The sequence below is a fragment of the Lolium perenne genome, chromosome 1, assembly GCF_019359855.2.
Source record: "Lolium perenne isolate Kyuss_39 chromosome 1, Kyuss_2.0, whole genome shotgun sequence".
NCBI classification, from domain to species: Eukaryota; Viridiplantae; Streptophyta; class Magnoliopsida; order Poales; family Poaceae; genus Lolium; species Lolium perenne.
Window position 1 is genome coordinate 51,196,520 of NC_067244.2, and position 72,089 is coordinate 51,268,608.

Genomic DNA, 72,089 nt, shown 5'->3' on the forward strand with positions numbered 1-72,089 from the left:
CATGAAAAATAGCAGACATGCATCTTTGAAAAGTAGCAGGAGCATTACATAAACCAAAAGGCATACGTCTATAAGCATAAGTTCCATAGGGACAAGTGAAAGTGGTTTTCTTCTGATCCTTAGTTTTAACAGCAATTTGTGAAAACCCAGAATAACCATCAAGAAAGCAAAAATGAGTATTTTTAGATAACCTTTCTAACATTTGATCAATAAAAGGTAAAGGGTAATGATCTTTCTTAGTAACCTTATTAACTTTTCGATAATCAATGCACATTCTGTACCCTACAACTACTCTTTGAGGGATGAGCTCATCATTATCATTAGGTACAACATTCATTCCTCCTTTCTTAGGAACACAATGCACAAGACTAACCCATCTACTATCAGCAATAGGATATATAATACCAGCTTCAAGAAGTTTTAATACCTCATTTCTTACCACATCCTTCATCTTAGGAATTAGACGACGCTGATGTTCAACAACAGGCTTTGCATCATCTTCCATATTAATGGCATGTTGGCAAATAGAGGGAGAAATCCCCTTCAAGTCATCAAGAGTGTAGCCAATAGCTCCCCGGTGTTTCTTCAATATTTCCAATAACCTTTCTTCTTCAAACTCTGAAAGCTTAGAACTAATAATAACAGGATATATTTTCTTATCATCAATATGAGCATATTTAAGGTTATCAGGCAATGGTTTTAAATCAAAAGCAGGATCTTCTTTTGGTGGTGGTGTCGTACCTAGATCTTCTACCGGTAAATCATGCTTAAGAATAGGTTGACGAAGGAAAATTTCATCAAGCTCATTTCTTTCTTCTCTAAAAACCTCACTCTCACTATTCTTCAAATGTTGCTGCAAAGGATTATTAGGAGCAAGAGCAATAGATGCACACTGTTCAACTCTAAAATAATTATTAGGCGAATCAGCTTTTTAAAAGGAGTTTTGGCAAATTTAGAGAAATTAAACTCATAAGATTCACCAGCAAATTTAGTCAAAATTTTCTCTTTCTTGCAATCTATAACAGCTCCACAAGTATTTAGAAAAGGTCTACCAAAAATGATAGGACAATACTTACTAGCAGCAGAACCAAGTACCAAAAAGTCAGCAGGATATTTAATCTTACCGCATAGAACTTCCACATCTCAAACAATACCAATTGGAGAGATAGTTTCTCTATTAGCCAGCCGAATAACCACATCAATATCTTCAAGTTCACAAGAACCAATTTCGTGCATAATCTCCGTGTAAAGCTCATAAGGAATAGCACTAATACTTGCACCAATATCGCACAAACCATAATAGCAATGATCACCAATTCTAACAGATAGCATAGGAACACTAGTCTTTCTAGACTTATTAGGATGTGAAACAATATTAGAAGCATCTTCACAGAAAATAATATGACCATCCTCCACATTTTCAGTCACAAGATCTTTAACTATTGCAACAGCAGGTTCAACCTTTATTTGTTCTTCAGGTTCTATAGGTTTCTTTCCACTTTTATTAACCGCACTATTTATAACAGAATACTCCTTCATCTTAGCAGGGAAAGGAGTTTTTTCAATATAAGCTTCAGGAATAACATGATCAACAGTTTCAATTACAACACATTTATTTATAGATGAATCAATTTTATCTTTATACGGTTCATGATACTTATCAAAGTTCTTCTTAGGCAATTCATAATGGGAGGCAAAAGCTTTATAAAGATTTGCAGCAACTTGAGAATCAAGACCATAAGTAGCACTCATATTACAAAATTTATCAGTATCCATAAAAGCTTCAATGCATTTATAATCATATTTTATACCTGACTCTCTATCTTTGTCGTTCTCCCATCCTTCAGTATTCTCCTGGATCCGATTAAGAAGGTCCCTTTTAAACTCTTCTTTGTTGCGCTTAAATGATCCAGAACAAGAAGTATCCAGCAAGGTCTTGTCTTGAAAAGAAAGTCTTGCATAGAAATTATCAATAATAATATTACCAGGGAGCTCATGAATGGGGCATTTGAGCATTAAAGACTTCAATCTCCCCCACGCTTGGGCAATACTCTCTCCATCATGAGTCCAAAAATTATATATGCGGTTCCGATCCTTGTGAATTTCACTTGGAGGATAGAACTTAGAATAAAATCGGGGCACAATATCATTCCATTCAAGAGAATCCCCATTATCCAGTAATTTATACCAATGCGCCGCTTTACCAGACAGCGATATAGAGAATAGCTTCTTATTCACTTCATCCATAGCAATACCTGCACACTTGAATAAACCGCATAATTCATGTAAGAACAGTAAATGATCTCCAGGATGGACAGTTCCATCCCCTGTATAGCGGTTATCCACAACACGTTCAATAATTTTCATAGGTATTTTGTATGGAACTTCTTCCTCACCTGGCGCCTCATCCACTACCTTTGCAGTAGTAGTAGATTTTCCAAATAAAAATTCAAGAGAAGATCTCTCCATAATGAATTATAGCAGCAGGCAGGAATAAAATCAGCACAAACAGTAAAAGTTTCCCTTACCAATTCCACTTACCAATAGCGCTTCACTCCCCGGCAACGGCGCCAGAAAATAGTCTTGATGACCCACAAGTATAGGGGGTGTATCGTAGTATTTTCAATAAGTAAGAGTGTCGAACCCAACGAGAAGCAGAAGGTGTTGACAAGCAGTTTCGATGTAGGAATCACTGTAAATGCTCACAGACAAGTATTCAGGGGGTTTTGATGTAGCAGTTGAATAAAGTACGAGTAAGTAAAATGCGAGAGTAACAATTGCAACGAGTGGCCCAATCCTTTTTAGCACAAAGGACAAGCCGGTTTGTTTACTTATAATGACCAAACGTTCTTGAGGACACACGGGAATTTAGTCTAGCGCTTTCGCTTCATATAGCTGATTAATCTTCATTGTTTTGATAAGTGTTGTGTGGGTGAACCTATGCTAATGCACCGCCCTTCCTAGGACTAATACATACTTGTGATTATACCCCTTGCATGCATCCGCAACTACAAGAAAGTAATTAGATAAATCTAACCACAGCCTTAAACTCTGAGATCCTGCTATCCCTCCTGCATCGATATACCAACGGGGGTTTAGGTTTCTGTCACTCCGGCAACCCCACAATTGGCAAACGAGTACAAGATGTATTCCCCTAGGCCCATAAAGGTGAAGTATCATGTAGTCGACGTTCACATGACACCACTAGAAGAATAACACCACAACTTAAATATCATAACATTGAATATTACTCAACCATAATTCACTACTAACATTTAGATTTCACCCATGTTCTCAGAACTAAACAAACTACTCACGAGATATCATATGGAACATGATCAGAGGTGATATGATGATGAATAACAATCTGAACATAAACCTTGGTTCAATGGTTTCACTCAATAGCATCAATAACAAGTAGAAATCAATACCGGGAGAGTTTCCCCTATCAAACAATCAAGATCCAATCCAAATTGTTACAACGGTGACGATGTGCAGCGGTGGAGATGGCGGTGATGATGATGGAGATGATGGTGATGATGATGGAGATGATGTCCAGCTCGATGACGGTGACGATGGCGTCAATTTCCCCCCTCCGGGAGGGAATTTCCCCGGCGGATCTCAGCCTGCCGGAGAGCTCTTTTCCCTCTGGTGTTTTCCGCCTCGCAGAGGCAGCTGTGACTCTTCACGACTATCCTCTGGAGCTTAGGTTTTCGGGACAAAGATGTACGCGAAGGAGAGGAGGCCAGAGGGGCTGTGGGCCCCCTCCCCACAAGGCGGCGCGGCTAGGCCTTGGCCCGCGCCGGCCTGTGAGGTGGGCCCACGGCGGCCCTCCTCGGCTCCTCCTTCTGGCTCCCTTCGTCTTCTGGAAAAATAGGATTTTTCATATAAATTCCGTCAATTGTTGATTTTCCGAAATATTGCATTCCGACGGCGCTTTTTCCAGCAGAATCCTGACTCCGGTGCGCGATCCTCCAATAATCATGAAACATGCAAAATAGATGAAATAACATAAGTATTACCTCTAAATATGAAATATATCAATGAATAACAGCAAATTATGATATAAAATAGTGATGCAAAATGGACGTATCAGTGTGTTGGGGACACAAGAGACTTCTTGTATCGTGATTGCAGGGTTGCTTGAGAGGGATATCTTTGACCTCTTCCTCCCTGAGTTCGATAAACCTTGGGTGATTCACTTAAGGGAAACTTGCTGCTGTTCTACAAACCTCTGCTCTTGGAGGCCCAACACTGTCTACAGGAAAGGAAGTGTGAGTAGACATCAATACTCCATCCTACGCCTTGCCAACACTAGGCAACTGGATCAGGTCAATGAGGTCAGGCATCTCCCATGTCCAGTTGGGAACCGAAGAAGCAAATGCCTGTGCAGCCGGGGGTGGAGGTGGAGAGGCTGCTGGTGCCAACGAGGGTAGAGGTAGCGGAGAAGGCGGCAGCGAGTCCTACAACACAATGTTGAAGGCCACTTGCTCCGACAGGCCTGTCGGCATATGCTCAACGGCAGAAAGGGGCATCAAAAGTTGCGGCATCTCCGATATGAGGATGCCCAGCCTCGTTGCCTCGTCCTCGTTTTGTTCTTCCGGCAACTTGATTTGCCTTCCCTCCTGTTGTGCCATCTGGATCTCGTGGAAGAAGCTGGCGACAAAGTTGTTGGAGTCGTCCCGTGTTTCGCAGGGCGGCGAAAGCGATGGAGGTGGCAGCGTACGCGGCATGTGGGGACTAAGGATTCCTGCATATCGAATGGCTCTGTCAGAAACACGCACACAATAATCATGTATGTAATTAACATGAATTAACCTGAGTTGGGAATTGTGACTACACGTGGTCATGACCCTACAGTGGGGGCATACTGTGGCCTAAACCAGCTCCCATGTTGGACCACGTAGGGTCAAAAGAATCCTGCGAACGTAAACTACATGTCATTATAGGCATGTAAATAATCACGTGTTAGTAGTAATATTAAATATGAGCATACCTGAGTGTTGAATATTTGCGAGTAATCGCCTTTAGTGTAGGAGTATCGTTGTCCAGATGGATATGAAGGAAAATGATCGTCATCCTATTACAATTGGAAAAAATGTGTCATTGTTGTAAGTTCAGGAGAAATACATGTACGCAAGTTGAGTACATGTGTCGCGTCATGGTGTTGAGATATGTGTGCGGACTGTGAGAGGTCAAGTAGAGATGAATCGCGTCCTAGATTAGATGTATGCGAGGTAGATGGAACTGCTACGGTCGGTGTGGCGGATGGCTGGCTCACACGTACCATACTCGGTCTGTTCGATGGTGCCCCCGGCATGTCGAATGCTCGAATGACAACATCATCGTGGCGAGAGCAACCAAGACGTCTTAGCCCTTTCATGGCAGTATTAAAAATATGTTTTACCATGGATTTTCCCTAAGAACTATCCATGTTGAACAGCTTGCTTTCTCGATCCTCTATGGTGGACTTTCACATACTTGGCTCGTACGTGGATTTCCCACTTATTATTAAGTGCATCAATTTAACGAAATTAATGAATTTTGGATTTTTCAGCTTTCTCATCCAAATGTCGTTGCATATTTTCAGACAATTGCTTGTTTATCACATACTGTGTGTTTGTGACCTGCACTCTTTCTGCAAAGTATGATAGAGTCTGGTTCCAAGTTTCAGTAATCAGGGATGTGATAGGGAGGGCTAGCACACCTTTCAGCACACCATTGTAAACCTCTGACATGTTGCTTGTCATTATGCCGTACCGAGCCCCCATGTCGTGAGCTTGTGCCCACTTACTTAAATCGGAGCAGTTCTGATTACAAATTTATTTGAGTCATCCGGCCCCTCCGGTCTTCTCTTGGCGGTAAGGAAGCACTCTCGATTTCTTTGTTGATTCCATCCCAAATAGCATTCATCTTCACTGATGTCTTCTGCATGCACATCCTCTTAAATAGCTTGAACCAGTCCTTGTTCTTGAACTTTGAGTAAAAATTGGCTGCCAAGTGCCTCATGCACCACCTTGTCTCCAGGTCGGGCCAACCCCAGTCAGGGTCCGATGAATTCTTGATTATTTCGAGAGCGCTCAAAAGGCCCATGTTGCGATCTGGTATGATGCAAACATCAGGCCGATCTCTCACGACTTCCATCTTCAAGCAGCTGAGGAACCATAACCAGCTATGTTTGTTTTCACTCTCGACGAGTGCATAGGCAATAGGCAAGAGCTGATTATTTGCGTCAGCTGCGATTGCCACCAACAGTGTACCCTTGTACTTTCAGTGAGAAAGGTACCATCTATTGACAGCACCGGGCGACAATGATGGTATGCCCGTATAGTCTGGGGGAATGCCCAGAATAAACGATCAAGGATTTCTTTGTTTTCCTCCAGAGGGTGTTGACGAGCTCTCCTGACCACTTGAGTCCCCCGGTTAGATGTTGCTATATGATGGAGTAGTCTCGGGGCAAGGTTATATGCCTCCTCATAGGTGCCATACAATCTATGGAAAATCTTCTCTTTCGCCCGCCTTGCCTTACTAAAGCTGACCGGGAAGCCAATCAGATCTTCCGCGGTTTTTGCAGCTTCTTTGTACCAATGGTTATATCTTCTTCCATCGCCACTTGCATGATATGTGATACATATTTTGCAGTGACGTTGCGGTGTTCGTCAAGAGCCCCCAATTGCTCGCAGCTATGGGGTTCTATTTTTGAGATATGCCATGGCTGACATACCTCAGGGCTCACCCGAGCGATAACTCTCCCCCGGCAACCCCCATTCAATTTCACGCATATGACTTTCAGCTGACTATTTCACTCTGTGTTCCCGAGATATGGCCAACGCATACCTCTTGATTGCTTGGTCCGCCGAGTCCTTGTCTGGAAAAGTTTGCCCAACCAGCAGACTCGCCTCCTGATACGTCCAAAACGTATCTACTTTCCCGAACACTTTTGCTATTGTTTTGCCTCTAATTTGTGTATTTTGGATGCAACTAACACGGACTAACGCTGTTTTCAGCAGAACTGCTCTGGTGTCTCGTTTTTGTGCAGAAATCCAACTTTCGGGAAAATCCTCGGAATTTATGCAGAAGGCCCTATTTTCCCAGGAAACTAACGGAGCCAGAAGGACAATTGAGGTGGAGGCCCGAGGGCCCCACACCATAGGGCGGCGCGGCCCCGGGGGCCCGCGCGGCCCTGTGGTGTGGCCCCCTCGGCCGGCCTCCGACGCCCTCCTTCGGACTATTTATCGGCCTCGACCTAAAAACGCACGGGGAGAAGTCGAAGTCGCCAGAAACCCTCCAGAACGCCGCCACATCGCGAAACTCCGTCGCGGGAGCCAGAAGTCTCCGTTCTGGCACTCCGCCGGGACGGGGAATTGGAGGAGATCATCGCCGCCATCACCGCCAACGCCTCTACATCAACCAGCCATGTTTCCCCCATCCATGTGTGAGTAATTCCCCCGCTGTAGGCCGAAGGGGATGGTAGGGATTGGATGAGATTGGTCATGTAATAGCATAAGATTGTTAGGGCATAGTGCCTAGTGTCCGTAATTGGTACTTTGATGATATTGTTGCAACTTGTTATACTTAATGCTTGTCACTAGGGCCCGAGTGCCATGATCTCAGATCTGAACATGTTATTGCTTCATCAAGATATTCATTGTTTATGGTCTTACCTATAAGTTGTATACACATGTCGTTGTCCGGAACCGATGGCCCCGAAGTGACAGAAATCGGGACAACCGGAGGGGATGGTAGCGATGTGAGGATCACATGTGTTCACGGAGTGTTAATGCTTTGCTCCGGTACTCTATTAAAAGGAGTACCTTAATATCCGATAGTTTCCCTTGAGGCCCGGCTGCCACCGGCTGGTAGGACAAAAGATGTTGTGCAAGTTTCTCATTGCGAGCACGCACGACTATATATGGAACACATGCCTATTGATTGCTTTGTACTTGGACACCGTTTTATTATTATCTGCAAATGCCCTGCTATGATTGTTACATGAGTTTCTCTCATCCATGCAACGCCCGTCATCCGTCCCCGTGCCTACGGTATTTTAATCCTGCTGTTTACTAAAATCACTACCGCTGTCTCTTGTTACTCGTCATTGTTATTTCACTACTGCTCTTTGCTATAAAGCTGTTACCTCGATAAACTCTTGCGAGCAAGTCTGTTTCCAGTGCAGCTGAATTGACAACTCCGCTGTTAAGGCTTCCAAGTGTTCTTTGTCTCCCCTTGTGTCGAATCAATAAATTGGGTTTTACTTCCCTCGAAGACTGTTGCGATCCCCTATACTTGTGGGTCATCAAGACTATTTTACGGCGCCGTTGCCGGGAGCATAGCTTTATTTGGAAGTTCACTTGGATTAATATTGTTCGCTGCAAATTCTCCATCATGGGTAAACCTCGCGATACTAAGATCGCCATATTACCATCCACTACAAGAAAAGGTACAATTCTGAATACCTCTGCTGCTCTTGATTCACCATCTCGTGATTGATAAACTTGTTTCACCGCCGCATGCTTCACATGCGGGTACTTCTGCTGAATCTGAAAACTCTCATAATATTGATAATGTTTCTGCTGTGCTTGATGATAGTGGTTCTTTGGGATCCTTTCTAGATGCTACAATTGCTAGGTCTAGACAAATTGAAAATACTGAAACTCCTAATGCTACTACACTGTTAGTTCACCAGAACTTGATTATTTTAGTGATGATCCTGAGGAAGATTATGTGGAGCTTAATGATGATTTTATTGAAAAATGCAATGCTACTACTGATGCAAGAAAAATTAAAAAGTTGCTTGCAGAACATGCTGTTAGATATAAACTATCTCCTGATCCTAAATTTGCCACATCTCCTATAAACATTAGGGATAAAGATTATGATTTTTCTCTTGATCTATCTCATATAGCTATTGTTGAGAAAACACCCTTTTGTGGTACTGAAAAAGAAAGTGCTGTTGAACACATGACTGAGTTATCTACTCTAAGTAGCTTGTTTTCTGATGATGTCAAGATGCGTACTTACTTTGTTGCTAAAATCTTTCCATTCTCATTAAAGGATGACGCTAAAACTTGGTATAATAATTTGCCACCTAATTGTATTAAAAGTCCAAAAGAACTGCTTGATGTTTTCTTCCGCAAATACTTTCCTGCTAGTGCTCAACATATTGCTTTGCAGAGAATCTATAATTTTGACCAGGGAGATGAAGAGAAATTGCCTGAGGCTTGGGCGAGATTTTGCTCTCTTATTAGAGCTCGGCCTGAGCATGATCTGGAAAAGCATGATTTACTTGATATATTTTATAGTGGACTAACCATTGAGTCTAGGGCATACCTGGATAGTTGTGCTGGTTGTGTTTTCAGGAAAAGAACTCCAGATGATGCTGAAGAATTATTGGCTAAAATAAGCCGGAATCATGATGATTGGACTACGCCTGAACCAACTCCAACGCCAATATTGAAGAAGAGGGGTTTAATTAAATTGAATGATGAAGATATGAGGGAAGCCAAGAAGTCTCTCAAGGAGAAAGGTATTAAATCTGAAGATGTGAAGAATCTACCTCCCATAGAAGATATATGTGAGATAATTCCCCCTTCATCCATGATTGAGGTAAACTCCCTTCAACGCTTTACTAGGGAAGATATTCCGTATTCGAAACCTCCTGCACAATGCTTAGATGAGTTTGATAATTATATTGTTAAGCAAGAAAATTTTAATATGAGAGTAGAGAATCATTTAATGGAAAATTCTCGAGCTATTAGTGAATTGCATGATATTGTGGAGAGAACCTCCAATGATGTTAAGATGCTTGTTAAACATTTTCATATGATTCAAACTCAAATTGATCAACTCACTAAAGTGCAAAATGACTTGTTAGGGAATAATTCTAAAGAGAAACATGCTTATGAAGTAACAACTAGAGGTGGTGTCTCTACCCAGGATCCTCTATATCCTGAAGGGCATCCCAAAAGAATTGAACAAGATTCTCAACACATTGAACCTAGTGCTCATTCTAGGAAGAAAAAGAAGAAGAAACATAAAAATGTTGTAGAATCCTCTGAACTTGCTAATGATCCTAATAGTATTTCTATTTCTGATGCTGAAACTGAAAGTGGTAATGAACATGATAAAAATAATGATAAGAATGATACTCCTGATAAAGAAGAGGTTGAAGAAGAACCTGAAAAGCATGCTAAAAATAAAAAGTATACTAAAGAAGACTTTATTGCTGAGAAACATGGTAATGAAAGAGAACCTTGGGTGCAAAAGCAAATGCCTTTTCCTGCTAAGAAACTAAAATCAAAGGAAGAAGAACACTATAATAAATTTTGCGATTGGATGAAACCTTTATTCTTGCAAATCCCTTTGACTGATGCTATTAAATTGCCTCCTTATTCAAAGTATATGAAAGATATTGTTACTAACAAAAGGAAAATCCCCAATGAGGAAATTTCCACTATGCTTGCTAATTACTCTTTCAATGGCAAAATACCAAAGAAGTTGGGCGACCCAGGTATACCTACTATTCCTTGTTCTATCAAGAATAATTATGTTAAAACTGCTCTATGTGACTTGGGAGCCGGTGTTAGTGTTATGCCTTTTTCTCTTTATAAGAGGCTTTACTTAGATAAGTTGATACCTACTGATATATCTTTGCAAATGGCTGATAAATCTACTGCTATTTCTGTTGGTATATGTGAGAATGTTCCTGTTCAAGTTACTACTAACTGCTTGATATTAACTGATTTTGTTGTGTTGGAAATGCCGGAAGATGATAATATGTCTATTATTCTTGGGAGACCTTTTCTTAACACCGCAGGGGCTGTTATTGATTGCAATAAAGGAAAGGTTACTTTCAATGTTGATGATAGGGAGCATACCGTTTATTTTCCCAAGAGGATTGAGAAAGCGTGTGGAGTTAATACTATTTCTAATGTGAGAACTATCAAAGTGGGAACTATTGATTGTCCTATATATGAGCCTAAGGAAGAATATCAAACTCTCGTGATTGGATCCATATCAATACAATTCAAGGTAAAATGATTGATTTGAGGTTTATTTCTTCTTATGCTATGAAAAAGTTATTTGGTGACAAGACTTGATCAACCTTGTTAACGGATACTTTTTATATGCATAGAGGGGGTAAACAACATCTCTTTCTTCCTCCACTTGCTCTAGTTGCTGTAGCACTTTTAATTTGCAAAGTTCTTTAGTTATTCGAAGATTTCAAAATTTTTCCTGGACAGTAATAATAAACTAAATACCTAGAAATGTGCATTTTTCAAAGTTTTCAAAAATTCACAAAAATTATACCGTTGGTCCTATTTTTCGACGAGGCACCTGGGAGCACCAGAGGATGACCTGTGGGGCACCAGAGGGCGCCAAACCACAGGCCGGCGCGGCCTAGGAGGTGGCCGCGCCACCATGTGGTGTGGGCCCCTCCTTGCCCCACTTTGCCATCTCTTTCTCCCAGCACAGTCTCTCTCCCGAAAAAACTCGTACCAAGTTCCTCTCTCTCGCGTTTTTGCTCCAGAGCTCCAGATTTTTCGATCTCTTTGCTCAGCCCAGATTTCCTGCTGAAATTTGGCACATTTGCTCCTTGGTATGTGACTCCTCCACCCATCCAAGTAGAATTTTGTTTGGTTGAGTATATCTTGATTATTTTGCTGCTGTAGGTAACATGTTTAGTGAGCTTGCATGCTTGTTCTAAGTGGTAGAAACTAGTTTTGATGCATGATTAGTACTCTAGCAAGTTCCTATGGTAGTTTCCCTCAATTATATGTCACCAAATCAAATTTTATATCATTTGTTAAAAATTTCAGAGAAGCTATGAAGAAGTTCAACTTTGGAGAGTTGTTCAAGAAAGGGACAACCAGCACCGGGAGGCCTTCTAGGGCCGCCACCCGGATTAGGCGATCTTACAATGAAGACATCCTCGCGCCTAGCTTCGCGCCCGAAGAGGACAACGGGCCTCCTAATGCTTCTACTTTTCCATGCTATGATTTTCTAAGGAATGCAGGGATATTGGAGGATTTCTTAACCCTTGTCAACAGGGCAGGGTTAACCACCTATATGGGAGATGAAAGGGAGCAATACTATATGCTCACCAAGATCTTCGTCGAGAGTTTCCAGTTCAACAACAAACAATACGAGCCGACGGTTGCATTCAGGGTCTATGGTAATACTGTTACTATGCAATTGAAGGATTTTTGTCGTGCATTGGATATTGCCCCTGTAGGTACAGCAAGTAGGATTGATGACAACCCCCGGGACTTGTTGGAGCTCTACCGAGGGATCACCGATGATGATTGTCGCACCATTCAGCGGGGCAAGATAAGGAACATTCAACTCCCCGCCATTAAGTATTTTGCATACTATATTGCTACTAGCATTCTTGGTAGGGAGAACACTAGCAACATTTCTAGTTACCATCTTGCTTTCTTGAATATTGCACTTACTGGTCAGAAATCCTACCACCTGGGTGCTCTTATTGCTCGCCGCCTGACTACCAGGGGGCCTATTTTTGGAGGAACTATCGCACTGCGCGTTTTAACATATCTAAATCTTCCTATTGATCCTAATGATGTGCCATTGGCCCCTAGGAGACTTGATATTGTTGCTATGAAGAGTCATCATTTTGTTACCACTGATTCCACTTTAGATAATATGGTGTATAGAATGTTGTTTTCTGACGGGGATGAGAAAGAAATTCCTCTTCCCCAACTAGGTTTGTTAAGTATTGACAGGCAATCATGGTCGTGCACTAAGGAGGAAGTGGATGAGCATTTGAAGATAAAAGACTTCCACCAGCAACATGACTCCGAGGACGCCGGGGCCTCCTACGACCACACCGTCACATATCCGGGTGCTTCTTCTAGCACATACCCGGAATACGATCCATCTTCGTCATACTACGGAGACACTACTTCGTGGGATCGATGGGATTGAACTCCACTTAGGCCAAAAGCCTAAGCTTGGGGGGAGGCATACCGGCATCACTCATTCTTTGCATATTATGGTTGCTGGATACTTGCACATACTTGTTTTGTTCGTTTGAGTGGTTTTCTAATGAGAGGAAGATGATATTTGGGGAAGTGCTGCCTGAAAACAGATTCTGGAACGTTACCGTAAAAATTCTCAAAAATAGCCAGAGCGTCATTTTGAGCTGCCAATTTTTGTGCAGGTTCCCCAGGTTGTTATCTAACTTTCATTAGTTGAACACTTTTCGATCTGAGCAACGTAAGATTTTTGTAAAAATCGATTTCTATACTGCTGTCAGGTTTTGGCAGATTTCTGCCATCTCGCTTTTCTGTGTTTCTTTTAGTTTGCTATTTCTTGTTTTCGCTTTGTTTCTTTCCCAAAACACAAAAAGACCAAAAATATTTCTGTTATTTCTCTTCACCATTTGTTTGCTTTAGTTTCTTGCATTTGTTTCACTTTATTTGCTATCGCTAGTTTGCTATAAGAAAACCCAAAAAGATTTTGCTTTGTTTGTTTGTTTCCTCTTGTTCTTGTTTCTAATTCGAAAACACCAAAAATATTTGCTGTTCTTCTTTGGTTTGTAAAGTTCTTTATGAGTTCAATGGTCTTCGGTGGCTGGAGCGTGGTTTTCATTTCATATTATCCAAGCTACACAAGTGAAAAGGCAATAATGACGATCTACGACAATCTGATTGTGGTGAGAGGCTGGTATGAACTCTATTTGCTTTCATTTTTGTACATATACTCATCCATGTGAGCATGCTTAGTTGGTTCATGTGAGTTATATGTTATTTGAGAAAGTCTAGTAGTTTATGATCTCTCATGTTTAGCTCCAATTTATTAATATGAGTAGCATGTCATGGATGTTTGCTTGCATTGTTGTATTCATAAGTAAGTATGGCATTGTGGTATCCTCCTCTGAATAATTCATTTATATCGACTTGGCACATGCTCACGCATGCATACGACTGAACAAAAAGTCAATTAAGCCTCGATGATCTATATTGCTTCAGAGTTCTTGTATCACTTTTATGCCTCCGTTAATTTATTTTGCCGCAAGCATGATTATGACGATTCTTGCTCTCTTGATTTGTCGCTCCCTAGTCTATTGCTAGCCTTCACTTGTACTGAGCGGGAACGCTGCTCGTGCTTCCAAACACATGAAAACCAAGTTATTCCAGAGTGTCCACCATAAATACCTATGCATGGCATTTCAAACCATTCCAAATAAATTCTCGTGCGCTACCTTTAAAACCTTCAAAATGCTTCTCAATTTGTGTTTATGTTTCATAGCTCATGAGGAAGTATGTGGTGTTTAGCTTTCAACCTTGTCATTTACTTTTGACGGACTCTCATATGGACTAGTGGCACATCCGCTTATCCAATAATTTTGCAAAAAGAGCTGGCAATGGGATTCCCAGTCCCGAATTAATTAACTCAAATAGACACTCCTCCATGGTTTGTGATTGTTGGACGGCACCCGAAGGATTCGGTTAGCCATGGCTTGTGTAAGCAAAGGTTGGGGGGAGTGTCATCATCATAATAAAACTAAAATAAAAAGGCACTCCTTCATGGTATGAGATTGTTGGCAGGCACCCGAGGATTCGGTTAGCCATGGTTTGTGTAAGAAAGGTTGGAAGGAGTGCCAAATAAATATGCAATACTTCATGGGAGCCGCTCTTGAAAGTCCGGTTGGCGAGGTAGTTGGTGTACCCATTACCATTCGTTGACAACAACAAACACCTCTCAAAATAATTTTACTCCTGATTTATAAAAATGAAAAGCTCTAGCGCATGTTAATCCCTGCTTCCCTCTGCGAAGGGTCAATCTTTTACTTTTATGTTGTGTCTCCATTATTTCTTTGAGCACTATCTTGAGAGCACAACTGTCATTCTTAGTATAATATGCTTGTCTCAAAATATGATTAATTGTGGTATAACTTTGATGCATTTATCTTTTGACAATCACTACTTCTAGTCTTTCTATGAACTCCAGAGGTGCCCGGGCATTTATGTTTTGCCAATCAAATACAGGCAAGCGAGATACCACTTTATCATACTCTCTTATGAACATTGCAATCCTGCTTATATACATGATTCATGATGCTTACTATTAATTGTTGGTACCTCTCCATGATTGACATGGCTGTTAGATGATCTTATTTGCATATGTCTCATTATGAATTGCTTAAGTATTAGCCATAGCATGAGAATATATACATCATATGAGCAAATATGTTCGTGAAAGTTCTTTTATCGCTCAGTTGTTAACTGAATTGCTTGAGGACAAGCAATAAGCTAAGCTTGGGGGGAGTTGATACGTCCAAAACGTATCTACTTTCCCGAACACTTTTGCTATTGTTTTGCCTCTAATTTGTGTATTTTGGATGCAACTAACACGGACTAACGCTGTTTTCAGCAGAACTGCTCTGGTGTCTCGTTTTTGTGCAGAAATCCAACTTTCGGGAAAATCCTCGGAATTTATGCAGAAGACCCTATTTTCCCAGGAAACTAACGGAGCCAGAAGGACAATTGAGGTGGAGGCCCGAGGGCCCCACACCATAGGGCGGCACGGCCCAGGGGTGGCCCGCGCGGCCCTGTGGTGTGGCCCCCTCGGCCGGCCTCCGACGCCCTCCTTCGGACTATTTATCGGCCTCGACCTAAAAACGCACGGGGAGAAGTCGAAGTCGCCAGAAACCCTCCAGAACGCCGCCACATCGCGAAACTCCGTCGCGGGAGCCAGAAGTCTCCGTTCTGGCACTCCGCCGGGACGGGGAATTGGAGGAGATCATCGCCGCCATCACCGCCAATGCCTCTACATCAACCAGCCATGTTTCCCCCATCCATGTGTGAGTAATTCCCCCGCTGTAGGCCGAAGGGGATGGTAGGGATTGGATGAGATTGGTCATGTAATAGCATAAGATTGTTAGGGCATAGTGCCTAGTGTCCGTAATTGGTACTTTGATGATATTGTTGCAACTTGTTATACTTAATGCTTGCCACTAGGGCCCGAGTGCCATGATCTCAGATCTGAACATGTTATTGCTTCATCAAGATATTCATTGTTTATGGTCTTACCTATAAGTTGTATACACATGTCGCTGTCCGGAACCGATGGCCCCGAAGTGACAGAAATCGGGACAACCGGAGGGGATGGTAGCGATGTGAGGATCACATGTGTTCACGGAGTGTTAATGCTTTGCTCCGGTACTCTATTAAAAGGAGTACCTTAATATCCAGTAGTTTCCCTTGAGGCCCGGCTGCCACCGGCTGGTAGGACAAAAGATGTTGTGCAAGTTTCTCATTGCGAGCACGCACGACTATATATGGAACACATGCCTATTGATTGCTTTGTACTTGGACACCGTTTTATTATTATCTGCAAATGCCCTGCTATGATTGTTACATGAGTTTCTCTCATCCATGCAACGCCCGTCATCCGTCCCCGTGCCTACAGTATTTTAATCCTGCTGTTTACTAAAATCACTACTGCTGTCTCTGTTACTCTGCTGCTGTTATTTCACTACTGCTACTGCTATAAAACTGTTACTACTGATAAACTCTTGCGAGCAAGTCTGTTTCCAGGTGCAGCTGAATTGACAACTCCGCTGTTAAGGCTTCCAAGTGTTCTTTGTCTCCCCTTGTGTCGAATCAATAAATTGGGTTTTACTTCCCTCGAAGACTGTTGCGATCCCCTATACTTGTGGGTCATCACCTCCCTTAGGCCTGGAACATAGCGGAATTCATTGTTGATGGTCATTGTTTTTAAGAACTCAGGGTCCATTGGTGCCGCAACCGCTCTCCGGGAAGGTCCGACGCCTTCTTCGTCCGAGGAGGATTCAGACGAAGAAGAATGAGCACCATCGTCCAACGCCTCCGGCAATCCCTCCACACGCTCGCTAATGTCAACGAACGTAGACCAGTATCCTGGCTCGGCAGCAAACTGGGCAACCATCTGCTCTGATGGGCTGGTACTAGGGCATGCAGTCAGTGCCTCATGCTCTGATTGGCCTATCATGGCTGCTGCAGTCAGGGCCAAATGCTCCGATTGAACGATGCTCGGTCCTGTGGAGATAGCCATCTCCTCTTCACCAGCACCGGTACTGCATCTGGCACCATCATCACCAGATATAAATTGAACATACACCATGGGCTCTCCGTACGTAGCAGCACCAGGGCTGCTTGCGAACCTCATGTACCTACCCCAATTTCTATCACTCTTTACCTCCCGCAAACTCCAACGGGCAGGTGTCCCATCATCCCCTCCTACGACGATGAGAGCCTCAGCGACCATCTTCTTCCCACGCATGTCACGCCCAAACTTTTCTCGAGTCGCGGCGCGACACATCGACATCAGAATATTCGTAGCGTACGACGTCTCCATAAACACTAACACAGTTTCCATCGTACCTATCGCACAACCATATTTTTAAAATAATGTTAGATTACAACACTAACATGTGATTAACAATTTTAAATAATCATGACCCAACACCACCTATAATAATTTTAACACCATTCCATAATAATTCTATTAGTCGCCTACCGCTCACTCATTCCATAATAAATTTAACACCAAACATAACACGACACCATATTTTAATATTACAATCAGAGCAGTCTATAATCAAATCCACCTAAAATACACTTCAACATATTTAGTTAGAACATTAATACTTCAGCGTGATATATTTATAATTACAAGTTCATCATTCCTACGTGATATATTTATACGCACATAAAATCATAGTCTATATATTACGCATCTTGCATACATAAAACGTAAATTCTAAACAACACATTCAGTTAGCTATTTATGTTTTCTAATTACATGTTGCATGTCCTAATATATTACTCAATAATAACTATACAGTCGTACTGGTTTTTTTCATCATACCTGTGCATGCAAATTCTGCATGCAACTACATAAAATGCATTAATTAAAGGAAAATGATTCTAAACCCCCGGGGGATCGCGCGACTTGGAACCTCCGGTTTCTCTGAACGCCACGTGCCCCTTCTCTGACCAAAGAAAAATGAATCCAGCCACAAAGGTGGGACCCACCATCTCTTTCTCGTCGTTCCCAACTTTTCCCCGTCCCTATCCTGCTCCGCCTCGATCTCATTCACGCGCAACTGCTGCCTCCCGGCCGCTCGCCGCCGCCTCCCGGCCGCTCGCCGCCGCCTCCCGGCCGCTCGCCGCCGCTCGCCCCTGCCCCAGCCCCGGCCACGGACGAGCTCAGGCCGCATCGCCCAGCCACGCGCCGCCGCGCCCCAGCCACTCCCGCCGTCGTGCCCCAGCGATGCTCCGGTAGCGAAAACAGCAGCCGCCGCAACGCCCTCCGCCGCGCCCCCAAGCTCCATCAGGGCGCTCGCCATCGCTCGCCGCCGTTTGCCGCCTCCCGAGCGGCCGAGACTGCCAAGCCCAACCAGATCGGCGGCCGCATCATCCTCCCGCCGAGGAGATCCTGGCTCCGCAGGTGCACACCTTGTTCGTGACCCCTCCCCGGAAGACTGATCTCCGCCGGAAGCAGAGGACTTCTTCATCCCGTCGGAGACACCGTCTGGTGGTTCACCCGTTGCATGCTCGGCACCAAGTCTGGCACCGCCACCGGCAGGGATGCTGCAAATGCTGGCCAGTTTTGCTACCGACGGTGGTCGAGTCAGCTACCGATGTTATTTGGCATTGCTACCAGCAGCGGTCGGAAATGGTAGATTTTTTTTGCTACAACGGTTCTGCAATGTTGCTAAAAAGGGATAAATATTTTGCTACAAGATTTCCGGCGAGGTCTCCATTAATATCTTCGACGAGGTTTTCGTTGTGCGGATTTTCATTTATGCTACATTAGCACTCTTTTTTTGCTACGTGGTCTCCGGCGAGGTCTCCGGGGAGGTCTCCGGCGGCCCAGCCTTTTTATTTTCTTTTCTGGAACGAACCGTTTTTTGCTTCAGTCATTTGCTGCCGGGGGTGATTTTTTGCTGCCGGAGGTGTTTTTTTGCTACATGCAAATCTAACCGTCAAAATGGTTGATCCGACGGCTAGGGACCCGGGGGCTGGGGAATCAGATCCCCCGGGGGACGCCCAGCAGTTTCCTTAATTAAACTAATTACACTACACAACTAATTATGTTGTAACTATGTAAATAAAATAGATCATGCTTGCTTCTTCAAATCCTTATCTTGATACCACAGATTGAGCAAACAATTAATCAGCCGATAATTCTTGAGCAGCGAGTAGGATACATCAACTACGTGAGGAAATACTAAGTGCCCAAAGAGAAATGAGCATGCTGTGAGAGTGTACAGACAGTAAGACTGCTGAGATGTTGTGAGAGTGCACAGACAGTGAGAGTGCTGAGAGTGAGAGTGCTGAGAGTGAGAGTGAGAGTGCGCGGACAGTGACAACCTTTATATAGAATCAGCTCGGCTCGACGAGTAATTAGCAACAATTTAAACACCGAAAGCAGGCCAATTTGCAACAGTTTGAGCACCACCAAAAGCAGGCCAATTTGCAACAGTGCAGCCTAAAAATCAGTGTCGCACCAAAGTCAGTGCGTAAGATGTTGTCCGGACAGATTCTGCCACCCGTTCGGGCGAGAATGCACCGAGCAGTCGACTGGCCTCCACCGCATGCGCTCAGGCCACATCCCGTCGCGGCCCCGCCACGTACAGCTGCCGCCCCAGCGACCGGCGGCATGGCCCACCACCACTCACAGCAGTCCAACTACGGCACGTTGCCCTGCCACGTAGACATGCCGCCCCTTGCGACGGCGGCATGGCCCACCACAACTGACGGCAGCCAAACGGCGATGCTAGATGGTAACGTGCCGCCACGTCGCCCGACGGCAGGACTCTGCCGCCACTGCGTCCAGCGGCAAGCTCCACGTGTCGTCTGGGGGCTTTGCCGCTACACCCGACGCGGTCTTTTTTGTCAGTTGTATACACAAGTGGTCCTTTTTATCAATGACTTGGGCAGGGTGGTCCTTGCTGTTAAAAATTGTTTTGTGAGCCAAGCATTCCATCTGGTCAATCCGGTTATCGATTGAGCTAAGCAGGTAACTCTATGGCTGTTTCTATTTCCTTCTTATAGTTTCTGTTTAATCAACCTATCATGTATCTAAATTATTTGGAGGTTCAAAATTCAATACAAAATGGTGGAAATTATCGGTGTTTTTTTGGGTTCAATGCCACACTTTATTCCCAACAACTTTTAGTATAACTTTTCTTCTCCAACTCTGAAATCAAGTTTGTTGTTTAAAAGGATTTTGATCCCCAAATAAGTAATGTTCGCACCACAAAATTATGAACATTTGCAATTGCATTATATCTATTATTAAAAAAAGGAGTAGGGTGGAGACCGACTAATGATTTATCCGCTCCGAGGGAGGAGAAGGCCTTAGCGCAGTGGGGTGGGGTGGCGATAGCGGCACACGGCCTTTGCTAGCAGAACTTTAGGTGCACGTGTATTGGGTGGCGTAGCTTAAGGGCACGTGTATTGGATGGCCTAGCTGAATCTTCGGACAGAGGAGGTAGCGGTGATGCATCCAAATACGATGCACACTTTTGTATCTCCCGTTGCAACGCACGAGCATTTATGCTAGTCTATATCTAATCTATCTATACCTAATAATAAAGAAAATAAGGCTTCTTGTTCGTCCGTTTTTTATTACCCCTAATATTTGTTGAAATTACAGCCCCTGCCACCGCTAAGTCAAAACAAAAACTGTTCGTCCGTCGGTTTACTGCCGCCTCCTCCCGTCCTACTACGACCGCCGCTGCGGGGGAAAATCTGTGCCTCTCCCCTTCCTTGGTTCGCCGCCCCCCACACCCTCATCCTCCTCAGGCGAGGCACGAATCCTCAGACCTCTCCTCCTTTGTCCCCTGTCCATATCCTCTCTCGAGGCTCTCTACCATGGCCGCGCGGGATCTGAAGGAGGGATAGGAGAGACAGCTTTGGACGGAAGACGTGGTCGATGCAGTTTCGGCTCGGCGGCTGCGCTTCAGGACGGCGAGGAATTCGCTACCTTACAAATCCACGCCGGGTTGAGAGAGGGACGGACAAAACGAAGTAGAGGAAAAGAGGAGTGGTGGTGGGGTGGACGGCCGCCGATCTGGTGAGGGTGCTGCTTCGGTGCGTCTGCCCTCTCCGGCAGAACGGTGCCGACGCAATTTGTGTCGACTATGCTCTGCTCGAGCAGATAGCGCACCGCTGCTGTTCTGAACTCGATGGACAGGGAGGGGAGATATATGGAGCAGTGCTGGTGCTGATTGTTGAGGCTGGTTGCCGAGAATTGGAGCAGGGAACAGAGATTTGAGAGAGAGCAACGAGAGGTCGATTTTCTCTCTGGTTCGCTGCTGCTAAGTGCTAATTGCTAATTGATTCCTGCTAAATTGCTAATGGTTGCCGCTGTGTGCGTGCTAGCATGCGCTGCCAAATTGAAGCTGCATATTTATTCAGAAAGCAGAAGGAAAGCTATTGCTACATACTTAAAATTACGCGGTATTGTAAGCGATTTTCACGCAAAACATAGTAACAGGGTATTCTGAATAACTGAAGAGATACACCAACTTGTTTGCACATAGCATCGCGTAGAAATAAGTAAATTGAATAACTGAACGGGGTTAAATAATGGAAGAACATATCAACATTTCTGCAAATTGAAGGAATAAGCTCTTAGAGAAAAAGAAGGCCTAGCTTCCTGGTACGGTCGTTTTGGGTAGGGCTCAATCATCACGCAGACCCACAGCACGAGAGACGAGACTCGTAGCAGATGAAGCTAGGGCGTGTTTTCCAGAAAAAAAAAGTGTCTACCTGGGCCAATGAGGTGTAGACAAAAATAAAAGCTTGCAGATTGCTGAGAGCAAATATAAGAATTTTTTTAGTAACAGTTCAAATCTATAATGGTGGCTGGCGTGCTGGCGCCGGGATGACATTGCTGCAGGGGTTTGCAACGAAGCAGCAAGTGGAGGTGCGGAGGCCTATCGGTCACCGGAGATGATTCGGCGACATGACTGAGCCGCAGAGGGTGGCGATGCATGTTGCGGTGGTGCTACAGTGCTCGAACAGACAAACAAGGAGCATCGGGGGATGGGGTGGTCACGTGGACGAACAAATGATACGGTCGTGCAGGGCCAGGTTGGCCGAATCGACGACATGGTACATAGACGACGAATGGAAGAGTGTGGGTTCCATTCCTTAGATAGGGAGACGAGGGACGACACGGTGGAGCTTCATGGCCACCTGGAGGGGATCATGGATGTGTCTAACGGTGGCGATAGGCGGTGGAACTGGTTAGGGTTTCAGAAAGCTAGGGGGACAGCGAGAGGGAGAGAGAGAGAGTGAGGACAGGGTGAGGCGATAGGAGGGGAGAGAGGGATCGGGGTCCTTATTCTCGTGGCTGAACATTGGAAAGTCGTGCATCACAGGCTCACTGCTAAGCAGGTCCCTGTTGAGGAGAGGAAAGAAGATGACGAGACTTGTCACACAAGACCATAACGATAGACCATATCGTGTAGAGCTAAAGCGATACTGAGAATGGGCCCATGGGCAGTGAGCTAGGCCCTTCCTGTCGCTGTAGGTCGCTGCAGCTGCAGTCCAGAGCGATTTCTACTTATTGCTGCAGCTCATACTGACAGGTGTAATGTTTTTGAAAATAAAATTTTGGTTCAATATTTCTAAAAAGTTTAATTAGGAAGTATTTTTTTTAGAAAAGCCTCAAATAAATTTATATTCAATTAAAATAAACCGTAGCAACGCACGGGCAAATTTCCTAGTACCTAATAATAAAAGCAAAAGAGTTTCCTTGGTTTGGTCCGTTGATCCCTTGGTTTGCTCCTTCGTCTGTCGTATGACGCCCCTCCCGTCGCTCCCGATCCGTTTGTGCTCGTGAAGGAATCCGATTGATCCGGAAAAGAAGGAAATCCCAATCTGTAACGGATGTGTATCGATCTAAAAGGGAACCCATGGGTGTTATAAAAGGAAAGAGATCCTACGAGTACCAACAAATAGCTATTCAGGACGTGTTCGTATTGGTATATAAAGATCATCGATCGCAATACATATATATGTACCAAAGGCTATATCTATGTGTCCCAATCTTTGATTGCTTTCTCCCGGCCAAGGCCCAGAATTTCTAATTCCTGCCCCAACTCAACAATGACTCAATGAGTTCTTGCTCTGCCTACTTAAGATCAACATGGCACCGCTCCAGATTGAAACCGGATCTTGCGGTTTACATCTCGGAGCATGTCGATCGGCTTAATCGTGTACCCTAAGCACTATCGATTAATCGATCGAGATTATTACTTAGAGTTTTGACGGAGATCAGGACAGAGGGCTAGCGCAGGGAATGCGGCTACACCCACATCCCGATCGACATCCTGGACGATGGCGAATGTATATACAAAACGACCAGTGCGTCGAGACTCAGCTGGTGGACGACGAGGAGGTGAAGCCCATCACCATGCGACTCGCGGAAATCGTCGAGATTGGCCGACTGATGACCCACAAGTATAGGGGGTGTATCGTAGTATCTTCGATAAGTAAGAATGTCGATCCCAACGAGGAGCAGAAGGTGTTGACAAGCAGTTTCGATGAAGGATTCACTGTAAATGCTCACAGACAAGTATTCAGGGGGTTTTGATGTAACAGTTGAATAAAGTACGAGTAAGTAAAGTGCGAGAGTAATAATTGCAGCGAGTGGCCCAATCCTTTTTAGCACAAAGGACAAGCCGGTTTGTTTACTTATAATGACCAAACGTTCTCGAGGACACACGGGATTTTAGTCTAGTGCTTTCGCTACATACGGCTAAATAATCTTCATTGTTATGATAAGTGTTGTGTGGGTGAACCTATGCTAATGTACCGCCCTTCCTAGGACTAATACATACTTGTGATTATACCCCTTGCAAGCATCCGCAACTACAAGAAAGTAATTAAGAATAAATCTAACCACAGCCTTAAACTCTGAGATCCTGCGATCCCTCCTGCATCGATATACCAACGGGGGTTTAGGTTTCTGTCACTCCGGCAACCCCGCAATTAGCAAACGAATACAAGATGCATTCCCCTAGGCCCATAAATGGTGAAGTGTCATGTAGTCGACGTTCACATGACACCACTAGAAGAATAACACCACAACTTAAATATCACACCATTGAATATTACTCAACCATAGTACACTACTAGCATTTAGACTTCACCCATGTCCTCAAGAACTAAACGAACTACTCACGAGACATCATACGGAACATGATCAGAGGTGATATGATGATGAATAACAATCTGAACATAAATTTGGTTCAATGGTTTCACTCAATAGCATCAACAACAAGTAGAGATCGATACCGGGAGAGTTTCCCCTATCAAACAATCAAGATCAAACCCAAATTGCTACGGCGGTGACGGTGTCCAGCGGTGATGACGGCGGTGATGATGGTGAAGATGATGATGATGGTGATGGCGATGATGTCCAGCTCGATGACGGTGACGATGGCGTCGATTTCCCCCTCCCGGAGGGAATTTCCCCGGCGGATTCCTGCCCGCCGGAGAGCTCTTTTCTCTCTGGTGTTCTCCGCCCCGCAGAGGCGGCTGTAACTCTTCGCGAGGTACCCCCTGTGGCTTAGGTTTTCGGGACGAAGGATTTCGCGAAGAAAAGGAGGCGAAAGGGGTCGTGGGCCCCCCAGACCACATGGCGGCGCGGCCAGGGCATGGGCCGCGCCGCCCTAGGGTGTGGGCCCACCCTGGGTCCTCCTGGCCCTTCCTTCTGGCTTCCTCCGACATCTTGAAAAATAGGATTTTTGGTATAATTTCCTCCCACAGTTGATCTTCCGAAATATTGCGTTCTGACGGTGCTTTTTCCAGCAGAATCCTGGCTCCGGTGCTTGATCCTCCAATAATGATGAAACATGCAAAATAGATGAAATAACATAAGTATTGTGTCCCAATATGAAATATATCAATGAATAACAGCAAATTATGATATAAAATAGTGATGCAAATTGGACGTATCAACTCCCCCCAAGCTTAGACTTCGCTTGTCCCCAAGCGAAACTGAACTCGATAGACAGGACCACATGTTTATGGAGTGAAGAGTCGATAAATAAAATACGGACAAGAAGCATCATATTCATTCACACAAGACATTATAGTAAACAACCTCTTATAACTCAACTTGAAACAAGTATAAGGTAATCACAAGTAAAGGTGCATAAGAAATCATAATTGGTGATGGCAAACTTCGTTCTTGGTCAGAGAACAATTAACAGATTATATTTATCTCATTGAGCAACGCTCTCATGTTAAAGTTTATAAGGCACAACTTGCATACTCAATCATAATGGTCTTCTCATGATCATTGATAACTTGCAAAGCTATATTCATTCAGATAAAACTTGTACTAAACAAGGAAGAATAAAAGACATGATGTAGCAAATCACAATATAATGGTTTGATCACAACTACTCAAATGCTTGCTTGAGATGGAGGGAAATAGGTTTACTGACTCAACATAAAGTAAAAGACAGGCCCTTCGCAGAGGGAAGCAGGGATTAAATCATGTGCTAGAGCTTTTTCAGTTTTGCAATCATATAAAGAGAATAAAAGTAACATTTTGAGAGGTGTTTGTTGTTGTCAACGACTGGTAGCGGGTACTCTAACCCCCTTGCCAGACAACCTCCTAAGAGCGGATCCCATATTATTTTCATTTTGTGTGGCACTCCTTCCAACCTTTCTTTCACAAACCATGGCTAACCGAATCCTCGGGTGCCTGCCAACAATCTCATACCATGAAGGAGTGCCTTTTTATTTTAGCTTTATGATGATGATGATGACACTCCCCCCAACCTTTGCTTACACAAGCCATGGCTAACCGAATCCTTCGGGTGCCGTCCATCAATCACATACCATGGAGGAGTGTCTATTTAGTTTAATTAATTTGGGACTGGGAATCCCATTGCCAGCTCTTTTTGCAAAATTATTGGATAAGCGGATGAAGCCACTAGTCCATTGGTGGAAGTTGCCCAACAAGATTGAAAGATAAAACACCGCATACTTCCTCATGAGCTATGAAACATTGACACAAATAAGAGATACTAAGTTTTGAATTGTTTAAAGGTAGCACATGAAGTATTTGCTTGGAATGGCAGAAAATACCATGTAGTAGGTAGGTATGGTGGACACAAATGACATAGGTTTGGGTTAAGGTTTGGATGCACGAGAAGTATTCCCTCTCAGTACAGGTCTTTGGCTAGCAAGGTTAATTAGCAAGCATAAGAGTCGAGGGAAACAAAAAAATATACATATGATAGAAACAATCATGCATCTTCCTTGTAAGCAGAAACAATCTTAACTTCAGAATAGTAAGCTATAAGCTAACAAGAAAGACAATGAAACATCTACATGTATTTCTCTTTCCTACTTAAACCTCAAAGTGTTGTTGCTATTGACCAATGCTAAGTTTGCCAAAACCAAATAGATTTATTCAATGCTCCCAAAGTGATACCAATACTAACAACAAGGTAAATCATATAATAGAGATTGCAAACTAAAATAAGATGTGCAATATGTAAATGATAAGACTTCTCATTAATATTCCATAACGATAACTCACACCAAGGGATACATAGATAACCAACTAAAGAGAGATACTTCCAACTGCAACCCATCTTATATGATAACTTCCCTACTCATGATATGACACTACTTGACAAATAAAAGTAAAAGGTAGTGATAATGTGATACCGCGGCACTCCCCCAAGCTTGGAACAAACCAAGGGGATGCCAATACCGATGATGAATTACTCCTGCGGAGATGGTGGTGATGAACTCCTCCCGCGCTTCCTAATAAGCTCCTTCATCTTCAGTTTCTCAGCTTGACAATTCTGCACTAAGATTCGGAGAGATTCATTGTTATCTGAAGTTGGCGACGACGACCTTGTGATGCGAATCGAGTGGTATTCCAGCATTCTTCGAAGACGGCAATTCTCCTCTTGGAGTATCTCCACTTCTCTTCTTAGAGCCCGATATTGATCACAAAACTCATCGGTAGTCCGTAGAACTTCTTCCAACATGGGGAAGGAGTCGAGGCTAAGAGCGGGTGGTAAAGGTCCCTGCAGGTTATGAGAAAAAGAACGTCGAGTGTCAACAGATCCCACCAAGATGTGCTTGCTCCCTCCGGCTTGCTGCTCTTGTCTTGATGGCACCTCCTTCACTTCTTCCTCCGAAAGCCCCTTGCCCTTGTTGTTGGAGGCCATGGTGCTTCTAAACTGAAAATAGATCCTGGCAGAAACAACTCGAAACAAAACACGTCGAGAACACGATATACGGACCTCCAGGGGTCCGGGGGATTATATAGCAAAATTTTTCACGACAAACGGAAAGTACCAGATCGAACCAGAGTCGGAAAGGGGCAACGGGGCGGCCAAACCATAGGTCGGCGCGGGCCCAGGCTTGGCCGCGCCGGCCTATGGTGCCACGCCCTCGTGCGTCCTTTCCACTCCGTTTCGAACTCGTAATTTTTCATATTTTCCAAAAATAGCGAAAATATTGTTCGGAAAGTAAATTGCGTACTTTTCATTACCAGTACTGTTACCTATTCAAAGTCGAGTTCTGGCGGACTATCAATTTGCCCTTTGATGTAAGCTTCCGGTGTTTCCACTTGAATAATATCAACATCAACATTATAAGAATCACCTGAGATATAATGCTTGAGTCTTTGTCCATTCACCACTTGCGTAGCATTGCCTTGGAGAGAGCTAATTTTGATTGCTCCTGAACGATACACCTCCTCGACAACATACGGTCCTTCCCATTTCGAGAGTAATTTCCCTGCAAAGAATCTGAGACGAGACCGATACAATAGGACTTTATCCCCAATATTAAATTCTCTTTTGATAATCCTCCTATCATGCCATTTTTTAACTTTCTCTTTAAAGAGTTTAGCATTTTCATAAGCTTCACTTCTCCATTCATCTAGAGAACTCAATTGCAACAACCTCTTATCACCGGCAAGTTTAGGATCTTTATTTAATTCTCTAACAGCCCAATAAGCTTTGTGCTCTAGTTCTAAAGGTAAATGACAAGCTTTCCCATAAACCATTTTATAAGGTGACATTCCCATGGGATTTTTATAAGCAGTTCTATAAGCCCATAATGCATCCTTCAATTTACTAGCCCAATTCTTTCTTGTTTTATTAACGGTCTTTCCCAAAATAGATTTAATCTCTCTATTTGATAATTCTACTTGACCACTAGTTTGAGGATGATAAGCGGAAGCAATTCTATGATTAATACCATACTTAGCAAGAGTTTTTCTAAAATCTCCATGAATAAAATGAGAACCTCCATCAGTCATAATATATCTAGGTACTCCAAATTTAGGAAAAATAATATCTAAAAGCATTCTTAAAGAGGTCTCACCATCAGCACTTTTTGTAGGTATAGCTTCCACCCATTTAGTAACATAATCAACAGCAACAAGTATGTGAGTGTTACCTTCCGAGGACGGAAAAGGTCCCATGAAGTCAAATCCCCAACAATCAAACGGTTCAATAACAAGAGTATAATTCATAGGCATTTCATTGCGTCTGGAGATATTACCAACCCTTTGGCATTCATCACAAGATAAAATAAACTTTCTCGCATCTTTGAAGAGAGTTGGCCAATAAAAACCTGATTGTAGAACCTTTTGCGCGGTTCTTTCTCCGGCGTGATGTCCTCCATAAGCACTACCATGACATTTACTCAATATTTCCTGTTGTTCATATTCGGGAACATATCTTCGCATAATACCATCCACTCCTTCTTTATATAAGTGTGGGTCATCCCAGAAATAATGCCTCAAATCATAAAAGAATTTCCTCCTTTGCTGAGCTGAAAAGGTTGGAGGCAAGTACTTGGAAACAATAAAGTTAGCATAATCAGCATACCAAGGACTGTCTCGCGAGCTCACCTTTATTACAGCCAATTGTTCATTTGGAAAACTATCATTAACAGGAACAGGATCATAAGCAATATTTTCCAATCTAGACAAATTATCAGTAACAGGATTATCAGCACCTTTCCTATCTACAATATGTAAATCAAATTCTTGCAAAAGAAGTACCCATCTAATAAGCCTTGGCTTAGCATCTTTCTTTGCCATTAGGTATCTAATTGCAGCATGATCAGTATGAATAGTAACTTTTGAATCAACAATATAAGATCTAAATTTATCACAAGCAAAAACTACAGCTAATAATTCTTTTTCAGTCGTAGCATAATTTCTTTGAGCAGCATCAAGAGTTTTACTAGCATAATGAATAACATTCAGTTTTTTATCTACTCGCTGTCCAAGAACAGCGCCTACAGCAAAATCACTAGCATCACACATAATCTCAAAGGGTAAGTTCCAATCAGGAGGTTCAACTATAGGAGCAGTTGTTAAGGCTTTCTTAAGAGTTTCAAAAGCTTCCTTACAATCATCATCAAAAACAAATGGTACATCTTTTTGAAGAAGATTAGTAAGAGGCTTTGAAATCTTGGAGAAATCTTTAATAAATCTCCTATAAAACCCAGCATGACCAAGAACACTACGAATACCTTTAACATCCCTCGGATAGGGCATCTTCTCAATTGCTTCAACTTTAGCTCTATCAACTTCAATACCTCTCTCAGAAATTTTATGTCCCAATACAATTCCTTCATTAACCATAAAGTGGCATTTCTCCCAATTAAGAACAAGGTTAGTTTCTTCACATCTATGCAAAACTTTATCAAGGTTTCGCAAACAACTATCAAAAGAATTCCCATAGACGGAAAAATCATCCATGAATACCTCTACAATACTTTCACAAAAACCATGAAAAATAGCAGACATGCATCTTTGAAAAGTAGCAGGAGCATTACATAAACCAAAAGGCATGCGTCTATAAGCATAAGTTCCATAGGGACAGGACGAGAGTGGATTTAGTGACCGGGTGTATACGTGAGCACGCGGTCTTTACCGTTGGATCTCCTTTAAGATACTAGCCTCACAAACGGAGCCAAAACGGCGTCAAACCTCCTTTTTCTAATCCCCCTCTATTCTTCTTCCTTTCCCCACAAGCGAAACAGTGCCCTCGCCTTCCACATCCCCTAGATCGAATCAGTGTCCCCCGTCTACGATGTGGACGCTGCCAGGCTCCTCGCCTCCTTCAAGGTCTTTGACGGCGTGCGCGTTCACGACATCCAGCCCCGCGGCTCGCCCCCCGCCGACGAGCTCGCTGTCGCCGTGTTCGGCGAGAGGAGGGCGAAGCTTCTCAGGCTCCGCGTCGACGCGGGCGATGACGGCGGGGCAGTAGGCGTGCGGTTGGAGCTGGAGCATAGGCTCCCGGGGTTCGATCACTGGGTGCTCGACGCCTGCTTCCTGGAGGTATAATATAATGAGAGCTTGGCCCTCCCATCTACTAGTAGTCCTTGCTTTCACGCTGCAAAGCTTCATTGTCCATTGCCACTAATGGTGGCTCCTTCGCGAGTTGCAGGTGGATGGGCTGCTCGCGATTGGTCTCAGTGACAATTCGGTGGTATTGTGGGATTTGACGGAGCATGTGTTTGTTACCCGAGTGAATTCCCCAGGTTGTCCTCAAAATATCCAAATTCCATCCTCCGCGCCGAAACTAGTATTGATAATTTGCTCTGATGCACTTCCTTGATGCAGAGAAGTAGCGTGCCTTGCAGCACGAATCGGAAGGGGCGAATCGGAATAAGGAGGAGGTCCCTGGACAGCTCGAGCTGCTCGCCTCCGGGTCGTAGGGCGCTCAAGTAGCGTGCACCGTCCCTGCTCTTACACCGGTCTACAGCAGCTAGGCGATGGCGCGCGGCTCTCTCACCATCTAGCCGCCGGCCGCCCCTTGCTCGGGCGATGTAGCCGCCGCATCCTCATCGCCCTACTTCGCGCCGCCACCTCGCACCGGCCGGCGCGGCCCCGCCTCGAGCCCTCCGCGTGCGCGCCGTGGTTGGAAGGGGTTGCCTGTCCGTGGCTTCCTCCGGCGCCGGCGCGGGAGCGACGGTCAGGGGCGCCGTCCTCGTGGACCGCGGTGCTGCTAAAGGCTCCTGGAGCTGCACACACACGCGGCGATGGTTCTGGAGCTCGATTTGGACGTGCCCGCCGCTCTTCGGCGCGTCCGTCGCGAACTCCGATTGTTGTATCCGATTTTTTTCTTCCCAAAGTGGATGGATACGATGCAGAGAGGATAAGCATTGGGTTGGGACGGGATCCAATTTTTTTTCTTTCCAAAGTCGCTTCTGCTTGGATTTCCACTGGGACTACGATGCGTGCGAGGGAGAGGCCGCCGGCGACGAGTGCGAGGGAGAGGCCACCGGCGGTAGGAAAGGAACATTAGCTAGGCGATGGGAGAGATGGAGCGGGGGGAGAGATTTATTTAGGACCACACGACTCGTTCCTACCTCATCATCAACAAACGGCAGAACACACGGACGTTAGACACGTGTCGGGTAAAGACCGCGTGCTCACGTATACACCCGGTCACCAGGCTTCTTTTGGGGACAGGTAAAGGTGGTTTTCTCTTGATCTTTAGCTTTAACAGCAATTTGTGAAAATCCAGAATAACCATCAAGAAAGCAAAAATGAGTATTTTTAGACAATCTTTCTAGCATTTGATCAATAAATGGTAAAGGGTAATGATCTTTTTTAGTAACTTTATTAACTTTTCGAAAATCAATGCACATTCTATACCCTACAACTACTCTTTGAGGGATGAGCTCATCATTATCATTAGGCACAACAGTCATACCTCCTTTCTTGGGAACGCAGTGCACAGGACTAACCCATCTACTATCAGCAATAGGATATATAATACCAGCTTCAAGAAGTCGTAATACCTCATTCCTTACCACTTCCTTCATCTTCGGAATTAGACGACGCTGATGTTCAACAACAGGCTTTGCATCATCTTCCATATTAATAGCATGTTGGCAAATAGAAGGAGAAATCCCTTTCAAATCATCAAGAGTGTAGCCAATAGCTCCTCGGTGCTTCTTCAATATTTCCAATAACCTTTCTTCCTCAATCCCTGAAAGCTTAGAACTAATAATAACAGGATATATTTTCTTATCATCGATATGAGCATATTTAAGATTATCAGGCAAAGGCTTTAAATCAAAAACAGGATCTTCCTTTGGTGGCGGTGTTGTACCCAAATCTTCCACCGGTAAATCATGCTTGAGAATAGGTTGGCGAAGAAAAATTTCCTCAAGCTCATCTCTTTCTTTCCTAAAAACTTCACTCTCGCTATCCTCCAAATGTTGCTGCAAAGGATTGTTAGGAACAAGAACGATAGATGCACACTGTTCCATTTTAAAATCATTACTAGGCAAATCAGCTTTATAAGGAGTTTTAGTAAATTTAGAGAAGTTAAACTCATAAGATTCACCAGCAAATTTAGTCAAAATTTTCTCTTTCTTGCAATCTATAATAGCTCCACAAGTATTTAGAAAAGGTCTACCAAAAATAATAGGACAATAATCACTAGCGAACCAAGTACCAAAAAGTCAGCAGGATATTTAATCTTACCGCATAAAACTTCCACATCTCGAACAATACCAATTGGAGAAATAGTTTCTCTATTAGCCAGCTGAATAACCACATCAATATCTTCAAGTTCACAAGAATCAATTTCGTGCATAATCTCCGTGTAAAGCTCATAAGGAATAGCACTAACACTTGCACCAATATCACATAATCCATAATAGCAATGATCACCAATTCTAACAGATAGCATAGGAACACTAGCTTGTTTGGGTTTATTAGGATGTGAAACAATATTAGAAGCATCTTCACAGAAAATAATATGACCATCCTCCACATTTTCAGTCACAAGATCTTTAATTATTGCAACAGCAGGTTCAACTTTTATTTGTTCTTCAGGTTCTACAGGTTTCTTTTCACTTTTATGAACCGCACTATTTATAACAGAGTACTCCTTCATTTTAGCAGGGAAAGGAGTTTTTTCAATATAAGCTTCAGGAATAACATGATCAGCAGTTTCAACTACAGCGCATTTATTAATAGATGAATCAATTTTATCTTTATACGGTTCATGATACTTATCAAAATTCTTCTTTGGCAATTCATAATGAGATGCAAAAGCTTTATAAAGATTTGCAGCAACTTGAGAATCAAGACCATATATAGCACTCATATTACGAAATTTATCAAATTATCCATAAAAGCTTCAATGCATTTATAATCATAAATTATACCTGATTCTCTATCCTTGTCGTTCTCCCATCCTTGGTATTTTCTTGGATTCGATCAAGAAGGTCCCTTTTAAACTCTTCTTTGTTGCGTGTAAATGATCCAGGAACAAGAAGTATCCAGCAAGGTCTTGTCTTGAAAAGAAAGTCTTGCATAGAAATTATCAATAATAACATTACCAGGAAGCTCATGAATGGGGCATTTGAGCATTAAAGACTTCAATCTCCCCCAAGCTTGGGCAATACTCTCTCCATCATGAGGCCAAAAATTATATATGCGATTCCGATCCTTGTGAATTTCACTTGGAGGATAGAACTTAGAATAAAACCGGGGCACAATATCATTCCATTCAAGAGAATCCCCATTATCCAGTAATTTATACCAATGCGCCGCTTTACCAGACAGCGATAAAGAGAATAGTTTCTTCCTCACTTCATCCATAGCAATACCTGCACATTTGAATAACCCGCATAATTCATGCAAAAACAGTAAATGATCACCGGGATGGACAGTTCCATCCCCTTCATAGCGGTTATCCATAACACGTTCAATAATTTTCATAGGTATTTTATATGGTATCACTTCCTCACCTGGCGCCTCATCCACTACCGTTGCAGTAGTAGTAGATTTCCCAAATAGAAATTGAAGAGAAGATCTCTCCATAATGACTTATGGCAGCGGCGAGAAATAAAATCAGCACAACTGTGAAAGGTTTTCCTTACCAATTCCACTTACCAATAGCGCTTCACTCCCCGGCAACGGCGCCAGAAAATAGTCTTGATGACCCACAAGTATAGGGGGTGTATCGTAGTATCTTCGATAAGTAAGAATGTCGATCCCAATGAGGAGCAGAAGGTGTTGACAAGCAGTTTTGATGAAGGATTCACTGTAAATGCTCACAGACAAGTATTCAGGGGGTTTTGATGTAACAGTTGAATAAAGTACGAGTAAGTAAAGTGCGAGAGTAATAATTGCAGCGAGTGGCTCAATCCTTTTTAGCACAAAGGACAAGCCGGTTTGTTTACTTATAATGACCAAACGTTCTCGAGGACACACGGGATTTTAGTCTAGTGCTTTCGCTACATACGGCTAAATAATCTTCATTGTTATGATAAGTGTTGTGTGGGTGAACCTATGCTAATGTACCGCCCTTCCTAGGACTAATACATACTTGTGATTATACCCCTTGCAAGCATCCGCAACTACAAGAAAGTAATTAAGAATAAATCTAACCACAGCCTTAAACTCTGAGATCCTGCGATCCCTCCTGCATCGATATACCAACGGGGGTTTAGGTTTCTGTCACTCCGGCAACCCCGCAATTAGCAAACGAATACAAGATGCATTCCCCTAGGCCCATAAATGGTGAAGTGTCATGTAGTCGACGTTCACATGACACCACTAGAAGAATAACACCACAACTTAAATATCACACCATTGAATATTACTCAACCATAGTTCACTACTAGCATTTAGACTTCACCCATGTCCTCAAGAACTAAACGAACTACTCACTAGACATCATACGGAACATGATCAGAGGTGATATGATGATGAATAACAATCTGAACATAAATTTGGTTCAATGGTTTCACTCAATAGCATCAACAACAAGTAGAGATCGATACCGGGAGAGTTTCCCCTATCAAACAATCAAGATCAAACCCAAATTGCTACGGCGGTGACGGTGTCCAGCGGTGATGACGGCGGTGATGATGGTGAAGATGATGATGATGGTGATGGCGATGATGTCCAGCTCGATGACGGTGACGATGGCGTCGATTTCCCCCTCCCGGAGGGAATTTCCCCGGCGGATTCCTGCCCGCCGGAGAGCTCTTTTCTCTCTGGTGTTCTCCGCCCCGCAGAGGCGGCTGTAACTCTTCGCGAGGTACCCCCTGTGGCTTAGGTTTTCGGGACGAAGGATTTCGCGAAGAAAAGGAGGCGAAAGGGGTCGTGGGCCCCCCAGACCACATGGCGGCGCGGCCAGGGCATGGGCCGCGCCGCCCTAGGGTGTGGGCCCACCCTGGTCCTCCTGGCCCTTCCTTCTGGCTTCCTCCGTCATCTTGAAAAATAGGATTTTTGGTATAATTTCCTCCCACAATTGATCTTCCGAAATATTGCGTTCTGACGGTGCTTTTTCCAGCAGAATCCTGGCTCCGGTGCTTGATCCTCCAATAATGATGAAACATGCAAAATAGATGAAATAACATAAGTATTGTGTCCCAATATGAAATATATCAATGAATAACAGCAAATTATGATATAAAATAGTGATGCAAATTGGACGTATCACCGACTCGCAGGTTTGGACCGTCGATGGCCTGGCGGCCACTCGGAGAAGAAACCCAGCTGCCACAAGAAGAGCATCACATCCTAGAACACCATCACTGCTGTGACAGTAGCCATCGAATGTTCATAAGCCGATGATCCCTGGCCATAGGCAGCATGCACGCCTCGGTGCACACCCGCCCACTGCGACAACCATCGATCATGGTGTGCCTGTGAGGCTGGCCGCATCACCTGCAGTGGCGCGAGGCTGGCATCGGGTGTTCAGACAGGACATGTCGCTGCTTCAGGGGTAGTGTTTTCTTAGGCTATCAATCTCTTAGAGCAAGTACAATAGATCCTACTCAGCAGGCTATAAGTTTGTCCACATTAGCAAAATCTTAGCTGGAAGAGAGAGAAACGAGGAGAGAGAAGAGAGCGGACGCTTCAGCAGTCGCCGAGCTACAGCGCGAAAAAAGAGAAGCTACCGCTTGCATGCAGCCTGACACGGGCTATAGAGCTGGCTGTACCAGGCCGCCTGGGTCTTGCATGCAACGACCGGCATGCGGTGCATTAATTAATTAAATAATCGGTAGAGCCAACCTAATAGCTAGTTCTATTGTACTGATGTATATTTGTGTTTGCTCTAAGTGACATGGCATGTGTATATAGCCAGCAGTGGGCTTTATTATTGTTCTTGCTCTTCCGTGCAGGTTCAGAATCAAGAAGGCGTAGCATATTTATGACATACTTGCTGATTCAGATGCATGCGGATATTTTCAAGCAGGTCTGTATAGGTCAGGTGAGTAGGTTATGCATGCAGCCAACAACTGGTCCAAGCACATGGGGGTACATGTCCCTGGGCTCATATGGTTAATAATATTCGCCCAAAATAGAATACACACTGGTTGTTCCAATTGACATGCAAATGTTAATGTCTCACTCTTGGAGGATGTTCCAAGAATTCAGGATGGATTCAGAGAACCGTGAGAATGTTAGTTCTCAAGAGAAGTAAAGAAAAAACATTCAGCTACTGTAAGAATTTGAGGATGTTCATCGATGCCAATGCGGTCTGCTAGCTAGCTATAGCTACTGCTTGAAGAACATATAGCTAACCCAAGGTGAGAACAGCAAAACGAAATTTAATTTCTATATAGTGAATTTTGTACCTTTGATGCTCACAACTTTTCATACTCAAGTTTACCTGCTAAAATTCAGTTATATTCAGCATCTTGGTATTGCATAGTTTGGCAATGATATTATCTTCATAATACCCTTGGATAAGTTTCATCTAAGGAGCTCTCTCATAAAATAACTTGAGGAAGCTGATGTAAGGGTACCTACACGATGAATACCAACGGAGTAGAAAGTGGTGGCACGCATGTCCACGAAGCACGCTGTGAACTTTTTTTTAACTGCTGGGTTTTGCGTCATGATGATAATTTATTTTGTGTGCCATTAGAATTTTTTTTCTCCCAGTTGCAACACACAAGAATATTTCGTATATATACCTATAATAATAATCCATATTAATAAATATATCAGACGATTGTGAGAAAAGGAAAAAGTGTCACCACGGATGATTTGTAGGAGCGATTGATTTTTTTTCTCCCGGTGCAACGCACGGACATTTTTGCTAGTAATAATAAAAACATGTTTCCGTCGTTTGGTTCGATTTGGTACGTCACACAATCTTAATCGTCCGCTCATTTAATCGGCTCTGTCCGTCAAAAAATCGTCCACGCGATCCCACCGAGCGCACCCTCGTCCGCTATTTCCTTCTCCCGATCGGTAAACAGTCTCGGTGAGGGATTTGATCACGTCTGGTTTCACGTACGCAGGTGATAGCGTGTCCGGTAAACATAAACGTAGGCTACCGTGGTCCTGCAGAAACAATACGACACAAGTTGGTTTCATCTCCACGACCGAGAAGCCTAGAACTCTCCATGAGCGAATTCCATCCACAACAAACAAAAAATTCATAGGTCATGTTATGATGTCAAGCCTTTGTCCGTCTCGTGGATGTCTTCGTGCCGCCGCGAGATGTCGGTGACATAGCAAACCAGTGATGGGTGGCCGTTACCGGCACCACGCTGGACCAAGACTGGAGGCGGCAAGCCACCACGGGAACGACCTGAGTCGCGCGATGATGCCCTTTGCAACGCCGTGATCTTGGCATCAGGCAGCCTCCAACTACGGCAAAAAATTGACGCATCAAGCCAGCTCTTCCCTCTCCTTCTCAATTGGCCACTTTGGCGGATCGTCCTGATGTTGGCCTTCGGCTGATCGGCTCCGACGCGCCAAAACTGAGGCTTCTCCTGTCAAGAATTATTAATTCGTCAAAAACAATTGGAAATATATGTGAGCAGTATGGAGGAGGAGGCAAGCAGCAAGCTGATGTGTGGATTCGTCTTGCCTTGGCTGATGGTGCCACCGGGAAGCTCACACACATGGGGGACTTGAGCAGTGCGACGACGCGGGCGCTGACACCGATTGCCGGTGGGCTCCTTCTTTCAAGTCCCGCTGCCGCTGATGCCAAGAGCGACCACCGTGAGCTAGCTAGAGGCAGGCGCGTGGCCGGCGGCGATGGTCACTACTCACTAGCGGCGCGGTAGTGTTGGAGGCTTCGTCAGTGACGGTGGATTTGACTTCGATCCGAGACCCACGGGAGACATACGAAATTTTATCATCTCTATATATTTTCATTGGACGCATCTAGCGGGCGACCGCTTGCTTGTTGGTGCATCCGAGCGGACGACAAAAAAAGAACACTTTTCCTAATAAACAGCTGTCTGTTTTGTAATTGGTGCACAGTCACATCTTTCACCGTCCGATCTCTTTCACGAATCTCTGCGCCGTAAGCCTCTCTTTCTTTCATTTTCTCTTTGGCGTGGCCGTCCCGTGTGGGCTGAGTCAACGAAGCAGCCTTTGAGTTCTTTTTTTTTCGAACTTCATTTCCTTCGTCTTTCTCGTTTCTCTCGGGAGAGGAGGTGGAAGCCATGGCGGAGAGGCCTGCGGCGACGCCGTATCCTGCTTGGCCGGTGTCGGAGGCAGAGGGGATTCGCGAGCTGGGAAGACCGACGACGGGCAGAGCGCTGATCTCCCAGCAGCCGGAGCGAGAGCCGCGACTCGCATTCCCCCTCGAAGTACGATGAATAGATCGCCGATTCGCGACCGTCAAAAGCATGTGCGCCGACGGGTTATGGGTATGCATCGGACCTTCTTCCTCTGTTGGTTGAGTTATCTGATTTCGTTCTATTATCTGGTAGGCGTGATGGTTTTGCTTGGGCGTGGTATCGCCGTAGCGTTGTCGCCGTGAGATTTGAGAATTGGATTTTCTATTATTTGTGGTTGGGCCAGCTCGTATTTTTGTGGGAGCACGGAAGATGTAGCTAGAGAGCTCGGATTTTGGCGTTAAGGAGTTCTTCCTCATTTGGTCCACTCTATTTCTTCCTGATGCTGGTGGTTGGGCTCTCTGTTAGTTTAGGTTTCATATTTAGGTGCGCGAGCTTGTTGATTATATTAGGCTTTTAGTTGATTTCAGGTTAGATTGAAAGTGTGCGCACATGTTGGATTAGTTAGGGTTTATGTTTGTGTCTACTTTTGAGTATTTCTGATCAGCGGCGGAGCCAGCTCATGTTTAATGCCTGGGCAAGTTACAAGTGCAGCAGCTAACCATTTTTTGCCCCAAGCAAACCCTTAGCTGAATCAAGTTTCTCTGCTGCAGTGTCAAGGAAATAAACTGGTGGGAGCCTCGGCAGCCACCCGGGCACGCCAGGTGCCGGCTCTGCCACTGTTTCTGATGTATGGTACTGCTTTTTATATTATTGATGGATTTTTTTGATTGAGATAGGTTCTGTTGAAGTCTGAGATTGTTGTAATTTTGACTTTTCTACTATCCATCAGCTATTTGTTGCTTAGGTCATGTTATATCAGACAACCTGAAGCTTTTAGAATCACTCATATGTTATCATCCTCTATTGCTATAGTTGCTTTTGAGTTCAGCTGTCTACAAACCTGGATATCATTCATCGTTTTCTATTAGAGTTTATCGTTCATTGTAATATGAGTATGCAGTGGCGAAGCTGCAAACAAATACATGGGCGGGCCAACTTAAAGAAGAGGAAAAATATCACGTCTTAGCTAGTGTGCTGCTACTGTTAAAGTGTTAAAGGCTAATTTGGAGATACAGGGGATTTTTCTTGGAAAATATCCAATCGCTAGCTAATAATCTGCCAATCTGGGAAAGAAAAATATAAACATGCTAGTGTGTTGTATTTTCTGCAATTGAAGGGAAAGTGGACGTGAGCTGCTCCATTGATGCATGGGCTTGCTGCTGCAACGCCGTCGACGCTGCCAGGCAGGTAGACACGACAGGTTGTATTTCAGTCATTATCGGATTTCAAAATCATCCTATTCAGTCTTGTTATATTTTAGTCTTTCAACCTTCGTTTCTTTCAGTCTCTCGATCTTCATTTATTTCTGTCCTTCTCATTTTTCTATGTTTTGTTCTTATGTTTTTATGGCCTTCTCATCGTTCTAAGTCATGTTCTTCAGTCTTTCAATCTTCATTTTAAGGAACTTCCTCCGACCTTGTAAGCCTACAAGTGAAGAACTCACTAATCTCGAGTCCACCATATATGGGAGAGCTCACTAATCTCAGTGTTCTTTAGTGTTTCATTCTCCAGTTACCTATTTGTTCTTTAGCATTAGTATTCAGCTTTCTGTTATTCACTGTCAGTCATCTCACTCTTGTTCGTCTTCATTATTTCATTCTCTCTTTGTATTTATCCAGTGCTGATTTCAGTACTTCAGCATTTTCATGTTCTCATTCGATCTTGAGCCTTTCAGATTATTTTTTAGGGAAAATTTGCTACAGGACACCGTCATTTTTTGGTATTTGCTGAAACACACCGCTCGACTGTGTCTTTGCTGTTGGAATTAAGCACGTCGATGCCAATACGGCATCGTGCGCATTGTCGTATACGAGTGGTATACGTCCGTGTATACGAGTAGGTCTTGTGTTGTCCAGTTTGTGTAGGATTAGGAGTCCTAATTCTACTAGGTTAGCTACACAATGACTACTATATATACACCTGTAACCCCCTGTAATCTGTACCAAGAGAAAAGAAAGAAAGAGGTGTTACGAGAGGCTCGACACGGGCCTCTAGCAATCCAACAATCGTGTCTTTGCGTGTGTGTTCCGACGAGACAGAAATCGTCACAAGTATCGATCGTTCGCTGGTGTGTTGATACGTACCTGAAGCTAGCTATCTAGGAAAGCAATCTAGATCAACTAGCTTATACGTACGTATCTTGCCACCAGCTAGCACTTGCGCGTCTTGCCGGAATCAAGCCAGCTTCGCTACATACTCTACGCGTCTGTCTTGCCGGAAAGTACACGGCGGACTTCGTCGCTAGATCGGGCCAGTTCTAACATTTGCTAGGTACCATTACAATTTTGTGACATATTTGCCAAAACACACCACCAGCCCAAAAAAGGTAAGTTTTGCACTTTTGCGTGTGATGATTGGTTTTGAAGACAAAGTGCAAAACTTTCCTTTTTTAGCCATGTGGTATGTTTTGGCAAATGTGCCACGAAATTGTAATGGTACCTAGCAAAGACACAATCGAGCGGTGTGTTTCAGCAAATGCCAAAAAACAACGGTGTCCTGTAGCAAATTTTCCCTTTTTTTTATAGTCACTCAGTAACTCGTTTCTTAGTGTATTTCTTAAGCATCTGAATTCTCCAGTCTATTTTATTTGACTTTCAGTATTTCACTTTTTCGTTACTTCTTTCATTTTCTGTTTTTAAATTCTTTGTATTTATCAGGATTCTTAAGTATCTTGGTTCAGTTCTTATGTTTTTCACTACTTCAGTTCTTCATTCAGTTTAGTTTTCAAAAATTGTTGATTTCAGAGTTCAGATGCTCTTCGTCAGTTTCTTTCTTAGTTCATTCTTTCTTTCTTAATTCATTTTTTTTATTTTCTTCATTCCCTCAGGTGCTAGTCCTTCTTTCTTCAGTCATCCTTTATCCATGTCATTAGTTCTTTAGTTATCTTTCTCTATGTTGTCAAAGTTTCATTCATTCCTTTTTTTCATTAAATTATTCTTTAGTCCCTTAGTCTATCTTTCTTCATTATATAGCATATGTAAATGCATTTGAAGCATCTTTTCTTGATTGCTTCATTCACTTGCATTTCTTACTTCATTCTCTCTGTCTATCTAACTCATGGAAGTGTATTGATTTTTCTTCAGACCCCAGTAATCAGTCATCTGTACACAGTGTATGTTTCTTCATTCTTATTTTCTCTCTCTTCAGCCATTCAATTTTGAATTATTCAGTCATTTGTTTATTCAACCTTCTTTAGTCTTTAATTGTTAAGTTTGTTGTTCAGTCCTGAAATTGGAAGACTTCATAGATTCGGTGAGCCTATACGCATTGTCTTGTCTTTCAGTCCTTCTATTCTTCAGTCTGTCATATTTCCTCGATCATCGGTTACTATCTCCATTTTGTCCTTCAATATATGTTATGTCCTCTTTCTTTTGGTCCTATGTTCAGTCATCCCTCCCTTCTTGGTGCCCTACTTATGTCCTCTGTCTTCCTATGGGTTTATATGCACTTCTAGTATGGGAACCATCAGCAAGTCCATTGAATTTTGTTGCCCTTCTAGTGGAAGTTCCCGGCTGAACCTGATTCGCTAGGAAGTGGCTCCGCCACTTGTGGCAAGAGGAAGTGCGTGGTGCATAGTAGACAATTTCTCTCAGGTAGTCTAGCCAGGATATTTGTGGTGCATACTTGATGCTCTTTGTCATGATTTTTTTATTAGTGCTTGCCTCAGTTTGGCATCTTAAGATTATTATTTAACAACAGGAAGTTACTTAGCGGTAAACCCATAGCAACAGCTTGGCCCGCAACGGAAATTGCAGCAGCTCCCAAACCTGCAGCCACTACCAAACCTGGTAAGTGTAACTTGGTTCAGTATTATCAGTTTAATTTTCTGGAATGCTGTGTTTGGTTGCACTGAATTGGGGCATAGAATTGGAATTTGGGCCATTTCCACGAATTCCGCCGTTTGGGCTGCCCTTGGAATCCTCGCTTGGAAACCTACCAAACTTCCGAGCGCGGAATCGTCCTGTGCAAAGAGCCGTCCCAACTTTTCGAGCTCTCCTGCTCGGAATCGCTCGGAAACGAGCGTAACTCTTCGCTCGCGTCTCCTTCCTTGTTCCCCCTCGCTGTGTGCCTCGCTCACCGCGCTGCCCTGCCGCCGTGTGCCCATCGCCGCGCTCCCCGCCGCCATGTGCCCAGCCGTCGTGTGCCCCTGCCTCCGCGTGCCCCCACCCCGCCGCAGCGTTGCCCCCTCCTCACACGCCGTCTTCTCCACCGGACGGGACCTCCCGCCGCCATCTTCTCCCCCTGAATCGACAGCCTACCGCCGTCTTCCCCAGATGCGTCAGCCCGCCACCCTTTTCATCCCCATACGCGAGCACCCACCGAACCCTAAATCACAGAGGGAGGCGGGAGGGGAACGGCGGCGCGTCAGCGGTAGGGAAACGGCGGCCACTCCCCTGGCCATCCCCCGTCACCCTTCTCTCCGGCCACCGACGGCCCCTCCCGCACTCCACCGCCGGCCACGGGCTCACCGGCGGCTCCGCCTGCACTCCACCTCCGGCCCCTCCCTTCCCTTGCGTTGACCCAAAAAGAATACCACAAATTCATTTCAATACTGCAGTCCAAACATGATTAGGAATTTGTACCACCATTTGATTCCAAAGGCAAATTCTAAGCACACCCAAACAACAGATTTGGAATTTTAGTCCAATTCATTTCCATCATGGATTTGGAATCTTTGTCCAATTCAATTCCAAGACCAAATTCTGTGCATCCAAACACAACAGAAGAGTTTTTCCACACTCTTATCCTGTAGGTTTTATTTACCCACACACATGGTGTATTCTTCTCTCATTTTTAAGAAGATGAGGGAAGTTTGTTAATGAAGTGTGGCTCATAGGGGAACTTACATATGCGGGGCAAAAAAATTAGACGAACTTGCTGATTGTTTCCATTCGTAAATGCTAGTTAGCTTGGTTTTTCATATTATTGTTGGGCTTTACTATCTCGATTAGTCTCAAAGAGTGGGTTTCATTGTGCTTTTATTTCAGATTTTGCACTTATTTTTTGTTGGATGCTGGTAGTAAGTTGCATGTAGTGTGTTCTAGGTATGTGCAGTTAAACAGGAGTATAGAAAAGCAGGTGTACTCCAGTCCTCAATCCAGTTTTGCAATCTGTGAACAAAATTCACGTTTTCGCGTGACATGGAGTTTCAGGAGCACACCTTGGACTGACTGGAATCTCCAAATTGAAGTAAGTTTTACTGCAGGACCGGCTTGTCCTTTTTCTTCTTTGTTTTTACTTCTAGATCTGATTCTTCACCTTCTTTTCCCTGGATCTTTTCATGTGAGACTTTCTCGATCTTGATCTTACAGAAACGAAAAAAAGGCTATGGCAGCTGGAGCAGAAGGAAGAGGTGGTTACACTCATGTTTCAGTTTGCCTGATGGACAGGAAGGTCGATCAGGCTTTATGATACTAGATGACCCGTTGCGCTATCGCGCAAATAGCAAAATCCGTACATAAGGCACTGAGCATGTGTTTCCAAAGCAAGAAACGTCTAAATCAGTGCAAACGAAAACGTATTAATATGCCAAAGGATACTAACCTATAGGATGGTAGTGTAACAATTAATTAATTGCCGTGCTTAAATATATTTTTCTGGTGCCTTTTCATGTCTTTACTTGCTATACACACATCAAATATGACGCTGCCTCTACATACAAATATTCAGAAACTTTGACATGTTCAGAAAAGGCCGGACCCAGGGCAGAACTGAAGCCATATGCTACAAATGAACAAAACCAAAGTTTATCATGAGATCCAAAGCAATAAAATATTCACATACGATGAGCTTACAGAAAATAATGGTAATAATCAGTAAGTGAATACATGTTGATAATCAGCAAAAAATAAAACGCAAAGGCACCTATAGAAAAATAACTCATATATAGCAGAGGATAATCAGTAAGTGAAATAGGTGATCAGGAAGTCAACAATAGCAATATTCATCATAGATAGAATCAAAAGCTGGCACCTTAGTCACATACATAAATATATCACTCATTCTAGGCACGAGTGGCGCCCCATTCTATGTCAAGGAGCTCCTTTTGATCCATATTTGCAGCCTGTCCCAAGGTAAATGCGACCTTGTGGAAGTGAGAAGAGGAACTGCTACTGAAGCTACTATAACTTTTTCCTCTTTTTTTGCTGCCTTTTTACCTCTTAGGCAGCCTGCTGCAGATAGGCAGCTCGATTCACTGTCATGAATAATTTCTTCACTCTCCAGCCGCTGGAAGACTGGTCTCTTCTCTCAGACCTGCATCTTTTGAGCTAATCAAAAATTAACCAGATACAAGAAAAAAGGGGGAAAATGAAATGTTAATTCCGTAGGATAGGAAACTTGACCTACGTAGGCTCACAAACATTTTATGTGAGCTATGTAGCCAGTATGATTGCTAAGCTACAGGAAGCCAGGAACAAAAATATTTTATGTTTTACTACTTCAAACTTCATAAATCGTGATAGTAGGATAAAAAACACCAATAAGTAGAAAAGAAAAAACATGTCAAGTCAATCTGTAGATCATAAACCTATGGGTCCACAAACACAGGGACCGTTTATCACGACCGAAGGAAAACCACTTGGGCAGAGAATCTAGGAACACTTTAGGGAAAACATCAGTATGCTGATTAAGTCCAAGTCGTGCCATGATTTATGATAAAAGACATACAAGGTAGACTAACTTGCAATTATTATCTCTAGCTATTTGTATAATTAGCAGAAAACCTACAACAATTATGTAATGGGAAATGACAATGCCCTTGGCGCACATCTGAACCATATATTGACTAATGAAGGTTATATAGAGTACGAACTTATCAAATTTTAACTATGTGTATTCCCTATACTAAAGATATCTTGAAAACAGTAACCGAATGAATGCCATTCAAAATAGCCATTGTGTGCCACAATAATGATATACTCTGAGCAAAATACAGCAATAATATTACTGCAAGAAGTAAACAATTTTAAAACAAAATACACAAGTGAAAACTGAAAAGAAGAACTCAATGCATAGTTTTCAGTAGCGTGGCGATGTAAATCTCAAGTGAATGGGTCCTTCTAAAATAAATACAGGGTATGTAAATAGAGCATGGAGAAGGAACTTACAAATGCATGTGGAAATTTTTATTTGCAAGGGAAATTTAGAAATGCACATGGAAGGCTTAATTAGGTAATTGGGAGGAAATATATTAGAGAGGGAAGTAAAAAAAGGAAAGCAGAAAACAACCACATAGCACGATACATAGGGAGGCTGAACTGAATCAAGTGAGGAAATATCAGTACACAAAAAACCAATACACAAATCCGAAGTGCAGTATATACAGCAGGAATGTAGACCCGAAAAAGAACACTGCACCTTCTGCTTGAACAGGTCATCCTAAAACTACAATGCTTATTGGTGCAATCAATCAGTTTAGTAATAGCAATCAACAAAACCAGTATGACAACACGTCCAATTTTTTTTTAAAAAAATCTAAAGATTTTAGATATATGGTTGTAAAGTAGGATTAACCTGGAGAAATATGGAGTCGCAAAAGGTGCCACCCTTGGCTTTGCTCAGTGAAAGGAGATGGCACTCATCACGGAAAGAGGTGCATGGCTAGCTTCTAGCTGAATATGCACCACTCACCGACAAACAAATGGATCCGATGACACAATTTCTAGCCTTTTGTGGTTTCAGGCTTGGTGGACATTTTAGAAATTTTTCTTGAAGTTGTTTTAGGAATTCGACTATTTACTGGGCTCATCATCCAATCATTTGATCCAGCTACCTCATTCTCTTCTCTGTTGTGTTTCCTTGTTAGCTACGAACAAACATCATTCTTAGATTGCGAAGGCATCACACTATCTTAATGCACTTCGAATCGGTTTCCTTATGTGCATCAAGTCGCTGCGACCTGAGCATGCTCAGACTTGTATGAAGAAGCTAAACCATATGCTACAATTGAACATCTATATTATAAGGATCTAAAATACAGCTCTAGAACACCCCATTTTACGCACAGGCTCTTTCAGGTTTTAGCCATGCAACTCGGTTTAGTAATTTTGAAGTGCAAATTTGTATTGTATTAAAAGATTTTGCTCACACTGTCAAACTACATGAGCGGCATACAGTTTTCACTAAGCAGGCACAAACAGGAACAACTCATCTTGCTTAGGAACATAATCTTGGACACCCATGCATTAGGAACATAGATCAACCATGCTAATGGTGCTTCTCCCAGACATTTTATCGGACATATGGCATGCACTAAAAATGGAACATCAAGCAAGAAAGGATGGCGACAGGAGATGAACACGATATAAATTCATTCAGTGTCCAAGATGTCCTAATTGCTCCAAATCCCCAATCCGGATAAATCAAGACAACCAAACAAAAAAAAGCATTAGTGCATTACAGATATAACCACACAAAAAAGCTGCACAATAGCTAGTACTAATCAAATAATTTACTTGTGGCCATAAATAAAACATGAATGGTTGTCACTCTGAAATTTAAAAAGAACGATACCTATACAATAGCTAGAAAGCAATACTAATTGTCACACTATCCTTTCTCTGGCAAAGTATTACATGCAATAAGTGGTTGAGCCCCATGTGCATTAAACATCCTAAAGCAAAAGCATACATGGAAAGAAACATTACACACTTCACTCTGTTTAAGTACATTATATCTACCACTAAATAGAGGGGGCATCATAATACACAGTAAAATCCATTACCTGCTTCTTCTAACCCCTTACGTCGACATATGTAGATGAAAGCCTCCAATTATTAAATGATTCCTAGTTTAACTGAAAGGCAGTTGCTTTTTCTTTTGAAAAATATTTGATAGGCCTTGCTGCAGGTGAGAACAAATATTTTCAGTGAGCTCCGTCAACAAAACCCTGCAGCCAATTATGTAGTACTTTAATATGATAAAATCCAGTTGGAGCAAAGGAAATAAACATCTAGGTACCTATGCAGAAGTTTGAAGCAATATGAGGCAGTAATCTGCACATAGAAGAACTGTACAGAGTATAACACGCTGCAAATGGCCCAACTAATGTACTGTTGCTATAACATGAAAATTTGAATTGTGTTAAAGCGACCAAGAAAGGTAAATGCATTATCAAAATTATAGAATGTAGATTGGACGTGCAGATTTGCTACCCTGGCTCCGAATATGTGTGCATCCTCTTTAAATCTTTGTAAGGCTAGATATAATCACTTAATCAGATTTAGAAAAGCTTCAACAGCACGGCGGGCTATTAAATGCAGTGGATAATCACCATTAGCACAATGGACAAGAACTCATGATGAAGCATGCAAAGATTAGCGTAGAAGATGTGGACGAACATCCTAGACCTGGATGCAAAGAAGAAAAGGAAAATTAGGCAAACCAATTAACAAGAACAGGGCATGGAGGGCAACGAACACAGTAAGCCAGTGTGAAAGAGAGGAGAGAAGAAACCAACCTCAACCGTACGCATGCACGACAGGAAACTCCATGGGCAGAGAAGAACGCTGAACCAACGGTGGTCAGGCGCTCATCAGGGTCACAATTTCTGTAGTTTGACCAATTCCTTTTATCATTCTAAATTTCCAAAGATGCGCTGGCGGCCAGATGCAGCCGGTGCTGCTCACCATGGAGGCACAAAGATAATCACTTCTCATAACCTAAAAAGGCACCTTATCAGCTTGCAACATATATGGTTGGTTGGTAGCTCGTAGAAGAATAAACACCAAAAAATTACATATCACCCTTAGTTCATAGTCATTGGATGACCCCCTTTGCGGCCTTAATTTATATCGGATTAATGAGTAATTTAGAACACTTGAAATAAATAAACCAATTTTTTTCAAATCACCATAACTTTGTGCATAAAATGATATGCAACAGTGTTAAGCGAGGCGCAGGGAACTGAAGCAAGAATGTATTTATTTCCATATACAGACTACAGAGCCAAAAGAAAGCAAACATTCGCAGTACAAGAAAGCGGAGCACAGCAAGGACAGGCGAACAGACAATCCTAGCAAATCTTCAGGCTGTGAAACAAAGTACAAACTCAAATTCGCAAATCATCAGGCTGTGAAATAGAGGACAATCTCATATTAGCAACACAGAGGACACGGTCATATTAGAAAATAGTCAGGCTCATATTATACATTATAAAGATAAAGACTAAATTCCAGAAGAAGCAATACAGCCTAGCAAAAAGAGACCCGTTAGACAAATTTCTTCTTATGCCTGCAGCTTTTTTTTCAATAGACTACTCTGCTATACTGTATTGATTAGTTGTCATAGAAACATGTGTGCTCCTATCATCAGGTTTCCACGAATGTTGTTTGTTTACCATAAACTTTAAAGCCGTGTCAGATTGCAAAGCTATTTACAGAAAACTGAATTCACCACTCACCTGCAGCTAAGCATAATAAAACCAAGCTACAACAGTAATAAATTATTTTCTGGAAGAACTAATGCAATCCTTATGTATAGAAATCTGCCAAAGTAATAAAATAGAGTAGGCATTCTGCATTCACCTAGGATTAACCACTGAATTATAATGCACCAGTGTTGGTCGTTGACACTGCTTATAGGAATCTTCCGCCACCCAAATGCAACATTCCAAGCTGCGGCTGCACATCTACAAAGCGAGAAATAGAACTTTACCATCTTAGAGAAGAATTGAATCAAACATTTACATAATGCTAGAGCTAGAGTAAATAAACAATTAGTAACAGGCTACTATTCATAGAAAAACAGATCCAGGGATCAAAATAAGAAAAATCATTACTGGAAAGTTATTACCACTAAGATTGTACTGGCAAAGATCATACAAAAATGCCACTTACCAATAAAGAATAGACACCTACATGTGACCTGCTTGAGGCCTCTATTGGAGGCGTTGCTGTTGTCTGTCATCTAACCTACAGATCATGTGGAATTACATCCATGACAAACATACATCAGATCCATGTGTTCCTTCATCTTGCAGCAGCACACACGCATCAGACAGTACCAGCAGCACACGTACATCAGGCAGTAGCCCACAACGACAAGAACACAAGCACAGTACCCGCATCCAATCGATGAGAGACAAAGAAAGGAAGCAGGAACTCACTTGCCTGACGGAGACGAGAAGGCGCTGAGAAGGAGGGGCATGGGCGTCGTGCGTGTCGCCGCCGCCACTGGTGGACGAGCTGCACGCGCGTGGCGAGCTCCCGTGGCTCGTTGCCTTTCTATTTGTTGCACTCACAGTAGGCCGAATAAATAAAGTTTGCCGAAGAGAGAAATCATATATTTTACACTCTGAAATAACCCAATTAAACAAAAGCATAACAAATATCACTATATCATCCAATTTTCCAGGCCACAAAACATCTCACATGTGTGTGTGTGCAACTGAACTCCAAATGCTAGCAGCTCACATGGGACCAGCAACAACTATTTTAATCAGTTAACCAAGGATGCAACTAAACTCCAAATGCTAGCAGCTCACAGACCAGCTAGTAGCTAGCCTCCAAATGCATGCAGCTAAAATCCAAAGCTAGCAGGTACCACTACTATAATAGAGGCACACCAGAACCACGGGCATACATAAGAGAGAAGAGAGAAAGGAGCCACGGACATTCAGAAAACAGGCCCTGGGAGGCGGAGAGAAGATAGTCGATGGGGGAAGAGATAGGAGCCATACCTTGCTACCTTTCTAGGAGAGGGTTGCGCCAGAGAAGAAGCGGAGGAAGCTAGCGGAGGAAGGATGCTAGTGTGGATTTGGCGGGGGAGCAAGTTGGATACTTCCTGAGAGGAGAGAGCTCCTCTCTCTCTCTTTGTCAACCGATTTGTGTGGACCGGTTTGCACATCTCTCTCCCGTCTTTTTTCCCTTACTCTGCTCACCCAATTTCCCTCCCTTCCTGCTCCAATTTATGTTTCTTGATCAAGCTGGCACTTGCTCTTCTGTTTCCGCTCACTCTCCATGGCGTCCAAATATGCTCAGGGCGCAGTATAAGCATATAGTCTAATTCATCTGAAAAGTTGCGAGAGATGCTTAAAAAAATCTAACATTCAGGATCCAAAGCACCAAATGTATTTCTGAAAAATAGAGTATGTAAATCTTGAGATCTAGTAGTATAGTACCTTACAACCTTGACAACGTCTGTGAGCATATTCACAAACCCATTAGCATGTGACAAGAACTACCAATACCACCCTTTAGCGCCTGCATGGTGAAACTCAGTTAGATCAACAATTTAGCACCTGGGATTAAACGGTAGCAAAATCATAACCACCTAAAATAACAATTCGAGTAAGAGAGGTAGGGAAATTATTTGAAATTGTTGGATCATACCAGAAGAGGAATCTTGCATGTCTGATTTCTTGCCTCCGAAAATACCTCACTCAGTACATAGTAAAATCCAAAAGCTGATTTGTGTAGTGTGGCATGCATTAAAAGGTTCAAAATACTCCCATCCCAACAAAAATATCAGTGTTTTACATGTCATCTACAACCTCTTGAACCGTAGGCGAGAAATATCAGAGTATTAATACATAAATTATAGCAGGCAAAGGAAAAAGGCATCACAAAGAGGCCATAAACTAGAAGAAAGTGATAAACTGGGGCTAACTCGTAATATCCCAAATCATCAATTGGTTAGTTGGCCATGCTGCATTTGCAGGTGGGAAGGCAGATCGTAGTCCTGGCTCTGCCAATCCTGAAGAGGAAGTTGAGTGACTCCAGTTGGCCTCTGAGAGCACTCCCAGAACCATCGCTCACATGCCCGCTATTTCTGGCTGCTCGAACTTTATGGTTGTGCCCTTCCCTCTTTGTCATGATAACAGAGTTCACATCATATGACGCCCTTTCCACATGCTTGCCTACTGAACAGACAAGGTGGGTATATTTGTAGTAGCTCCTCAAAACAGTAAGACTGAGTGACACGTGAAGTCATTGAACTGACCTTGGATTTGGATTTCCTTTAGCATCCTTCTGACCTTACTTGCACCAACAATAAGAATTAAAAAGATGCCAACCTTGGTTGTCTTTTGAACAACACGAGGCTCCCTTATGGCCATTGATTCTGCAGCCACCATGCCAATTGTACTGGTGGTGACGGCACAAGTAACGCTTACAGTAGCTAACACATCTAACTTCCTAAAAAAATAACAGGGTCATCAATGACTACTATATGCTATATGTGAACTGGTTAATAGGTAGGTGACATTAACCTTCTTTTAGATTCAGTTTCAAGACCTAATTATCCAAGAGGTTTTCCTAGTATCTAAGTCTCAGAACATCTGAGATATAGATCGAAAGAGAAAAGATGCAATCAACAATGCATATGTAATACCATATTTTCTAAATACAGTAAATAACCTTGTGGAAAATTTGGGAAGAATAAAACAGGCGAAAAGAAAAGGACAATGGGCATGTGAAATAAAACATAAAACAGAGTGATATGTACTGACCCTGGCATGTGAAATTTACGGCACTCACTCCCTGTGAAATACCATTCAGAAACCAAAGAGTGCGAAATGGCAATTTCCTATATTATCTAAAAAGTAATCTCGTTGAACCAAAACAGTGAGTCGGAAGTTCTTTGAGAGAACTATACCAGAGAGCTTCTTAGTATGAGCTGCTTCAGTCGTTAGTCTGTCTAGGAAAACAAAACATGGACAATATTTTTATTTGAAGCCTGAGATACTGCTTGGTTCAACCTTAGTAGGTGCTGAACTATTAGATAAATTTCTATATATATCATAGAGTTTGTTAACACACTGGTATACTATCTGTCAAACTATGTAATGTGAAAACTATCTGTCGCCCCGCATCCCTCGAGTCTGCGCTGGTGCTCAATTTCACACAGGAGAATCTAACAATTTTATGTATTTATAGGAGTATAAGACCCTAAGAAAATTACCAAATTTCTTGCTGCGCAAAAAAAACAAAACATGGAAGGAAGTCATCCAATAGAAGAAAAGATAAAGATACTTAATGGTCGCAAACTACTATTTATGATCCAATTAATCGAGGTTGTTCTTTCACCAGGTCGCATAAATGCTTGGTCGGTAAGAGTGTTGTGATTAATAAGCAGTTCAACGTACAGTAGAAGATAGAGAGGAAACTGAGATAGGGAGAATGAGCATACATGTAGGCTGCAGCCAACCGTGGAATCAACTAACACAAAATCCTAGCTGCAAAACAAAAATTTGTTCTTTCAAAATTCCAGCCAAAAAAGTCGAGAATACCACAATTACTATAATACACGGCAAGAGACCGAACTCTACCGCTAACACTTTAAATGCTTCAACTATAGAGGCGACCTCTTAGTTACCTAGAACCTAACCAATTGGCGATCATGTAAGAATTCCAGAAATAATAATAATAATAATAACACCTACAGGCGTGTCAACAAATAAATAACTTCTGGTTACTGAATCATTCGTGGACTATCATCCTACTTACCATAAATGTATAAATACATCACACAAATGATTAGGGCCAGAGATCCATGGTATAAAACATCTCTACATGAAAATAAAAGCCTTAAAAATGTAAGAGAACCACGCAATTGTATCTCCTCTGGTTGAGAAACAATTTTCAGCTCTAATGATAAACAATAGCAGAAGGGGAAAACAGGACTAAAGCTACCATGCCAGACAATAGCATTCAAGCTGTGTCGAACTGTCCCTATCAATATAAGCAGCTACCAATTTTAACCTGAACACCAAATTATATGGAACGGACATCAGTTACAAATTACAAGATGTGGCGAAGGGAAGGAATTCCTACTAAATAAGGAAGTGTTCCTGGATTCAGTTCAGTAAGATATTTTAAGAGGAAAAAGGCATGCATTCAGGCTACATATGACCTAACACAAAGCATGGATTCAGGCTATATATATGACCTAAACACAAACATGATATCATAGCTAAGCATCTCCACCAGATCTAAGCTAGGAACAGAGTGCATTAGGCTTGTCAGAAGGATTTTAAACAAGCTAGCTTAGCTTCACACCCAAGTCACAAAGTATCACTGGCTTCAGTGTGGACATGAATGCTCTCACTATATTATGTAGCAGCTCTAACCAAACTTCAGAAAGGCTTGACTACACTACTCTTATGAATAGAAACCATATAAGCAACAAACAAATATGCAGCAAGAATAGATTGACTACACTACTCTTATGTTTTTTTATTAGACTCGTGACTAAAACCCAGTAATAAGTACATAAATCCTCTAAGAGCATTTGACAATAGAGATTGTTGAGGACAAACTTACAGAAATGACGATGAGGCAAATGATATAAACAAAAGTGGCATCTAGCACCATGAGTCAGCCCTCTAAATACGGAAACTTCATAACTGGAGTGAACAATTATCCTACAAAAAGAAAACACCAAATCAATTCTAAGGACATTCGCAACTCACAAAATTGAGAAATTAATTAATCACGCGCCATATATAGAAAACAACGGTCAGTATGGCAACATTATTAGTTCTTGAAAGGATAAGAGAGTTAAACAATGGAAAATAAGTACCATATACAATATTTACTTAAAACCTTATTCAACTAATGCAATCCTTATTCAAGCAACATAAATATAGAAGCTATTAGGAAATGCATATTCACACTCAAGATGAAAAATCAAGGGATGGTTATTATATTAGCATTCATAACAAAATAACCCTATACAATATTTACTTAAAACCTTATTCAACTAATGCAATCCTTATTAAAGCAACATAAATATAGAAGCTATTAGGAAATGCATATGCACACTCAAGATGGAAAATCAAGGAATGGTTATTATATTAGCATTCATAACAAAATAATAAAATAGAGGAAGATTCACCTACATAAGAGATAAGCACTGAATCCTCCTGCACCGATGTTGGTCGTTATCAACAACATCATAGAAATCTTGGGCCACCCAAACGCAAACCTTCAAAGTAAAACCTCAACATGTGTAAAGCATTCAAGACGTCAAGTAGAGAAAAAACATTAGCAAATTTGAAACATATGTGGCAATCTAACATCGTAAATCACCGGCCAGGTCCATTAAAGTGCTGCCAACTCATCTTAGCAAAACGAATCACATCCTAGTATTAGAAGGGAAGAAAGTAAACATCTCAGATCAAGAAGAATCCATCTAAAAATCTAGAAATAAAGAGAAAAAGAAGGGGAGGATAGTATCACGTCCTGGGATAAAAAGGGAAGAACAATACCACAAGGTAACATCTCAGATCAAGACGAATCCATCTAAACATCTAGAAATAAAGAGAAAGAAAAGGGGACGATACCTATGGTAGCCATGGAGTTCACGAGTACCAATGGGGATTGCTTTCCCTGTGGCTGAATCTGCTGGACGACTAAGCCTAGCCGCAAAATAAATTAGGGAGGAAGAGGAATCAGAAAGAGGAGCCCGGTTGCAAGGACGAAACGAAAAAACTTACCCGCTGCAGCCATCGGCAGTCCACCGCCGCCGTCCACGAGACGACCAGCCGTTCCCGTCTGCTCGCTGCCGCCACAGTCCAGTCCGACCGCCGCCGCCATCAGAGCTCCCGGAGTTCCTCCAGATGCGCCGCAAGTTGCTTCCGCTCCTACCGCTCGCCAAGTCCGCCCACCTCTGCCACCATTGGATTGGGGAAGGAGAAGAGGAGAGGGGACAAGAGGTGGAGATTGGGTGAGGAGGAAGGCGGCGGATTGGGGACGAGAGGACGCCACTGATTGGGGGAGTGGTTTGGGATATTTTCTCCGATCCAGGGTTTCACCCGCAGTCGCCCCCACACAGTAAAAAGAAGACGAAGAAAGACGACACAAGCGGGCACCTGCGCTGTCTCCATTCGTCGGCCCCATCCGCGCCTGGTCCCACTCGGCATAGACATATCCAGAGGAGCAATAAGTGAAAAAAGAAATGACAACATCCAATGGCTGTAATGAAAAGCGGGGTTAGAAGGGAAGAAAGTAAACATCTCAGATCAAGAAGAATCCATCTAAAAATCTAGAAATAAAGAGAAAAAGAAGGGGAGGATAGTATCACGTCCTGGGATAAAAAGGGAAGAACAATACCACAAGGTAACATCTCAGATCAAGACGAATCCATCTAAACATCTAGAAATAAAGAGAAAGAAAAGGGGACGATACCTATGGTAGCCATGGAGTTCACGAGTACCAATGGGGATTGCTTTCCCTGTGGCTGAATCTGCTGGACGACTAAGCCTAGCCGCAAAATAAATTAGGGAGGAAGAGGAATCAGAAAGAGGAGCCCGGTTGCAAGGACGAAACGAAAAAACTTACCCGCTGCAGCCATCGGCAGTCCACCGCCGCCGTCCACGAGACGACCAGCCGTTCCCGTCTGCTCGCTGCCGCCACAGTCCAGTCCGACCGCCGCCGCCATCAGAGCTCCCGGAGTTCCTCCAGATGCGCCGCAAGTTGCTTCCGCTCCTACCGCTCGCCAAGTCCGCCCACCTCTGCCACCATTGGATTGGGGAAGGAGAAGAGGAGAGGGGACAAGAGGTGGAGATTGGGTGAGGAGAGGAAGGCGGCGGATTGGGGACGAGAGGACGCCACTGATTGGGGGAGTGGTTTGGGATATTTTCTCCGATCCAGGGTTTCACCCGCAGTCGCCCCCACACAGTAAAAAGAGGACGAAGAAAGACGACACAAGCGGGCACCTGCGCTGTCTCCATTCGTCGGCCCCATCCGCGCCTGGTCCCACTCGGCATAGACATATCCAGAGGAGCAATAAGTGAAAAAAGAAATGACAACATCCAATGGCTGTAATGAAAAGCGGGGGTGAAACCACACTGTAGCTGGCGAATTTAACGGACCAGATGAATGTGCCCCGGCAAGGCCCCTGGCTGGCCGAGTAGCGTTGCATCCTTTATAGGAAGAATTTCATCCATCTGGTCTTTGCATGTTCTGGGCTGAATGCACGTGGGCTGAGAAAAGGAGCCGTTGAAACTCAACGTGGAGTTAAAAATGAGAATTAAAGAAAACAGAAGGAAATATGTCTGTTTTCCGCTACTGAAAACAGGCACTTTTTTGGTTAACTGCTTCATTTTTCATTGAGATTTTTAGTTGTACAACTGTCATATTCTGATTGGTTGTGGAAAAGTGTCTGTTGGTGAATTGAAAAACAGACAGCTGCTATATAGTCACTCCCAAGAAGAAAGCATGTTTAGACATCTAGTAATTGTAGTACATGTACAAAGATGACGCCATGCACATTTTTTTCTTCAAATATTTAAAATCATATAACTTTTATGCTAGATGTTGAAATTACCATCCGCTTTCACTTTTGAATTTCTCGCGGAGAGCACTTCAAAACTAGATCTCATTTCTATGTATTTTGATGAAGTTTTTTCTAAAGCAACTTCTACGTGCGATAAAACAATTATAATGCGGAACGATGCAACTTTAGTGCAGGACCAAAACAACTTTGCTGCACAGTGTAAATCTACATTCACAACGAAAGTTTCATCGCTGGCCGGCAGAGTTGCTCAGCCATGCATCAAAATTTATTCGGTGGGCACCACAGTTGCTTCGCTAGACGTCAAAATTGGGCCGTCATAAACCAAATTTGTTGTGTCGAGTACCAAAGTTGCTCCGTAGGATACTAAATTTGCTCGGTCAAACGTCAAAGTTGCTCTGCAGGGGTTCGAAAATTCCATCATCGGACATCAAAGTTGCTCTGTCGGCTCCAAAATTACTTGGGCGCCAAATTTGCTCCGTTATAGCCATGGGTTTAACATGTAATTATTATATTTCAAGTATATAACCACGGTTGCTTATTTTGTTGTTTCACATGCGTGCAGGCGAAGAACTTCCTGCGTAAGCTAGTGAAGAGCAACGTGACAAAAGGCTAACAGCGCGTGCGGCGCGTGTGATAGCTCGAAACGGCCCGTAGCGCGTGCGGCGCTCGGCACGTCCGTCTGGCGGCCGCCCGCCCGTAAGATTTCAGGATTTTCATTTGACCGCTGTGCTTTTAAGGTATTTACGGAACTGTCTATGAATTGAACTGTACAGCTCACACCATAGCCCAGAAGCTAATACTGAAAGGAACATCCTTATGCTTGGACGGGACTTTTGGACCGGACTTCGTAGAATTCAGCTAGGAAAACTGTAAACTGATGAACAAAACTTCAAAGCTTTCAGGAGCCCTTTGACACGAGAGATGAAGTGAGGATAAGCACCTCGTGGGGCTCAGCTTCAATGTATAGCTGGACTTCATTTCTTTCTTCATAATGAACCTGAGCAACATCTAATTTTTTAGCAACGCCTACTTCGCACTCCTCTTCCTTCCGTTTAATTCCTAATTTTATTACGATTTACTCATTTTTGAAGATGGAATCCTACTCCGGGATGTTAAGTATATAAAGAGGCAATGGAAAAGGTATTTGCTGGTGTGTATTAACATGTAGTAAAAAAATATTTAAGGGTACATATATGATATATACTCATGTATCAGTTCATATTGTTATTATTTTTTCACATGAGATCTGTATTTTATTATCCGTTAATTTAGGATTTAGCCAAGTACACTATTATTTTGTGGACATTATTGTGCATTGCTATTTAAATTCACACTTTCTTTACTCTACTCTTTATTTTTCTAACCAGGTTTACTATTGACTAATTATCCTTGCTATCATGTAACGATAAAGATCTGGTCCCGAGCTTTATGGTAATGAGATACCTAATATTATATGTATTTTTGGTTCGATTATATGGTCTATTTTAGGTCCCAAATTTGGATTTCGAAATCAAAAAGTAAGTGCACCGAGCGGTGCGGCAACAAGAGGGACAAAGGAAGCATTGTGGGCAGATGACCTGACCTCGAAGCGCTCCGTGGAAGCAATGAAGCTCGGTGAGTTCAATGCTACACCATCACCATACAAACCTTACTTGTACGCCTTTTTGATCGTATTTTTTCTCCCGGTGCAACGCACGGACATGATCCAAAAGCACAACATAGCATGTATATGTTGTGGACCCCACCACCACCTCGGCCTCTTCTTCTTCGGCCACCACCACCTCGGCGAGCTCAAACACCACCACCACCACTCTCTCAGGACAAGATCTTCACCCGGGTGATCTCCCAATATGCCCTAGCTTTTTCATCCATTGAGCTAGGGTCCATGAACATGATGGTGCGGTCGGCATCCTCCCTCTCCTTCGCCAACTTCTCCGCCTCAAGTGCAAGGCTTTGCTCTTCTATCATCTTCTCCTTGGCCATTCTTTCTTCATATAGTGCAATCCTTCTTTGCTCCACCTCCTACTTGGACCACCACTTCTCATCCTCAAGAGCTTTGAGCTCCGTCCACCTTGCCTCGTTCTCCTCTTTGCGTTCGGCCGCAAATGCCTTCTTGGTCTTAATAATAGCATTGAACTCATCTTTGTATGCGGCCGCACCTCCCCTCTTCTTCTCCTTTGCTACCTTGGCACTTTCTGGCCTTTTGTTGAGGTCTTCTTCTTCGTCATCAACATCATCGACATCAATGGCCGTGGTGATCTTGACCTCTTGGGTGTAGTCTCATAGTTTCTTCTTAGCCACTTCTCATGGCCCTCTAATTCCTTGTAGCAATGAAACACTGTAAAAGCTTTGTGGGTACCCTTCTTTTTGTGATGCTTGTACACTTCTTGTTGCAATGGCATATATTGGTTGACTGGCACACCACTTGCTGGTGAATTGTTCACCGTCTCAATGGCGCCGGACCACCGGTTGCAACACTCAAGTATTGCACCCAAACAATGACTAAGAGAGCCTTGGAAGCAGTAGGACAGTATCTTGACAACATTGCGGTAGTGCTCTTCAATTCTTTGCCAAAACTTGTCCCTGCATTGATCGGTGCCAACCGATGCATCAAGCGAAACGTTCATCCAAGCATGTCACAATGCAACGTCTTCTTCTTCACTATAGTTGGCGGATCTCTTGTTCGACTTCTTGCCCTTCTCTTTTGTCGCCCCCACATCGGTCACCTCTTCTTCGGCTTCTTCCACCTCGGTCAACTCTTCTTCGGCTTCTTCATCCTCCGTGGCGTAGCTATCACCATTGCCGAAGTTGAGCTCATCGAGGCCTTGGGTGTGTGAGGAATCCAATTGAGACATGAATTCAGCCACCCCAATCTTGGTGGCACTTGCTTGACTCTCGGTCATTTCGTCGAGCACGTCGCTAGCGGCCACTTGAGGACGGGCAACACCGGCTGAGAGAGAAGATGTGGTCATCGAGGAAGCCATGGTCGTCGAGGAAGCCTTGGCCTTGCGCATAGTCGTCGAGATCGATGTCGTCGTGGCCTTCCTTTTCCTCTTCTCCGCCGCCAACTCAGTGAGGGCTTGCATCACCGGTGTCAGCTTCCGTAACTGAGGGCCCCTCAACACCGACGCTAGAGGAGGCTTACCCACGGCCGCGGCCTTGACGGTGCCCTTGTTGGTCGCTCCCGCCGGCCACACCGATCCGGTGTTGCCCAACCTCTTCTGCGGCACCGGCAGCATCGCGGGGCCGATTCGACCCGCAAAAACTCCGGCGGGCATGCGGGGACGAGCTCTGGTGCCATTCCGGCCGCTTGGGGGAGAAAGGTGGCGCCGACGGCGACGGGGCGGCGGTTTTGAGCGGGAGTGGCGGCCGGACGGGCGGGAGCTCAATTTTTGGGGAGGGGTTGCGGCTAGGAGGAAAGATGAGAGAGGCGCCTCGAGTTTTAGGGATCACTATCCTATCTTTCCTCCTCTAACCGTTTTTCAGCTTCGGCTAGAGTTGCTTCGGCCGTTAGCGGCGCATATTTCCTCCTCTAAGTCGTTTTTGTACTTCTGCTAGAGATGCTCTTAGCGTTGGGCCAGCAGCACTAGTAGCGTCACATGGTCGGTCGTTGGTTTGTGTTTGTGCTAAAAAGTTTGAGGTTAGTGTTTGCGTTGATTTTTCATGGATGCTTGCTTGACGAGGCAATCTTCTAAGAGCTCTAAGCTCCCAGGGTTGGAAGAGTCTCTGGTTGATTCGCATGTCGTTTTCTTTGGGCCTACATGATGCTGAGTGTGTGCCTTTGGATTTCAGAGTCGGTCACAATGTCGGTTTATGTGCGTCGGTTGTTGCGTTACGTCTCCGTCGCCGCTGGAACAGGTTCGAAGGAGAAAGAAAAACTCATGGTTGCATACTTGCGTGTAGATCTCTCATCGGTCTTGCATCCCTCCACCTCGCCGTGCCGGTCGCCGGTCGTCGTCTTCTGGTGGTTGTGGACAATGGTGGACGCCGTTGTTCGCTGACCGCGGAGACGAGCACCTCCTGGCGATTCCAGAGGGCAGACACCGCGCGCCTGGATCGTGCTTGACGCAGACCAGGCGGGGGTCGCCGCCGCCGCCCAGTTCCCCTCCGTGGCGGCTCGCCCCATGCCAGCGCCGACGTATACTTCCCGGTACCTGCCAATCCACTTCCTGGAACTCGAAGCGGAACCCCAAATGCGTCGATCTGACGCCAAGCCCATGGAGGAAATGGCGCAGGGGCGGCCTCACTTTGTCGAAATGCTCAGGCAAGCCTCCATCCAGTACGACCACCCACATCCTCAGGTTAACGAAAATGGAAATTGAAGCTAACAGAGCAATAGAGACAGTGGTGTGCGTAACATGGAAAGCGTAAAGACGACGAAAGTTCAGTACAGACTGAAACAGGGAAGGAAAATATACGACGCGGATTTTCTACCCGCATGGCTAGCTGTGCATAGGTGGGCTAGCGTTGGATACAGGGAGTATGAGCTCTCACCGGAGTAGATTGGTTCGTTTTGGAAGTATGTGAGGAGCAAACTCCGTCAGCTTTTTCCGTCATGGGGTGCGTGCAACACACACACTCGGCAGGGAAACCTCGTCTAGCACTCTACTGCATGGAGTTTGAATACTGTATGGTGGAGTGCATGTCATTCTGTTGCTTCTACCCATGTAGTGAATGCGACCGTGTTGGTACAAACAATGGACCTGTCGTTGGATTCATATGAAATTTATCTCCAGCTTTATTGCCGCACGGCTGCTACTCGTTTGACAAGGGATCTGCATTATTATTTTGGTGAGAGAAACTAGAGTGCACGTCCTCCTGACGCATATAACCATGTAGTTCATGTCAGTGTGTTGCTTCAACCATTGGACCGGTCGTTGGATTCGTATGAATTTTTTAGCTGCATCTATGTTGCCGCACGGCCGTTCAACCTGCAGTTCATGAGCCGAAATCTAAAAGGATGTGTACCTTAAACCGGAGATAAAAGCTTTGTGACGGATCGACGAAGGTACCCGTCAAAGAACCTGGTATGCATTGCCACATTTCTGATTTTTATTTGCAGTTTAACTTTTCCGGTTTTAGGTTCACCCAACCAAAGAAATCGTAAATTTATTTTGAATCAGAGGTTGGAGCAGAGAAACAAATCTGCTGACGATCTAAGGCTATGAATTTTCTTCACAACTTATGTTGAATGGTTAAACATGCACTTAGCTTCAGCATTGTCACCACAATGAAATCATATAAATCTGCAAATCAGAATTTTTTGTAGACACAAATCCATCATCCTGGCACTATAAACTACAGAATTATCAAAAGTAAATCAGACTAATCATATGATGGAACCAACAAGCCATTCCAACCTCAAACATATGTGCCTAATCACACAGAGCCTTGCTACAACCTAACAAAGTGTAGACCAGAAAAAAAAAGAATAAATGAAGGGGAATTAGCCCATCGACAACGATCTCTAAAATGAATGCAATCTGACCAAATTACAAAGAATAAATTGGGTAAAAAATCCTACTCTAAAATCACAAGAAGCAGATGCACCTTTTCTACTACTGAAAGAAACCGTGCTCTGCAAGAACAAATCTGGGGACGGATCTTTACAATTTGCTCTAATATCCAATGAAAATATATGATAGACAAATTTGTTCTAGCATCCAAAGCAATTACATAATCTAGAGAAACCTGAAAACAAGCCGGACTGCATTACGCTCCCTCTGAGCAGGTTGTTGGCTGTAGGTCCTGCGGCGACACCATGCCCTGCATGGAACTCCGGCAGCCCTCCGGTGAGGATCCGGAGGCCAAGAAGCATGAGGTTCTCGTGCCCAGGGAGCTCCGGCAGGAGGCTGGCTCCCTTCGAGTTCTTGCTCCTGTCCATGATCGGCAGTTCTTGCTCATGTACGGAGTTTTAATCACTGAAACAAAGGAAAACAATGACAATTCTGGACAACGGCGCTACGATTGTTCATGGTCACCACTGCGTCCTTACAAAACCAAAGGTAAACCGACATTAACGATGCCAAATGATGATTCCAAAATGCTGATTGGCGTTGGATCATGGCCGCTACAAAAAAAAATCAATAAGAGAAGATGAGAAAAAATATTCTCCCCAGGATCAAAATTTCCATGCTTTACCAAAAACTCCGATTAACAACACGCCCTACACACACAAAATCAACATCGCACAGTGAAGCAAAATCCTAATCAAAAACCAGATCGAAGAAAAAACACGGACGACCTCGTGGTGACTCAACTTATGAAAGACAAACTGGTGCTCAATCCATAATGAAACGGCAAAATATTAATGTGTCCAAGATCCACAAAAGTAATGAAGCATGCACCCAAAAAGGCTTGAAGCTCATTGATCGATAATTCGATACGATAAAAATCAATTAAAATGGCATCAATCAAACGAGCTGAAAAATCCATCCCATATACAACTAATCAAATTAAATCAGTTTAGCTTGAAAATCCTTCACAGAACCAATAAAACCAAACCGAGTCTCCACTGGCAGCCTGTGATGCATCCAAGTTTCCAAAGGTTTTGCAATATGTAGATGTAGAAACATGATAGGAAGGGGTTATGGATCTTGAGCAAGATTTTGCAATATGTAGATGTAGAAACATGATAGGAAGGGGCTATGGATCTTGAGCATCCAGTTCAGTCTACGCCCTGGTACCCGCCTAGCCCACTGACGCGGCCATCAGCCTTCCTCCATGATCCAGTCAGCAGGGACTCAAATCGGCAGTTGAAAAAGGATGCTCGTCGCTGCCTCTCAACCAGCGCCGCCTCTCGACACGCAGCTGGTCCTCCTTGAAATCACAAAAAAAAAACAGCAACTAAAAGTGCTAAACCGAAGCAAAAAAATTAGGCATAGCAATTAAACTAGCACATGAAAAAAATGGATCCGTTTGAAGCCAGAACAATTATGATCTGGATGATGGATTCGTACCCAAGAAAAATAGCTTCGGGAAAGGATCTGCATCTTGGTAAATCATTTATTCCAACAAAACAAATCAAGAGACTCGAGGAAAAAAAAACTAAGAACGGATCTGGATGATGAATTCGTACAAAAACAAATCCTTGGGAAAATGATCTGGAACTTGTAAATCTGGATTCCAACAAAAAAAAAATCAAGAGAGTCAAGGGAAAAAAGAACCGATCTGGATTCTGCTAATCAATCCGGCTGACTCCTCATGTTACACAGTGCGCACGGCCTCCAGGCAAACGAGCCTCTACCCTGCCCTCGCCACACCTGGATACAAACGGAAGCTGCTCGGAAGTTGCCGAATGGCCGGCGGCAGGCGCGCGGGGAGCAGACGCGACCATGGCTACGAAGATCTTCGCGCCGCACCGGCTCGATGCGGCACCATCTTCCTCCGCCGTCCAGAGGCTAAGGCCTCCACGCGCTGGCACCATCCTCCGCCGACGGAGCCCAAGGTCTCCTCTTGCCAGCACCATCTTTCCCCGCTGGTGGAGGGAAAGTCAGGCATGGTAGGCGATGCTGGAGGCATGCCGCGTGTGGAGAGGTTGGTGGCGGAAGCGCGAGGCCGAGACCTAGGTGGGGGTGGTCATGTGGGCGCTGGGACATCGGCCGCCGGCAGCTGATCGGAAGGGGAGCGGTTGATTTGGGGAAGAAGGACGAGGCAGAGGGGAAGGGGAGAGGAGGATAAGGGTGGGTCTGCTCGGTGGGCTGAGAAGAAAGAGAAATTGGGTTTAGATCACCTCCGCAGCAAAAACATCATGCACAAAAAGGGGTATCCGTCTATATATCGGGTGTGACGGCGTTGGGCGCGGCGTTAGCATCGTGCTACCAAGAATCGTGCTCCCTATATCATCAAACGTGTATATCAACGGTTAGGACCCCATGCGTAGCTAGCCATGTGGGCATCTGGCTATTTTCCATATATATATATATATATATATATATATATATAGGCCGACACATGTACAATTACAGGTACAATCCTGAGAAAACACATGAACCTATACCTATACAATATGTTACTCAACACCCCCCGCAGTCGAAGGGTCGGCACCGACACATAGACTGGAGCGAAACTCAGGAAAAGTCGTGGATGGCAATCCTTTCGTCATGATATCGGCAAACTGTTGAGACGTCGGTACGTGAAGAACTCGAACGCGACCGAGGGCAACTTGCTCACGAACAAAGTGGATGTCCAGCTCGATGTGCTTGGTGCGCCGATGATGAACGGGGTTGGCGGAGAGGTAGACATCCGACACGTTGTCGCAGAAGACTACCGTAGCCTTGTCAACGGGACAAGAGAGCTCGGACAGAAGCTGTCGAAGCCATGTGCACTCAGCCACAGCGTTAGCCACGGCGCGGTACTCGGCCTCAGCACTGGAGCGAGACACGGTGGGATGCCTCTTGGAGGACCAAGAGACGAGCGACGAGCCGAGGTAGACGCAGTAGCCGCTAGTGGAGCGCCGCGTGTCCGGGCATCCCGCCCAGTCCGCGTCCGAGTAGGCGACGAGGTCGGTGGACACCGAGGGGGAAGCATGTAGCGACAAGCCGTAGCCCATGGTACCACAGACGTAGCGGAGAATCCGCTTCACCGCGGCCCAATGAGCATCCCGAGGAGCATGCATGTGCAAGCACACCTGCTGCACAGCGTACTGGAGCTCCGGGCGCGTCAACGTCAAGTACTGGAGAGCACCGACGATAGAGCGGTAGAACGGCGCGTCGGACGCCAACGTCCCATCACTGGCGGAGAGCTTGGCCTTCGTGTCGACAAGAGTAGGCGCAGGGTTGCAATTAAGCATCCCGGCACGCTCGATAAGCTCGTGAGCGTACTTCCGCTGATGAAGGAAGAACCCGTCCGCGCGCCGGACAACCTCGATGCCGAGGAAGTAGTGGAGCGGGCCAAGGTCCTTCAAAGCGAACTCAGCGCGAAGACTGTCGGTGAGCTGTCGAAGAAGACCAGCGGTGGAGGCCGTCAGGATGATGTCGTCGATGTAGAGCAGCAGGTATGCCATGTCGTTGCCGGTCCGGTAGACGAACAGCGACGCATCGGAGCGCGTGGAGCGGAAGCCAAGCTGATGCAGGAAGCCGGTGATGCACTGGTACCAGGCGCGGGGCGCCTGCTTCAGTCCATACAGGGACCGGGAGAGCAAGCACACGTCATCAGGGCGGTTGGTGTCGACGAAGCCAATGGGCTGCTGACAGTACACCTGCTCCTGCAAAGGACCATGAAGGAAGGCGTTGGAGACTGATGACCCACAAGTATAGGGGGTGTATCGTAGTATTTTCGATAAGTAAGAATGTCGATCCCAACGAGGAGCAGAAGGTGTTGACAAGCAGTTTCGATGGAGGATTCACTGTAAATGCTCACAGACAAGTATTCAGGGGGTTTTGATGTAACAGTTGAATAAAGTACGAGTAAGTAAAGTGCGAGAATAATAATTGCAGCGAGTGGCCCAATCCTTTTTAGCACAAAGGACAAGCCGGTTTGTTTACTTATAATGACCAAACGTTCTCGAGGACACACGGGATTTTAGTCTAGTGCTTTCGCTACATACGGCTAAATAATCTTCATTGTTATGATAAGTGTTGTGTGGGTGAACCTATGCTAATGCACCGCCCTTCCTAGGACTAATACATACTTGTGATTATACTCCTTGCAAGCATCCGCAACTACAAGAAAGTAATTAAGAATAAATCTAACCACAGCCTTAAACTCTGAGATCCTGCGATCCCTCCTGCATCGATATACCAACGGGGGTTTAGGTTTCTGTCACTCCGGCAACCCCGCAATTAGCAAACGAATACAAGATGCATTCCCCTAGGCCCATAAATGGTGAAGTGTCATGTAGTCGACGTTCACATGACACCACTAGAAGAATAACACCACAACTTAAATATCACACCATTGAATATTACTCATCCATAGTTCACTACTAACATTTAGACTTCACCCATGTCCTCAAGAACTAAACGAACTACTCACGAGACATCATATGGAACATGATCAGAGGTGATATGATGATGAATAACAATCTGAACATAAACTTGGTTCAATGGTTTCACTCAATAGCATCAACAACAAGTAGAGATCGATACCGGGAGAGTTTCCCCTATCAAACAATCAAGATCAAACCCAAATTGCTACGGCGATGACGGTGTCCAGCGGTGGAGACGGCGGTGATGATGGTGGAGATGATGATGATGGTGATGGTGATGATGTCCAGCTCGATGACGATGACGATGGCGTCGATTTCCCCCTCCCGGAGGGAATTTCCCCGGCGGATTCCTGCCCGCCGGAGAGCTCTTTTCTCTCTGGTGTTCTCCGCCCCGCAGAGGCGGCTGTAACTCTTCGCGAGGTACCCTCTGTGGCTTAGGTTTTCGAGACGAAGGATTTCGCGAAGAAAAGGAGGCGAAAGGGGTCGTGGGCCCCCCAAACCACATGGCGGCGCGGCCAGGGCATGGGCCGCGCCGCCCTAGGGTGTGGGCCCACCCTGGGTCCTCCTGGCTCCTCCTTCTGGCTTCCTTCATCATCTTGAAAAATAGGATTTTTGGTATAATTTCCTTCGACAGTTGATCTTCCGAAATATTGCGTTCTGACGGTGCTTTTTCCAGCAGAATCCTGGCTCCGGTGCTTGATCCTCCAACAATGATGAAACATGCAAAATAGATGAAATAACATAAGTATTGTGTCCCAATATGAAATATATCAATGAATAACAGCAAATTATGATATAAAATAGTGATGCAAATTGGACGTATCAACTCCCCCCAAGCTTAGACTTCGTTTGTCCCCAAGCGAAACTGAGCTCGATAGACAGGACCACATGTTTATGGAGTGAAGAGTCGATAAATAAAATACGGACAAGAAGCATCATATTCATTCACACAAGACATTATAGTAAACAACCTCTTATAACTCAACTTGAAACAAGTATAAGGTAATCACAAGTAAAGGTGCATAAGAAATCATAATTGGTGATGGCAAACTTCGTTCTTGGTCAAAGAACAATTAACAGATTATACTTATCTCATTGAGCAGCGCTCTCATGTTAAAGTTTATATGGCACAACTTGCATACTCAATCATAATGGTCTTTTCATGATCATTGATAACTTGCGAGTCTATATTCATTCAGATAAAACTTGTACTAAACAAGGAAGAATAAAAGACATGATGAAGCTAATCACAATATAATGGTTTGATCACAACTACTCAAATGCTTGCTTGAGATGGAGGGAAATAGGTTTACTGACTCAACATAAAGTAAAAGACAGGCCCTTCGCAGAGGGAAGCAGGGATTAAATCATGTGCTAGAGCTTTTTCAGTTTTGCAATCATATAAAGAGAATAAAAGTAACATTTTGAGAGGTGTCTGTTGTTGTCAACGACTGGTAGCGGGTACTCTAACCCCCTTGCCAAACAACCTCCAAAGAGCGGCTCCCATATTATTTTCATTTTACTTGGCACTCCTTCCAAACTTTTCTTTCACAAACCATGGCTAACCGAATCCTCGGGTGCCTGCCAACAATCTCATACCATGAAGGAGTGCCTTTTTATTTTGGTTTTATTATGATGATGACACTCCCCCCAACCTTTGCTTTCTCAAGCCATGGCTAACCGAATCCTTCGGGTGCCGTCCATCAATCACATACCATGGAGGAGTGTCTATTTAGTTTAATTAATTTGGGACTGGGAATCCCATTGCCAGCTCTTTTTGCAAAATTATTGGATAAGCGGATGAAGCCACTAGTCCATTGGTGGAAGTTGCCCAACAAGATTGAAAGATAAAACACCACATACTTCCTCATGAGCTATGAAACATTGACACAAATAAGAGATACTAAGTTTTGAATTGTTTAAAGGTAGCACATGAAGTATTTACTTGGAATGGCAGAAAATACCATGTAGAAGGTAGGTATGGTGGACACAAATGACATAGGTTTGGGTTAAGGTTTGGATGCACGAGAAGTATTCCCTCTCAGTACAGGTCCTTGGCTAGCAAGGTTAATTAGCAAGCATAAGAGTTGAGGGAAACAAACAAATATACATGTGATAGAAACAATCATGCATCTTCCTTGTAAGCACAAACAATTTTAACTTCAGAATAATAAGCTATGAGCTAACAAGAAAGACAATGAAACATCTACATGTATTTCTCTTTTCTACTTAAACCTCATAGTGTTGTTGCTATTGACCAATGCTAAGTTTGCCAAAACCAAATAGATTTATTCAATGCTCCCAAAGTGATACCAATACTAACAACAAAGTAAATCATATGATAGAGATTGCAAACTAGAATAAGATGTGCAATATGTAAATGATAAGACTTCTCATTAATATTCCATAACGATAACTCACACCAAGGGATACATAGATAACCAACTAACGGAGAGATACTTCCAAACGCAACCCATCTTATATGATAACTTCCCTACTCATGATATGACACTACTTGACAATAAAAGTAAAAGGTAGTGATAATGTGATACCATGACACTCCCCAAGCTTGGAACAAACCAAGGGGATGCCAATACCGATGATGAATTACTCCTTTGGCGATGGTGGCGATGAATTCCTGACAAGCTTCTCAATAAGCTCCTGAAGCTCGTCAATCCTGTATATGAGATTGCGAATCATCTCTGAATTGTGCTCGACGCGGTTAAAGAGTCTGTCTGACGGCGAGTCCCAGCTCTTTGAGTTATTTTCCCACTCTTCAGCCTCAGGCTCCTTCTCTCCTGCAGTGTTAGAACGATCTATATCCCACTGGCTAGGCAATGCTGCCTTTGGAGTCCCTTCAATTTGATTATTGAAAATTAGATTGTGGAAGGGATGGTGAATGCCTGATAGAGATGTTTTCGAAGCTAGGTAATGACGTGGAACCCCTCCTCCAGTGCGAATTCTTGCGCTCTTGTTTGCACTAAAAGGGTTGTCCACCACCTTAATTCTTGCGATAGTAGCACGCGGGCGTGCGCGCGAATCTTCCTCCACCTCTTCTTTATCCTCTTCCTTGACGTCCTTGTCTTCCTCTTTCCACCCAAGATCTCGATCATCTTCATCCGGAAACTCCTTGCCCTTGTTCTTGGAGACCATGGTGCTTCTAAACTGAAAACAGATCCTGGCAGAAACAGCTCGAAACAAAACACGTCGAGAAAACGATATACGGACCTCCAGGGGTCCGGGGGATTATATAGCAAATTTTTTTACGACAAACGGAAAGTACCAGATCGAACCAGAGTAGGAAAGGGGCGACGGGGCGGCCAAACCATAGGGCGGCGCGGGCCCAGGCTTGGCCGCGCCGGCCTATGGTGGCGCCCCCTCGTGCGTCCTTTCCACTCCGTTTCGAACTCGTAATTTTTCATATTTTCCAAAAACAGCAACAATATTGTTCGGAAAGTAAATTGCGTACTTTTCATTACCAGTACTGTTACCTATTCAAAGTCGAGTTCGCGATTTGTCAATTTGCCCTTTGATGAAAGCTTCCGGTGTTTCCACTTGAATAATATCAACATCAACATTATAGGAATCACCTGAGATATAATGCTTGAGTCTTTGTCCATTCACCACTTGCGTAGCATTGCCTTGGAGAGAGCTAATTTTGATTGCTCCTGAACGATACACCTCCTCGACAACATACGGTCCTTCCCATTTCGAGAGTAATTTCCCTGCAAAGAATCTGAGTCGAGACCGATACAATAGGACTTTATCCCCAATATTAAATTCTCTTTTGATGATCCTTCTATCATGCCATTTTTTAACTTTCTCTTTAAAGAGTTTAGCATTTTCATAAGCTTCACTTCTCCATTCATCTAGAGAACTCAATTGCAACAACCTCTTATCACCGGCAAGTTTAGGATCTTTATTTAATTCTCTAATGTACCCAATAAGCTTTGTGCTCTAGTTCTAAAGGTAAATGACAAGCTTTCCCATAAACCATTTTATAAGGTGACATTCCCATGGGATTTTTGTAAGCAGTTCTATAAGCCCAAAGTGCATCCTTCAATTTACTAGCCCAATTCTTTCTAGTTTTATTAACGGTCTTTCCCAAAATAGATTTAATCTCTCTATTTGATAATTCTACTTGACCACTAGTTTGAGGATGATAAGCGGAAGCAATTCTATGATTAATACCATACTTAGCAAGAGTTTTTCTAAAACCTCCATGAATAAAATGAGAACCTCCATCAGTCATAATATATCTAGGCACTCCAAATCTAGGAAAAATAATATCTAAAAGCATTCTTAAAGAGGTCTCACCATCGGCACTTTTTGTAGGTATGGCTTCCACCCATTTAGTAACATAATCAACAGCAACAAGTATATGAGTGTTACCTTCTGAAGAGGGAAAAGGTCCCATGAAGTCAAATCCCCAACAATCAAACGGTTCAATAACAAGAGTATAATTCATAGGCATTTCATTACGTCTGGAGATATTACCAACCCTTTGGCATTCATCACAAGATAAAATAAATTTCCTCGCATCCTTGAAGAGAGTTGGCCAATAAAAACCTGATTGTAGAACCTTTTGCGCGGTTCTTTCTCCGGCGTGATGTCCTCCATAAGCACTACCATGACATTTACTCAATATCTCTTGTTGTTCATATTCGGGAACACATCTTCGCATAATACCATCCACTCCTTCTTTATATAAGTGTGGGTCATCCCAGAAATAATGCCTCAAGTCATAAAAGAATTTCCTCCTTTGCTGAGCTGAAAAGGTTGGAGGCAAGTACTTGGAAACAATAAAGTTAGCATAATCAGCATACCAAGGACTGTCTCGCGAGCTCACCTTTATTACAGCCAATTGTTCATTTGTAAAACTATCATTAACAGAAGGATCATAAGCAATATTTTCCAATCTAGACAAATTATCAACAGGGATTATCAGCACCTTTCCTATCTACAATATGTAAATCAAATTCTTGCAAAAGAAGTACCCATCTAATAAGCCTCGGCTTAGCATCTTTCTTTGTCATAAGGTATCTAATTGCAGCATGATCAGTATGAATAGTAACTTTTGAATCAACAATATAAGATCTAAATTTATCGCAAGCAAAGACTACAGCTAATAATTCTTTTTCAGTTGTAGCATAATTTCTTTGAGCAGCATCAAGAGTTTTACTAGCATAATGAATAACATTCAGTTTTTTATCTACTCATTTGTCCAAGAACAGCGCCTACAGCAAAATCACTAGCATCACACATAATTT

At 43.7% G+C, this 72,089-nt stretch overlaps 3 long non-coding RNA genes across 5 annotated transcripts; 1 reads left to right on the plus strand and 2 right to left on the minus strand.

Moving 5' to 3' along the window:
• Positions 1 to 38,380: 38,380 nt before the first annotated feature.
• On the plus strand, positions 38,381 to 44,069 carry LOC127291853 (uncharacterized). Of its 2 annotated transcripts, XR_007844789.2 has the most exons (5): positions 38,381 to 38,681; positions 39,203 to 42,244; positions 42,351 to 42,439; positions 43,697 to 43,841; positions 43,964 to 44,069. It is a non-coding gene; the product is annotated as an uncharacterized lncRNA (long non-coding RNA). The 2 variants fall into 2 exon arrangements; XR_007844787.2 differs by having other exon boundaries at positions 39,203 to 42,439.
• A 448-nt stretch (positions 44,070 to 44,517) lies between these two features.
• On the minus strand, positions 44,518 to 48,181 carry LOC127291847 (uncharacterized). Of its 2 annotated transcripts, none has more exons than XR_007844781.2 (4): positions 48,112 to 48,181; positions 47,926 to 48,001; positions 47,377 to 47,541; positions 44,518 to 44,906 (listed from the first exon to the last, which is right to left on the minus strand). It is a non-coding gene; the product is annotated as an uncharacterized lncRNA (long non-coding RNA). The 2 variants fall into 2 exon arrangements; XR_007844776.2 differs by having other exon boundaries at positions 44,518 to 44,912.
• A 6,391-nt stretch (positions 48,182 to 54,572) lies between these two features.
• LOC127291868 (uncharacterized) lies at positions 54,573 to 55,292 on the minus strand. Its single transcript, XR_011755188.1, has 3 exons — positions 55,090 to 55,292; positions 54,937 to 55,011; positions 54,573 to 54,735 (listed from the first exon to the last, which is right to left on the minus strand). It is a non-coding gene; the product is annotated as an uncharacterized lncRNA (long non-coding RNA).
• Positions 55,293 to 72,089: the final 16,797 nt, after the last annotated feature.